Source organism: Osmerus eperlanus, chromosome 14 (assembly GCF_963692335.1).
Source record: "Osmerus eperlanus chromosome 14, fOsmEpe2.1, whole genome shotgun sequence".
Lineage (NCBI taxonomy): Eukaryota > Metazoa > Chordata > Actinopteri > Osmeriformes > Osmeridae > Osmerus > Osmerus eperlanus.
The window spans coordinates 11,594,075-11,666,163 of NC_085031.1; the positions used below are offsets into that span (position 1 = coordinate 11,594,075).

At 45.1% G+C, this 72,089-nt stretch overlaps 4 protein-coding genes across 4 annotated transcripts in view; 3 read left to right on the forward strand and 1 right to left on the reverse strand.

Moving 5' to 3' along the window:
* The window catches only part of lrpap1 (low density lipoprotein receptor-related protein associated protein 1), a 4,950-nt gene extending 3,250 nt beyond the window's left edge, over positions 1–1,700 (reverse strand). Inside the window, exons 1-2 of the mRNA XM_062477674.1 lie at positions 1,409–1,700; positions 907–1,051 (exon numbers count right to left, since the gene is read on the reverse strand). Coding sequence (XP_062333658.1) covers positions 907–1,051; positions 1,409–1,570 — 307 coding nt within the window. The 5' untranslated portion in view covers positions 1,571–1,700. The remainder of the gene's footprint in view (positions 1–906; positions 1,052–1,408) is intronic.
* A 23,914-nt stretch (positions 1,701–25,614) lies between these two features.
* On the forward strand, positions 25,615–26,271 carry LOC134033950 (uncharacterized; the record flags this gene model as incomplete). The annotated part of the gene is made up of 1 exon (XM_062478237.1): positions 25,615–26,271. A coding segment is annotated over one exon (657 nt), but the record flags the coding sequence as incomplete, so codon positions are not given.
* A 15,785-nt stretch (positions 26,272–42,056) lies between these two features.
* On the forward strand, positions 42,057–45,440 carry adra2c (adrenoceptor alpha 2C). The gene has a single exon (XM_062477920.1). The coding sequence runs from the start codon at positions 42,484–42,486 to the stop codon at positions 43,828–43,830; it is 1,347 nt and encodes a 448-aa protein (XP_062333904.1). The 5' UTR covers positions 42,057–42,483; the 3' UTR covers positions 43,831–45,440.
* Positions 45,441–72,050: 26,610 nt separating this feature from the next.
* The window catches only part of hmx1 (H6 family homeobox 1), a 2,597-nt gene continuing 2,558 nt past the window's right edge, over positions 72,051–72,089 (forward strand). The window contains exon 1 of the mRNA XM_062478063.1: positions 72,051–72,089. This exon is cut by the window's right edge and continues 702 nt beyond it. The gene's annotated coding sequence lies outside the window, so the exon portion shown is untranslated.

The window sequence follows — 72,089 nt, forward strand, 5'->3', positions numbered from 1 at the left end:
ACCTCGTCGAGAACAAGAGCACAGGCTTTCAAACCAGCTGCTGGGGGAATGGTTGGAGCTGAGCAAGACTGAGGTAGTCTGCCCAGTTGTGAGGGTGCCACAGGCCACTGTTTAACTATTCTGAAAGCACTTTTGATTTAAAGTGAGACAATCCTTGAGGGTTTAGGTTGGTTGAGGGGCAGTTCTATGGGCATATGCGAAGCCTTCTGTGACATGGTTGCGTGTAAAAAGGGCTATACAAATAAATTTGATTTGATTTGAATAGTTGAATGGTCCCAATGCAAAGGACATTTGGGAACTCGAATTTGGATATAAGACGTTTTCGGAATTCATATATCCCTTTCCCTGCCCTCAGATGTCCTTTCCCTTTTCCTCGGGAGAGCTTAAGGGAAACTTTGTTCAATGTGATAAATGAGGAATGGGAAATGACCCTGCAAGGCTAACTGAAGGGACTTCGTTTTGTCACGCTAACAAGAAGCGACGGCGAGAAGCTTAAGCAACGCAATATCAATCTCCCATTGCATAAGTCACGCTCCGCAGTAGCCTCGACCCGCAGGAAACTCCTCCGGGAGGAGGAGAGGACGGAGGGGTATGTTCCCTCCTCATGTCCCTTATCTTTCATATTTTGTGTTCCGGACTCAGCAAAAAAAAAGTGCTGAATAATTTAAGATGTGCAGTAGGCGAATAACCTCAGAGGGAAACGTTCTCAATCAATTAGGTGCCTTCTAGAAAGAGGGACTGATTTAGAACGGACGGACGATGGATACATAGTTTAGTTAGCCGTTTATCGTTTGACTGATAAATGTTGCTTTGAAATCTATGCGCTCGTGGTAGGAATGTTCAAGAACATAGGCAAGGAGGTTAGTCCAGACTATGGAGGCACCCGGGGAAGCTACTGCCACTCACCGTTGAAGCTGCGCCGGAGCTTGGCCTCCCTCTCTCCGTTCTCATCCAGACCCTCGGCCTTGAGCTTCTTCCACTGGAGCTCATCCTTCTCCTGGATCTTCAGGTCGCTGTGTAGCTCTGCCTGACGCACCGGAGGCAACTGCATCTGGGGGTTAGAGGGAAGGGGGAACATGCCTTAGTAAACTACTACTAAAACTGATATGAATCACTGCAGTTCTTGTGATAATACAGGAGCTAACAGTGCCAAAAGGGATAACTTTTTGATAGTCTTGTCTGCTGTCAGACTTTGGTTTTACAAACTAACTAACTGGAGAACAGCCAGGATATGCTTCACTAGGCCCATACAGCTGCTATCCACACACAGGTGTAGATAATCAACCATGTTGTAACTATGGATATGAAAAAACAGGAAGTTGTGTACTTAGGGTATGTTGAGAGAGATAAATACGAACGGTATAAGTAGCCTGCCTGAACAAATACTGAAATGTCTGGATCGTCTTACCCTGATAGCTTTCTCCCACACTTGGTTCAATTTAGCTATCCTAAATTCCACAGTCTTGCCATCCCCCCCAGACGGCTTATGGTCGTTCATCTCCCGCGAGTATTTTCCTGCCATAACCCCTACACCGAGACATAATGAGACGACCAAACAGCGTAGCTTCATTTTGCACAAAATTAATAGACAGGTTGTGGATATGAATAAATAGTCCGTAAAGTACTATTGTGCTGACAGAAACACAGGTCTGCTCGCTTGTTATGTTTCGTCCGGGTACCAGAAGTCATGTGTTTAAACGGGGCGGTTACTTCCTGGTGACATTGCATTCTGGGATATGATGTTTTACACGGGACTTTCGTAGTTCACTTAGTACATTTGAGAGCGTATCCAAACTACATTTTGCCGGATACAATTTTTTTAATCGTTTCCTAGTAACGGAGGCTGCAACACCCTCTGAGCAAATAGGATTCCTCCACGCGTTGGAATGAAAGGGTTTCGGTGTTGAGTAATTTCTAACCACTAACTGGCACTCCGTAAACTCTTCACACACAAAACAGCGTATGTCAGCAGTAATCAGTGACTAACACTGAGTTAACCATTCAAGTTTGTATCAAATTAAGTTAGTTTACAGGTTATGTGTAACCCCTGTTTTTTCAATTTCCCACGCACAACCCCATGTAGCCAGGCATACGAAGGTAAGTTTTCTGCCGAGTTGATAGCTGTCGCGAGTTATACAGAGTTAATGCCACCTACTAACCAATCAGAAACACCAGCACCCCTCTCCCAGATACCTTAGAACGTACCCAAACGTTGACAGGTAGACCTATGGTAATCTCACGCCAAACTTTTGATAAAACGTGAGAGCCCTGCACCAGGTTCTGCACAATATGATCATCTGCGTGTCATGAGATGGCATTTGTGACTATTATAATTCAACAAACTATTTTAAATTCCAAACAAAACATTAACACACATCACAATGGTCTTGTTACCACGAGGAAAATAAACTCTGTTCTGTCTGCCCGTGTGTTATGGCAACTAAGTATAAACTCACCAGAACCGTATCTTTAAAAAATGCATCACCATCCACAAACATTAAGCCTATTATTCTGTATTCATAAACAACACCTGGAATTGCAACTAATCACAGTACTCAATGGGGAGGCCTTTAAACAGGCAACAGGGGAAGCTCAACAGCTCCAGTGCCAGTGCCCAAACCTCTGGCAGCACCTTGCCTCAGATCAGCCTGCCCCCTCACGGGAACACCGGTTCTTTCTATTGGCAGGCAGGATCGTCGTTGGATGTGGGGGGGCGGAGCCTACGGAGGACAGCGCAGAGAGAGAGACGACTGACAGTGGTCGGCACCAGAGAGCCCTCGTCTTTACCGGGGAGGAACAAGAGCAGCAGGCCCCTAAGATCCAAGAGGAACAACCAACCACGGAACACCACCTCCACAATGAACTTTTCTTACCCGTGGACAAGCGAAGGGCACGCCCCGCATCCGTGGGGCACCCTGCCCATGTCTGAAGAGGAGTTTCTGGAGGACATGCTGTCTGACTGCCCCCGTTTCCCCAGCAGGGCCCAACAGCTGCCCCTGGAACACTGGGCTAGGGCCGCGGTCCAACTCCCGGACTACGGGGGGCCTTGGAAGCCTTCGCTGGCCCCTGCTTCACCCTCAGCATCACCCACAGCATCCTCATCCACCTCTGAATATTTTGATTTTTACAATTGACCTTCAAACTATGATTTTTTTTGGGGGGGGGGGTGGGGGGGGGTTGTACTTTCTTGTCGATAAAATATGCATAACTCTATTGTGTCTGTGTTCCTTTCTATGCTGTAGCTGTAGTATCAATGATGGAGTTCAACATCCTCCCCTGTTGAATGACCTAGCCTGTGAATTCCAGGAGTAACTATAATTACCAATAGAGAGCGCTAGAGTTTCCGTGGGTGATACCTGGAGCAGTCTTTCTCAACCCTGGCCCTGGGGACCCACTGACAGGCATGTTCTAGATGTTTCCCTGCTCCAACACACCTGATTCAAACGAGTAGATGTTGCATTTAGGTCGTTGTTTCAGGACCACGGTCCGTAGGACTAAAACACACCAAGTTCCCTTCAACCCAAGTGCTATTGCTAAGCTTCATGTCAGATAGCACTTTGGCTGCATTTCTTGCACATCCTGTACTTTGCACACTTGCTTATTTGCTAACTTGTACATTTGTACTTGCACTTAACCCTCGTGCTGCCTTCGGGTCACATGACCCAAAGGTTCATAACGAACCATCGTTGTGTTTACCCAATTTTACCCAATACAAAAACAAATAAAATAATTTTCTTTTAACCTTCGCAATGTGGGGGGTCTGAGACAGCCCAACGGTTAAAAGAAAATGCTTCACTTTGTTTTTGTATGCGGTAAAGTTGTCGCAATACGACGGTGGGTCACAATGACTGATGGGTCAGAACGACCCGAAGATAACACAAGGGTTAACATAAGCCTCCATTTTCCAACACTTGCTCTGTGATATCATTGTATTAATGTGGTCCTTTCTATTTTCTTCTTATGTGAACCCTGGCTGCAAAACAACCTGCAAAAGGACCTCGAAACCTGGTTGTCATCAAGCTCTACAGAACCCTGACGATAATCCATTCATTTGAATCAGGTGTGCTGGAAGAGGGAAACATCCGAAACATTCAGAGCAGTAGTTCCCCAGGACCAGGGTCGAGAAAGGCTGATCTAGAACACTGTGTACCAATGTACACTACAGAGACCTATGGCTGTGACAGAACAGGTGTCTGTGGCTAACTAACCAAGAACATGGCTGTGCAGACAGAGAGGTCACTGACTTGTTGTACAGTGGGACTGTCAGTTAAAGGTGTCTAAGATTGCCTCCCAACCTCACATGCTGCCTACCATACATCTGTTTATCTCCCTCTCTCCCTCCATCTTTCCCTGTCTCTATCCCTCCTCTGCTCCTTGCCTCCCTTGTCCCACCCTCCCCTCAGACAGAGGATACACATTTTAAGGTGTTTTCTTTCAGCAAAATCCTGCTGTCTGGCTTTGTGTGAAAGCTTCTGCTTCTCTGTTCAGCTCTCCTGTCACAGCAGGGAGTGTGTGCTTTACAGTGTGTGCGCGTGTGTGTGTGTGTGCGTGCGTGTGCCTTACAGTGCATGATTGAGAGTGAATGCTGCTGATGTTGTTGTCGTCAGGTGGGTTTGCTGGATGTGAGGGGTGCGTTGGTTTGATCAATTCACCCGGCGCCACCTGGGGGAGCTTCTGGGATGGGAAGTTGCCTTTTTATTCAACATTCATTCAATATTCTCAGTATACTGACCTTTCTCTTTGTCTCTTCCCCTCTCCGATCCTCACTTTAACAACCCCCCTCTCGTCTCTCTCTCTCTCTCTCTCTCTCTCTGGTAGGCCACACTCAATTCAATTTAATAATACACCTTAATTTCAAAGCCAACCAAACACTTACAGATGACCTAGGTCTAGGTTTATTGCCATGCTGTGATAGTAGAGGACAGAGAATAAGGAGATGAGACAAATGGAGAGGAGAACAAAGGTGAGGTGAGGAGAGCAGAGCAGAGGATGGTCAGTAATTTTTTTATTGGTCTTGAAACCAATATCAACTCTCTGGTAAATACTTGCCTTAGAGTTAAATGGTTATTATTTGCTGCAGTGCCTCAGGGATTGATAAGAATCCAATGATATGAAAGAGAGAAGGGGACAGTTGTGATGGATGGATGAATGAACAGATTGAAATGCATGTTTTATTGATGCTGAATGGAACATAGACTTAGGAAGGAACATGGAGCCTCAAAGACTTAAGACTGATCAAGACAATGGATAAATGACATGGACTGATTGAGGAAGAACGGATGGATGGATTGATGGATGGGAGGATGGATGGATGGGATGATGGATCGATGGATGGGATGATGGATATCTGAATTGATGGAAGAATAGATGGCTGGACTGATGGATTGATAGAAGAATGGATGGCTGGATTTATGGATGGATGGAAGGATGGATGGCCGCACGGATGGCTGGATGAAGGCTCAGTCTCAAGGTTTGCAATCCTATATATGTTGTGTATGTTTGTGTGTGTGCGTATATGTTGTGTATGTTTGTGTGTGTGCGTATGTGTGCATGTTTGTGTGTGCGCGTGTATGTTTGTGTGTGCGTATATGTGTGTATGTTTGTGTGTGTGCGTATATATGTGTATGTGGAAGGGGACATTCTTTGTGGAAAAAAATCTATTCTCTAAAGGACAAAGTACCTAAGGGCTTGTCTTGAGATCAATGCCAACCATCGGAGCACCTCTAGTGTCTTTTTGCCTCAGCCAGATCTATTATTCTGTGTTGGTGTGGATGGGCTTGAGACACCAAAGTCGATAAATTGCTGTATAATCAATTACTTTGCTCTTAACACCAAGTTTAGAGAGAGCTGGGTTTGTTGGTGTGGGGCCTGCATCCTGTATGTGTGTGTCTGCATGTGTGTGTCCGCATGTGTGTGTCCGCATGTGTGTCCAAGCTTATTGGATTGAGCCTGTGACACTATTAACATTCGAGTTAAGAGACGTTCAAGCAATTGTTTAGGAGCTTGAGGAAAATCAGTATTTTCATACAGTGCCAAAAGTTATACGAACAAATGTATTCTACAAAAGTATTTAATTTTGAATAATTCTGTTTAGCCTTTGGCTAATAACATGTATAATCTGCACTTAACTGCTTTCACTGAAAATTGTAGATCCTAATTTGAACACTTCTAGCACACCGTGAAATGAAAAAGACTTATTGCGAGGTCAAGAATGAATAATTGAAAATTGTTCGTTTTTTTTCTGTGTGTGCTCTGAATACGTGACATCTATTACAGGCAGTCCCCACATAAATATTCAGGAACTGAAAGAGGGCTGCGTAATTTAGAAATTATGTAAATCCGGAGCCAGGTGCAATGAGGAACATTTCTATAAAGAATAATTGTTTGGCCTAATAAGTGTTTTCACACAGGCATTCAGCAGGGACAGAACAGGGAAACTGCTACCAGGCCAAAGCAATAGTTTTTTAAAGCTATTGTCGGTTTAGATTTCTAAATAAACATAGTAGCTTACTTTGCTAAGTACCTGAGGGGAATATTTTTTAAACATTTGCTTATTTGGCAACCCCCCTGACAGGTAAATATACAAAATGGAGGATGAGACAGACAAAAAGAACCACAAGTCTCTGGATGGTACTGATTATGCCAAGCAAGGAAATGGCAGCTTTGGAGAGTTGCTGCCGACCACACCCCGCTCTGCCTCCTGAGGAAGCCATCTCTGGGAGTCAAGGAGAGGAAGGGAAAGTTAGAGATAAAGGGAAGATGAAAAGAAAGAAGAAAGAGGGGGAGGACGTTAACGTCGAAAGGTGCTTGCTCGTCCTTTTCTCTCTCTGCGGGCGATAATCGCACTTCCCTGGTGAACCAAAACAAAAAAAGAGAAGAATAGAAAGCATGGGATTTAGGTGTACGATCCAAAAAATAATTTACTATAAATACTCCATGGGTAAGGCCTGGTGGGATTTGGATGGGTGTCATTAAAAAAGATAGAGTGAGAGCGAGACATAGCGGACTGCGAAAGTGAGAGAGGAAGTCTGATTAAGGAGATAGGGTGCCCAGGGTGTCAGGGTGAGAACATGGAGAACGAGGGATGGAATGGAGGAGAGGCATCTTTTATTCATAAGGTGCCTGGCTGCCACAGTGAACACTATCTGGGGAAGAAAGTTAGGGGTGAGTGAAAAAAGAAAGAAAGAGAAGAGGCAAGGAAAGGAGAGATGAAACAAGGACAAGAATACAAGGATGCAACAACAAAAAAGTGTCGTCTCCTGTGTGTGTTTTGTGCATGAGATAGAAAGAAAAACAAAGGCAGAAATAGAATAAGGGGAACATGAGACATTAGAATGACAGAAAGGGGTGACAGAAGTGTCTATAGAGGATGGCACCATGTCTGGAAAAGCCCTAAGACCTAAACCATGATGCATTGAGGCCGTTTGGGGCTTCTGTGTCATCAAATGATTTGTGAGTGTGTGTGTGTGTGTGTGTGTGTGTGTATGGGTGTGTTTTCCTAATGGGGCTGTATTCAGAGAGAGGGTCAGAGTAAAGTACACACAGAGGGTTTGAAGGATGAAAAACAAAGACAGAGGCCCTATAATGGTCTCTAAATCATAGCCATTACACCACCACAAACACACACACATGGGTAATGAGTTCAGACCTTAATGCATTACACACTATGATGTTATACAGGAACAAGACACAGGCATCAGACTGTCATAAGGAGAACAGAGTACCTGTCATTCATATAAGAGCAGGGTGGACTCTGGAAGCATACCAGTGGACGTTTGGAAACACACTCCAAGACACTCCTCAACTCAAGTGAACTCAACTCTCTTTCTCCCCCATCTCCCCCACTCTTTCCCTCTATGTCATCCTCTCTTCCCTTTTCCTCTCCACTCATCCCCCTCTCCACTCATCCCCCTCTCCACTCACCCCCCTCTCCACTCATCCCCCTATCCACTCATCCCCCTCTCCACTCATCACCCTTTCCACTCATCCCCCTCTCCACTCATCCCCCTCTCCACTCATCCCCCTCTCCACGTCTCTTTTTCTGTGCCGCCAGGCCACACGCAGAGCATCATTAGCCGCGTGGCCATGTGTCCCTTGTATCCCTTAATGTGCTGTTAGTAGCATGTTAGCGTGTTACCCTCCGCTCCCAGCCATTCATTAGCCATTAGCCGCGTGGCTCCTTGTTCTGTGCTACATGAATCAGCCCAGTTTAGGTCATCTATTTATTACGTCAGCTTCATCCTGTCAGCCACACTAATCCTGTTCTCTATAAAGGACAAGGACTCCTGGAGGGTGGAGAAACAGATTACGTTAATTCTCTTTTATTTTATCTTTTAATGTCCGACTTTCTTTACCTGGCTCATTGAAAGTTGTTGATGTTGTTTTCTTTTGATGCTGTGGTTGTTTGGTGCACCGACTCAACATTTCCTGTTGTTGGTGGAGTGATTCCAGAGGGACGGGCCTCCACATGGCTGGGATGTGAGAGGGAAAGAGAGGGGAGAAAATGATCCAGCTGCATCTATGTGTTGGCTTTACCATGTGTGGTTGTTGTGTGTATGTACAGTTGACAGTGTGTAAGGTTGTGTGTGTTTGTGCATGCTCGTGTGTGTTTGTTTGTGTGTGTGTGTGTTTGTGAGGGGGTGGGTGCAGAAGGTCAGCAGCTGTAGGAATAAAAGAGTAGCAGAAGGTCACAGATGGACTTTGAGAAAGAGAGGGCGAAAGGGAGAGACAGAGGGAAAGAAAGGGAGAGAGAAAGAGAGGGAGAGAGAAAGAGGGGGAGAGAGAAAGAGAGGGAGAGAGAAAGAGGGGGAGAGAGAAAGAGAGGGAGAGAGAAAGAGGGGGAGAGAGAAAGAGAGGGAGAGAGAAAGAGGGGGAGAGAGAAAGAGAGGGAGAGAGAAAGAGGGGGAGAGAGAAAGAGAGGGAGAGAGAAAGAGAGGGAGAGAGAAAGAGGGGGAGAGAGAAAGAGAGGGAGAGAGAAAGAGAGGGAGCCCATAGTGGCCTGGCAGGGAAAAAGTTCTGATCTTATGTAAGTTTTGCATTCCTCAGAAACATACAGTTTTTGGTTTTGTTTATGCTTCCTTCAAACCCCTAGGGGATAAAATGCACCTGCATCAAACCAAAACACATTCATTAGTCAAGCAACAATAGTTCAAGACCATTACAGTGCACTGCAAAACTGGACCTTGGAAAATCTGCTTCAACCCCAAGTATTTACTAGTCTACCTCATTATCCCAACAGATTCAGGGAATATTGGCTAGTATTTGCTTGGATGCATAGAACCTTTATTGTCATCAATGAAGTTGTATCTGTCTCAATGTGAGTGCTCCTGCAACAATATTTGTTGACTTTAAAGGTCTTGAGCGAGGGTTTCTTACAAGGGCTTCTTACAAAAGTTGGTTTTATTACCTCTTGTGTTGAGAGACTGCCAGTCTACTGGGGTGGGGGGTCAGCGTTTTAAAATATACACAGGGGTTCAACCTTCCTACGAATGCACCTTTGTGTTTTTCTACTCTGATTCCAAGAGATTGGTGTATTTCTCCCTCCATGACACTTTGAAAGTACGCAGTCTGGAACATTGCTGAGTGGATGTACAGCATGGGGTATGTTTCTGGGTTCCACTCTCGAGTATATTGCCTAGTAATGGAGCCCACATACTTTAAGGGCCTCCCTTTCTCTTGCAAATGTATAATCTAGCATCCATTAACAGTGAATGCGTGTTACTGTAAGAGGGGTTCTGGGAAATGTTTTACTGTGATGCAATTCAATTGGGTCCGTGCAAGTGGGTGTGTGTGAGTGAACGTGTGTGTCTCATTCGTTATTCATTTAACCTTCACTGTGTGTGTGTGTGTGTGTGCGTGCGTGCACAAATTAAGTGCGTGTGTGTGTGTGTGCCTGTATGTGTGTGAAAATTAAAGCAAAGGTTGTGTGAATGACACTGAGTTGCTTTATTTTCTATTCAGATTTATTCCAGTTTCACCCAGGGCACCTGTGAAGCTGCCATTCGGCCCAGTCATGAATATGAGAGATGCTGCTCCTCCATAATGAAGGAGGAAAGCTGTGCTATAGGTCGACCAGCTCACTAGATGAAGTGTGTGTGTTTAATGGACGCGGTAAGAGCAGACCCGTTTAGAGACCTAGCTTGGAGAAGGAAGTCTCACTAGATGAAAAGAAACCTCTTTCCCTCTCTCAGTAGAGCTAGCTGTGGAGATCTTGCTTGCTTGCCTGCGTGGCTAGTTACCTCCTTTAAAGATGGTGGAGGCATTGTTGTTGAGAAGCAATTTCTGTCTTATTTGCCGAAATAAACTTCACATCTTGATAGCTAGGCCTTCACAGAGTTGCCTAACCATGTAAGGAGATTGTGTGTGCATGTTTTTCCAGTGTATGGACAGCTTTTTACAGCGAGTGTGTGTATTTGTGTGTGTGCATGTTTTGGAGTGGATAGCTGTGTACAGCAAGTGTGTGTGTTTCTCACAGTATATCCGCCCACATTGTGAGCAGAGCAGTGGAATGCTGCTCTGTGTTCTTGCTCTGCCATCTGCTCCTGCTGATCTCCCAGGTATGAGTGTACCAACCAGCAAGCTGTCTGTAGCTAGCACAGTGGCTAGTGCTGTCTCACTCTCTCTCTCTCACACACACACACACACACACACACACACCTACACACACACCTACACTCACACCTACACCTACACACACACACACACACACACACACACACACACACACACACACACACACACACACACACACACACACACACACACACACACACACACACACACACACACACACACACACACACATGCTTGAGTGTCCACCACTGAAATTCCTCTGCTTTTCTCCCATCCTGGTGTCCTTCCTCCAAGGGCAGCCAGGAGCAGTGGTCAGCCACATATAGGTGACCGAGGGCCAAGTCCAAGTGCTCACCCATGTCCTGACCAGGGACATGGGCAGGAGAGAAACTGTTCTGCATGTGTTTATATTGGGGTTCTTTGCAGAGGAGACCCCTGTGAGAATGGGGAGGGACATGTAAACTCCACACAGACCCAGGAGATATTTCACCTGAGCACCAAACAGTGCCCCATGCCGAAATCGAACGCAATACCTTCTACAATGTGCCACTGTACCACACACACAAAACGTCATTACTCACTGAAGAAACATGCACCCTAAAGTCACATTGGTGCAAGGGGGATATATCCTGCAGGGCAGATGTTTAACATGCATAGTGTGCGTAGTTACAAAAACGCTGAATAATACCACTGCATTTGCATTTGACAACACGACTCCCCAACTCCCACACACCCTCTTATTTACCTCCACATCTCCACCTCTCCCTCTTCTCCAGTCTCCTCCTCCCTCTGCGTCTCCATCTCTCCCTGCACTGCTCTTTCTCTCTCTCTATCTATCTCTTTGGAATCAGTGGGATGTCTTTTTCGTAGTTCTCCTAATTTTTCAACTGCCTCCCCTCCTCTCGTCTCCCGTGTTTACCTTGGAGCTGCATTGAGAAACACTGTAGTTCACCTCTCTGGACTTGCTGAGTGTGTGGGTCAGTGTGTGTGCGATGGACACACACTGGTATGCACACACACTGACCCACACACTCAGCAAGTCCAGAGTGGTGAACTAGTGTGTGTCCATCGCAAACTGAGTTTGAGTCAGGGCAGTTCCAGTTTGTGCTGAGTCTGCTTGCTTACTTGCTACACAGCACACACACACTGAGGAAGAGAGAGAGAGAGAGTATGTGTGTGTGCTTCTTGCTGTAAAGGCTGCATCTTATCCTCACAGCAAAATCCATACTGCCAGTGCCTCTGAGTTCATTTGCAAACATGGAAACATACACGCACCCACCCACTCATCCACCCACACACACACACACACACACACGCTCTGACCCGCAGAGAGAAAAAGATGGAGGTTGCTTAATGAGTATGCATTTGATGGAGAGACAGGACTAAGTAGATGATGAAAGGGTTAACAAAGGTACACAGTGAGAGCGAGAGGGGGGCGACCAACATGTGACTGAGTGTCCGTGCTCAAGCTGGCATCCCCGTGGGGGTTGGGCTTCTCATTCCCGTCCTTCTAGCCACTTGAGTCCAGCGCACAAATCATAATCATTTTAGATTTTCATTTACGCTCATTTTTAAAGTAATCAACAACACTCCTTTGTTTGCCTCTGGCTTTCCCTGGGGGAATAAACTGTAATCATGGATTGTGACTGTGGTGTGTGTGCGTGAGTGTGCATGTACACTTTTCATAATAATGTTAGGCTCTCGAGATCTGAGGCGACTACCAGCCGATTTTCCCACAGCCTCCTCCTGCCTTTGCATCAGCATTATTATGGTCTGGCATTCCATACAGACGGATATTAAAATGTATGTTAGTGTGTGTGGGTGTGTGTGTGAATCTGAGTAAAAAATTAAACAAGTGCATGGCCCCTCATTTGAAATGCCAGCAAGTTAAAGGCATGTAGGCCTACAGTAAATGAGTTATATATTACCCTGTCACCAAGCGCACGTATTTAAACAAACACACAGCCCAGACACTATAGTGCAATCACACCCATGAGGAAATATGCCACTGAACCTTTTTTGATATTATTATACTAAAGTCTAATTAACCCCATACTGGTGATGGAGAATTTCGTTAAAGCCACAGTGAATTTACAGCTCATTTGCATGAATCACAGAGTCCATTGAAACCCTGATGAGGTGCCTTATTCCAAGGCACTCAATGGAAATGTGTCAAATGAAAAGATGAAAGTGAGTTATTTTCAGCTTTTTTAACCACCTGTATTACATTTTATATTAAAAAAATATATATAGGTGTAAATTTATATCATTCCTTTTGATTACAGTTGAAGCACTTGTGGAAGGGCTGGGATAGTAAAACTGTGTCATTTACAAAGCAGAAGCGTAAAAAAAGCAATTTCTCTTTCTCTCGCTCTCCTCTCTTTCTCCTGCTGCCTTCCCTCGGCATAAATCGACCAAACTGTATTTCCCCAGCGACTCAATTTTATCGTCCTTGTAAACTTCCTCCACTTTCCTATAGCGCCGTGTGCAGGACATGTCAAACTCTGAAGTTCGCAGCTTTCAGCTTCTTTTAACAGTCAAATATTAATCACCTGGATGAATGGAGTTTTCTTCTGGTACTTTCCAGGGTGTCGGTTTGAGCTTTGAATGTGTCAGAAAGAATGATGAGAAGGAGGTGCGGAAGAGGGGGAGAGGGAAAAAAGGATGGAGGAAGGGTTTGATTGAGTGAGTGGGGAGTCGGGGGGCGAGTGTATGACTGGAATGCTTTGCTAGTGTGAGGAGAGGTCGTGGATAGGGCATCGCACCCCCCCGCCCTCAACACACACACAGACATATTGATTGTAGGGTGCTACGCAGGAGGTGAAATGCCAAATCAAGAAGAACCCTACTCAAGTCAGTAAGACAGGTGCTCACCTGCACATAGAACAGGAGACAGAAACCTGTTCATGTCGGCAAGACAGGAGGCAGAAACAAATAAGCACACACACCCAAATGTGCTTGCAGCCCTCAGGGTAACTGAATTTGTGGTTATGCCACACCCTGTCTCTATAATGTGGCAAGACATGTTCACAGTCATGCCTGTGTCTTATACATGTTTATTGATGAGGGGCCTTGTAGATAAATATTTTATAATCTCTTCAAAATGCAAGGCTTTGCAAGCTGTCCTATGGGAAACACACACGTGCACACACATGCCATCCATTTATCATTTCCTGTCAAGTCCTGAGCAAGAGTTTAGACAGAACAATCTCATATGCGAGTCTGTGTGTGTGTGTGTGGGTGTGTGTGTGACCTTGCATGATTAGGTGTATCTCCAATTCCAACTCCACAGGGACACTCTTGTCTTAAACAGCCAATATGAAATGTAACATTTGTCTGACTTTGAAGTCTGAGAAAAACAAACTTCAACGCACACACAAACCTCCATACAGTATCTTGCCAGGAAAATTAAGTGAGTTAACTCCTGCCTCCCCCTCCTCCCTCTCCCTTCCACTCTCCCCCTCTCCTCTCTCTCTGTAACATGGATTTCTGCCTCACCCCCCCTCCTCTCTCCCTTCCCCTTTCATCCCCCTTTCCTCTCTCCCCATCCTCTTCTCTCCCCCCTCTCCTCTCTCTGTACCACAGACTCCTGCCTCAGCCCTCCTCTCTAAAGTGAGAGTATGACAGAGAAACACTTAACAGCAATTTGGCTGGCGCAAACAGATGATGGAGGAATGAATGGAGGGGCCGAAATAAAAGAAAATAAAGGGAGAGAGAGGGTAAAGGTAACCTAGGCAACGGTAAAAAGGGAAATATTTCCCATTGAGATTGCTCCAGAATTCTATTACCCGGAGAACTGAACCTATCAGGGCCTGGGTAATGCAGATTAGAGTTAGCTCTGGGGGGGCTTCAGGGTCCCCCCCCCCCCCCCCTCCAGGACAGGTCACACTGCTGGGGAACATGTTTGGGACAAGGTTTCTCCAAAGAGCAACAACAAACTGATCTTCATGACTCTTTATAAGGAGGACCATACAGACAGCCAATCAGCACCTGGGGATTCAATTGCACAGCCAATCGGTACTAATTTTGTTTGACAAATCCCTTTAAATGGAAATCCTTAGGACCAAGATAACACTGGGACAGAAATTTGAACCTCTTCCCTGACAATGACAATCTTTTAGGTTGGAGGAATTGGCTCAACAAACTCCCAACATTTTGGATATAGACAGAAATATGCTATCCACCTGTCATTCCTGTCTTCCACCAAACCCCAAGCTGCAACCAAGACAATTTGTGGATGAGAGTGTATGGAGGCGTGATTGTGTGCTGCGAAACAGATTGAAAGGGAAACAGATTAAATCAGAGAACAAAGTTGCGATCCTCCTCAAAGAGAGGACACTTTCAGACAGGAGGGAAACAAACTACTATTTCACTTTTCAGACAGTGTAACCACCGCCCGAGCTCAATCTCAAAACCTCTCTCTCCTGCAACTGTCTCTCTCTCACTTACACACACACACACACACTCACACACACACACACAAAACCTTCAGAATAAAAACATTCCGCTGCACCTTTCTTTCTCTTCCATACACTTTTGTAAAGGTACGCATGCGCACGCACACACGAAGAATGTGAGACAGCTTTTACAGCTATCGAGTGCATAGTGGTTTTGAAGAAGCGCTGTGTACTTTATCAGGATAAAAGAGACATCAATTTTAGCTAACTTCTCTCTCCAACACAATAGCCCTCACTCACAGACAAGGATTACTCTGGATCTGAATAAAATCATCTGTTAAGTGAAATGAAAATATAAACCATATAGTTGCATCCATGGCGTTCCATTCAAAAACAGATTAGCCTGGATCTCCATTATTCTCAAGTGTTTAGATTGACACAGAACTGTCACTGTATGCAAATGTCCCAGCTCCTGACTTTGAGAAATGCACGTTTGAGCTTTGACTATTTACATGGTCTGCAAAAACGCTTCTGCATGTGCGGTGTCCTAGCTCCACCCAAACTCAACGCTCTGGTTGAAAAAACAACATAGGAGTGTATGTGTGTGTGTGTGTGTGACTCAATCCTCAGACTTTGGTCAGCCTCTCTCCCTACTCTTTATGGTTTATTTGGTTTCCAAGGGTTACGCTGCTCTGGATTTCATGAGGTCATGTTGGCATTGGATGATCACTGTTGTTGTTGTTGTTTATTTTCACAAGCATCCTCATCGGTGTTTGTCCGACAGGCAGGCAAGAGGAACCACGACACATCTGTCTCTCCGTTTGGGTCGTCTGTTTTCTCTACTCCCTCGTTCCAGCTCAGGTGGAGACAAACTCAGCCGATCGTGACTCAAACAACACTTCTTTTCTCTAGTTTCTAGTCTCCCTCTTCTTTACAGAAAAAGCTACAAAGCTACAACAGAAATTGGAATTGATTCACACTGAAAAGATAGTAGATACCTTATCCATAGGCGGAAATCCAGGCATTTCGCCACTGACCTTATCTGGTCAATATCTCTACAGAGATCTTCTGAGAGTCAGTTAACAGAAGATCAAACAGAAACGGAATCAACTGTTAAAGTTCTGGATACTCCATAGATTTGATATAAAAAGACATTTGGTTTGTAAATATCAACTTTGTTGATGCGTTGGAGACTAATGTTTAAGGTGATCAGCTTTTAATTAATTGACCCATACATCATGCTGTCTGTAGAAGTAAACTTTTGCTCTGTGTGTGTGTGTGTGTGCGCGTGAGCATTGATTTAGTTATATTTCTCTCCCGCCTACTCCCTCTACGGCATCACTCTCCCCACTTCTCTTTTATCCCCATCTCTCTCTCTCAGTCTCACAATCTCTCTTCCTCTTCCTCACCACTCGACCTCCCAGCCTCCGTTCCACTCCCCCTCTCCTTCTTTCATGCTTCATTTCATTCGTCTGGGCCAGATGGACAGCCTCTGAACTCCTCTCCAGGATGGAGTGTGATGGGAAATCTCTTAAGCGGATCGCTTCATCATCACAACCTATCGCTGTATGATCGAACTGAGAGAGGCCGCGGCAGGTGAACACATACACACACACACACACCCACACACGCACACACACACAGAGGAAACTATATGTCAAGTACCCGGAAGAACCTGGTAGCTCATGGCCTGAAGAATGACAATGACGTAAAGAATGACAAAACTCTCTCCCCTTGTTCCTGCTTAGCAAGGTATCATTCTGCTACATAGGCAGACACCAGAGGCTCAATGCAATGGCCATCTGACCAACTGGAACCCACTTCAGGCAATTTGCTGTGGGCCGGACACACACACACACACGCACACACTCGCACGCACGCACACACACACACACACACACACACACACACACACACACACACACACACACACACACACACACACACACACACACACACACACACACACACACACACACACACACACTACTGACAGGCGAAGAGGAGCTGGTAGTTTACTCAGAATGGACATATCCATCATTTAGCAGATGTGCCACATGGATGCAGGGAGCCTTGGGAGGAGAGAGGGATGGAGGGATGGCCGAGGACGGACAAGGAGGGAAAATGGCGGGACTAAGACTAAGGCATTTTGAGACACTACGTTTTGACCCTCCTATTTAGACTTGATCGCAAATACAATGGTGAGGCCTTGACTGCAGGAAGGTTCAATTACATTCATTCGTCAAATCTACTGATACTGGTAACAGAAAGATATGAAACTATCGTAAAGATACGATAGTTTTGAAGTCTCTTACACTCAAGCAGCAATATTTTTCAACAAATGATGTGAATAAAGTAAAACAAAACTAGCAAGTGAATGGGGCCTGGAGGTCAAAACACACACACACTCACATTGTCCACGCTCACATTATCCACACAAATACACAGATCCAATTGAGAATGACAGTAAATGAGTCTGTTCATAACTGCATCAAGAACAATGAGACACTGCAATACAGACGAGGGCCAGCAGGAATCTAAATAATTAAGTTAAGTGTAATTAAACAACCACCCCTGTTGGTAGCCCACGGCGACGGATAGCTGAGTCGGTCATTAGGGTGAAACTGGATGGAGGCACACACTGATTGCTCTCAACACGCATGGATGGACGGAGAGCATTTTCCCTTGTTCACGTCTGTTGAATATGGGGTCGAGGGATAGTGAGGGGAGGGGGGGGGGGTACTGTCTGCCCTTTGAAAAGGTATATTAAAAATGTGCATTTCAACCAAGTGTATTTGCCCAGATGTCGACCGGAAACACTGAAAAGCGACTTGTGCCGTTCTATTCACCCCAAAACAATTTGACCATCTCCCTGTGAGAGTGGAGCACTACAGGTGTGTGACAGTGAAAACAGCAGGTAGACACTGCACGCTAGAGCAGCTCTTTGTGACTGCAGACAGAGAGATTGCTGTATTAACTCTTTTGGTGAATTAAATAGACGATGAACAAAAAGAATAACAAATTCATCCTGAGTGCATGATTGAACCCAGTGTTTGTCTCTGTGCGTGTGTGTGTTCGTCATTATAATGAGTCGACAAGGGGTTGTGCAGGGACAGAGACAGTGTCCTCTGTTCCCTCCAGCCCACGCAAGCCATAAAATACACACACACACACACACACCAGTGATGTAAGTGCAATTAAAGTGTAATCCAGCCTGTGTTGTCTGAGGGGATGGTAAAGATGGCGCCAGGCAGGCATGAAGGGACAGGATGATCTATTTATCTTCACTCTGGCCCAGCTTTATTGCTACTGTAGAATATCGCTCACGGAGGTAGGTGTGAGCGTGTGTGTGTGTCCCATCACAGGTGTGGCCTGAAGCAGTTTCCGTGTTGCATATGTGTGTACGTATGAGAGAATGTGTGTGTGTGACAGAAAATGTGTGTGTGAGAGAAAGAGTGTGTGTGAGAGAATGAAAGACAGACTGACAATGTGTGTGTGTGAGAAAGACAGAGAACGTGTGTCTGTGTGTGTGTATGCAGGTTTGTGTTTGTGTGTGTAGAAGAAAGTCAGAAACTGCATGTGTGTGTGTGACAGAGCCTCATCTGCTGCCTGTTCCTATTAAAGCCCACAGAGACCCTGTCCTGACCCTGTCCTGACCCTGTCCTGACCCTGTCCTGACCTGGGTGTCTAGACACAGGCCAGCACACAGCCTGTGCAACACAAATAGACTTCCTATTCTCTTCCTGGTCTCCAAGGAACTCAAATTTACAAGATCAGACATGGATTACAATAGGCTAACAAACCCATTGCAAACCCATTAAGAGGACTGGAATTGGAATCCTTTTGAAGTCATGATGTGATATGCTGATTCCAATGTTGGAATTGCCGGAGGGTGTCTGTGACATAGACTGTGTGTTACTGCATCTAAGTGTCTATGCCCTGGTTGAGTTCTGTTTGTGTTTTCTTATCAGCTCCGCGTTGAGCATAGACTGACACAGGGGGCTCACTGCGAGATCGGGGATGGGAGCCATGGCGATGTTGTGTTGGACGACCTGCGTGTCAATGGGATTGATTGGACTCACTGCATTGCTGAATTGACGGAGACGGCTTCATTAGAGCCTATGGACAAACAGGTCAATACACTCCCATTGTCCGTTTACTGATCATTATGCATGTGGGTGACTTGAGATAATGAAGTCTATTTAGTGTGCGTGTGTGTTTGCACGTGTGTGTTTTTGTGAGCACATCTGTGTGGAAGGACCACATGTGTAACAAGGGCTGTTTTCAGACTTATATTTGCTTGTTGAGACCATATACAACTCATCAGTTACCACCTACATCTGGGCTTTAGCTTGGAGGTTCATCTGAGAGGCCACTGTCAAATGAATTCATCCTGAGTTTTATGTACTGTCTTGACATTATACACGCACACACATGCACACACTCACACACACTCGCCTCCTTGATGAGAAGGTCATGATTCAGGGAATATATTGTGTGCGTGACGGAGAGTGAGAGAAAAAAAAAAAAAAAGAGAGACAGTAAGAAAGAGAATGTGAGAGAGAGAGAAAAAGAGAGTGAAAGAGCACTGCATTAATAAATCAAAGATCTTGGAACAGACAGAAATACAGAGGGGCCAACGCACACATATTTTAGTAGACAGATCCACACACACATACACACATCCCCCTCTGGCCAACTTTCTGACACTTCCGTCTTCACACACACACACACACACACAGCCACCCAATACACACACACACACCTCTGACCAGGCAGTACCTGTCTACTAAGGGCATGAGATCATTGACGATAGCCTCCTTCCTCCATTGAACTCAACCTCTCTAGCCACCAGAACAGCAGTAATGTAGGTGTGGACATGGAAGTGAAAAGCTGCGCAACATACCTTGTTTACCAACTAGGTTGCATTACATGTAGCTGCATGAATTCTTTCTGCTGGAGGTCAACTGACATTCCCTACAGGAGAAGAGAGAGGGGAAGTTTGCCAAGTAGGCCTGATGAAACATTTGGTGGGAACCGAGCAAAGAAAGTTGTCACAACGTTATTGGGATTTGCTGTGAACTCAGCCCAGTGGGAGACATTTTAGGCCCAGCACTTTATCGCTCTGTCAGACAACTATCGCTCTGCTTTATCGAACCTCCACTTGGCTCTGTTGGTTCTGTTGGCTAAGCAACAATGGGCTTAAAATCAGTAGATAACCAGGGTTTAGAGGAGGAGGAAGATGTGGGGACTGGGGAAAGAAAGGAGTGTGTGTGTGTGTGTTTGTGTGTTGGGGAGGGGAGGGGGGGGGTAAAAAAAAAGTTTGTCTGTACTTTTGTAATTAAAACTGCTCCATTGTATTTCAGAGCTCTTGGTGCAGTGAGCTAGAAATGAAACAGAAAAACGTTTGGTGGAGGATGAGGAGGAGGAGAGAAGAGGCAGAGAGAGAAGGGAGAGAGAGGCTTAGTGGTGGCACTCTGCCAGACAGAAAGCACGAGGGGTGCTCAAGTGGAAGAAAACCAGGGAAAAAGGACGAGAAACATTTTTTTTTCCAGTTCTTCCAGACGGTCTTTTTTACATGTCAAACTACCATCTAAGGCACCATTATAATTAGTGCGTGTGTGTGTGGTGTGTGTATGCGTGAGAGAACAAGAGATAATTATTTGGAGAGAGTTGGTCTGTGTATGTGTGTTGTAACACTACATAGCATTATACACTGCAGGTCAACAGTATTCATCTGGCTGGACTACCACTACATGTGGCTGCAGTTGTAATCAATACGCTATAAGTCTCCTTCTAGGTATGGAGCGATCAATACAACCAGTCAAAGGCTAGTGATGAAAACTGCTAATGAGGTAGGAAAAGCATTGATTAGTATTTACATCCTGCGTGTGTGTGCGTGAGTCAGTGTATGTGACTGTGGGTTTGTAGAGAAACAACACGCTGGACATCATCCTCAGCTCAATGTGAGTGTGTGTGTGTGCTCTGAGGTATCCGAAGAGGATCAGGGGCTGTCCATGGTGCTGACATGGTGTAGAGCTGTCCATGGTGCTGAAAGGACAGTGGAAGAGGAGAATGATGAAACTCCTTCGTGGAAGTCCTACCCAGTGGGCATTCAATGGGGTGCCCTCGTAGCAGCGAACTGATTGGTTTGGAGGGAGACTGAGATTGTATTCTCTCGTCTATGATGATATCCCACCCTGATGTTCTCTGCCTTGTTATTTCACAAGATACAGGCATGCCTATTGTACTGACACGCACACACACACACACACTTTTAGCACCCAATTTTCAACTGAAACTCTGTTCACTATATTGTATTTAGTATGTGTTCGTCTGTATCCATGTGTGGAACCTCTTCCAAATTCAATTCTTCTTTCTCTTTCATCTCAGAACAACAGAACGCATGTCTCACTGAAACTCGCCCATCCCATAATGCCTGTAGCACGTCCATCTCTCACAACTGATCACCACTGTTGGCATGGGAACAAAGCACAATGGGTGCCGTCACATTGCAAGTCACATTAGCTCCACTGAGCAGCTAGCGAAGGGCTAACAATGCATGATTCATATGCGCAGAAAAGCGTGTTCTATTTATCTTCTTTGTCGTTTCAAAAGAGCTTTCTTAAAAGAATGAACATGACAGTGTTTGAAGCTAATTTCCTTGTTACACTAAGAAATCTTCAAGGGTGTGTGTGTGTGCGTGATGGGGCGGGTGGGGGTTCCTACAGTCTACAGAATGTAAACACACACACCAACACACACACGTTTCCTTTGAGATAACGAAAGCAGGGTGTGCCCTGGAAGACATTTTGAGAGAACCATTTCTCTCCTCCGATTGGATTAGGGCTGTCAGCAATGGACCATTAGGACCTGTGGCCGCAGGCAGCACACTTCTCGGAAAGAAACACAATACTGAGCCACACACTCCTACACATGCACACACACACACACACACACACACACACACACACACACACACAGAGTAGTTAACGCATAGTCTAAACAGAGTTTGGCAAAATCAAAACCAGGCAAATACATACACTCACTCACTCAAACACACACACCCACACACATAAAATATGACACTGGCCTCTATACCTTATTTCACCTCCATATTCCTTCTCTCTCTCCTCTCTCCTCCAGTTATTAACTGTCGAGTAATGTAGTTTCCATATTGAATTAGTCCGGACCACACCTCTTCTTCCTCTCCTCTCTTCGTTTACAGATTTTCTCTTTATGGCATTTGTCTTTCACTGACAACCTGGGTATTACTGTAAGGACCCTTTATGTTTCTCTCTCTCACATACACACACATATGCAGACACACACACACACACACCGCTTACCCTCGAGGAGAATACAGTATTCATTTGTTGTTCCTGAAGAGGACACATTTAACCCTGGATGTGCCCGTCGCTTTGCAAGATAATTACCCTTGTGCTGAGTCATTTTGCGAACCACCCAGCTGCCTGATTAACTGTTTTAATCTAGCACCGCTCAAACGTTGCTTCAATGTTTTATGAGAAGTGAAGGAGTCCTGCGAGGGGGGGAGATGAACGTTTGAACGGAAACATCCTCGCCTTTCAGCTCTCTCTCTCCCTCTCTCTCTGTTTCTCTTCTTGATTTGTTCTTATCTTATCTCTCCCTATATCTTAACCACCCTTCCCTCTGCTCTTTAATACTCTCTCCCACTCTGTTATTTGTTCTCTTTGTTGCCCTTCACTGTGTCCCTCTCTGCGCTCTCTCTCTTTACCCTCCTTCCCCTCTCTCTCTCTCACCTGTCATTTATTTGTCCTCTCTTCTCCACTCTCTCTTTCTCACTCCCCCCTGGGCCAAATTAATTCCTGAATTACACATGTGGGTAATCACTGCAGCGTCAGGCTGAGCAGCGAATCGCCATTAAGCACTAAAGCTCTGTCCCTCAAGGTGTGCGATTATAAGAGGATTAGCGGAGGGGTAGAAAAAAGAGAAGGGGAAAAAAAATGGGTTTGGGAAAACTACACTGTGAAACCTTTAAATGTTAAAGTTACTCAAATGGGTTGAGGAACTGAATTGCCAAGAGCCCTTTCAGTTGAAGAAATGGACCAATTGAGTAAGGTGTGGTTTACTTGCTTGTTCAAATCAAATTCCATTGAGTATACTGAACTTTCAGGTTTCACAAGGTAGTATGGGAAGATGGAGGGGAAGAGGACAGGAGACAGAAGGGGAGGGGGGAGGAAAGGGGAGAGAATGGGAGAGGAGAGGCAACCAGAGGTCGGCTAACCTTGCTTACCAGGGAATACTCCTCTAGGGTGACTCAGTGAGTGCGGGTGTGTGTGGTGTGTGTGTGTGGTGTGTGCTTGCATGCACACATGAGAGAAAGAACGTGACAGAGACAGTTGTTGCCGCACAAGAAGATATGAAACAGAGGAATATCCAAAGACAGTGTAAGAGACAGTGTATTATAAACTCAAGGCGAAGTGTGACATTTCTCGGGGCTGCCAGAGAACGTACAGTATAGTCACAACGAGGAGGCAGGCAGCACCTGGGAACAGTCATCCTTGGAGCAGATGACTCACCTGTTCTCTACTCTCTCCATGCTGGCAGGCCTCCATGCTCTGGAATGTTGGGCTATCCTAGGTAGAGTAATTTGATGAAGGTAGAAACACAACTGTGTTCCAGAGCCTTTGCTAGCTAGTGTCTTCACATGCTCACATTTCCACACAGTAAACCACCTCACTGAGACGCTAACTTGTTAAACAGGCACATTTCCATATCCAACACTGTCGGCTATCTCAGTGACCAGGAACCCAAACTTTTAACCGTTTATTGGCAGGTCTGCATGGACAGCCAAGCATAAACTATTAAACTCCAAACTCTGACCCACCCTTACACACACTTTGACCTTGATGTTTTATTTGTGGTTTCAATTACCCCCCTATGCTGTACTTTGCTTTAGAACAGTCTGCAAAATGAATATAATAATAATCATTATTAGTATTTTATGGAGCTTGTCATTTAATAACTAGCCGGGGTGGTACGGGTGTGGTGAATGAAGTGTTTGTTGTTTTTGTACCTTAAAATTAAAATAATCAAAATATTAATAAATGAATGAAAGTTCAAGAGTTCTCATCGGTTCTGACTAAACTAAGGTAAGGACCATAAGGTGAGGATTGCATTGAAACATATGGTACATAAAGCGATAGATAAAATGCAGAGAACCCTGGAGGCAGTTGAGTTTTGATGGAATGCAATGTGTTTCTGACTGGAGTCAAACCAACAGGGTTAATGTGCTGATATACATTCCCTGCTTGACGTCGCTGTGTGGAGAGATGCACAGCCGGCAGGAAAGAGGTCAAGGGGAAGGGGGGAGGGTGGTTGACACACGCACACACACGCACACACACGCACACACACACACACACACACACACACACACACACACACACACACACACACACACACACAAACACACAATAACAATTGCAGAATTGGATGTATAGCTACACTCCCGCATCCCCGCTCATGCCACACACACTTGCAAGCAATGAACCCAGGCCTACACAGTCACATACACATACACAAACTATGCATAATCCTGCATGCAGCTCCATGAAATGGGCTGGAAAGGCATGATGACTGAATTATCATAATAGGCCCACCAATGAATCTGGCCCTCAGGCTATCTCACCCTATAGGTGCTCCTGTAGAATGCTCCCACAGTATCACCCTCAGCAGCTATTCCAGGCCTGTCACTCACTCGGTGGGAAGAGGCTATACGGGGCACATACATTTCAGGAGTGCATGCACACATCGTAACACACAACAACACATACACTTTCTCAAGTCTTCTGCTCCTTGACAGGAAGCAATGTTCAAGCCCAACCCAGGTCCATGGAGGTTTGGAGAAACGCCACCTTTCCTCACCCTGGCACCGCCAGAAAGGACTCTGCTGTGGCACGAACAGTGTTATTCTGAGAAGCTGAACAGCGGGGAGGAAAAGCTAGCGAGGGATAGCGGAGACAAAGGACACGTTAAGCCCTAGTGACTCAGAGCAAGGAGATCTCCCCTTCCGATTCTCGCTTGTTGAATTTTATTACTTGTTTCCTAAGTCCCAGACGAAAGCTTGCTTTGGCGGGCTGGCTGTCAGTCAGGGGGATTTTGGCAAGGGAGTCTTAGCTGTCCTCAACAGTTAAACTGTTGGAGAGAGATCTCAGAGAACGTGCTTATCAAGCTGTTCTATATAAAGCAGGGCGAGGTGCAGACATGTTTTGGTCCCTCACTTCCCCTTCTCCATCTGGGTTGTCGCTCTCCATCTCTGTTCACCCTCCTGGGTTCCCCTCCTCCCCTTTCTCTATCCTCCACTCCCCCTTTGGCCTCACCCTCCTCCCTCCCAGAAGTCATGAGGAGGAGGAGGTTGGGACGCGGTGTGTCTTGTAGGGGGGGGGCAGTAAAAGGAGGAGCGTCACGAAGGAAGAGGAGGACGAGGAGGAGAGGGAAGAAGAGGAGAAGGAAGAGGAGGAGAGGGAAGAGGAGGAGAGGGAAGAGGAGGAGAAGGAAGCGGAGGAGAGGGAAGAGGAGGAGAAGGAAGTGGAGGAGAGGGAAGAGGAGGAGAGGGAAGAGGGAAGAGGAGGAGAGGGAAGAGGAGGAGAAGGAAGCGGAGGAGAGGGAAGAGGAGGAGAAGGAAGTGGAGGAGAGGGAAGAGGAGGAGAAGGAAGTGGAGGAGAGGGAAGAGGAGGAGAGGGAAGAAGAGGAGAGGGAAGAAGAGGAGAGGGAAGAGGAGGAGAGGGAAGAGGAGGAGAAGGAAGAGGAAGAGAGGGAAGAGGAAGAGAGGGAAGAGGAAGTGAGGGAAGAGGAGGAGAGGGAAGAGGAAGAGAGGGAAGAGGAGGAGAGGGAAGAAGAGGAGAGGGAAGAAGAGGAGAGGGAAGAGGAGGAGAGGGAAGAGGAGGAGAAGGAAGAGGAAGAGAGGGAAGAGGAAGAGAGGGAAGAGGAAGAGAGGGAAGAGGAGGAGAGGGAAGAGGAAGAGAGGGAAGAGGAGGAGAGGGAAGAGGAAGAGAGGGAAGAGGAAGAGAGGGAAGAGGAAGAGAGGGAAGAGGAGGAGAGGGAAGAGGAGGAGAGGGAAGAGGAAGAGAGGGAAGAGGAGGAGAGGGAAGAGGAAGAGAGGGAAGAGGAAGAGAGGGAAGAGGAGGAGAGGGAAGAGGAAGAGAGGGAAGAGGAAGAGAGGGAAGAGGAGGAGAGGGAAGAGGAAGAGAGGGTAGAGGAAGAGAGGGAAGAGGAAGAGAGGGAAGAGGAAGAGAGGGAAGAGGAGGAGAGGGAAGAGGAAGAGAGGAGGAGCAGGGAGGGAGAAGGAAGGAAGGGTTGGGTGAGGCTCTTGTTGTTGGTTGGAGAAAGGGAGCTGTGCGGCAGAGATAAGACAACTGTTGACGAAACGCCACTGGCACAATAAACAGGGTAATTATAAGAGGATCAGAAGTCTGAAGGATGGATTGATATTTTGTATGAATCAAAGCCCGTCTCCTAAAAGTAGATGCCACATAATAGAGGGAAGATTCCACTTCATTGATGAGAAAAGCAAAAATGCACTGAAACTTTTCATATTTTTCGATTCCCATCGTATCAATTAATGAGAATGTATAATACTGCAATCTATATTATATATATCCAAATTTATGCAAAATGTTATGATAGACAAAGGAAGAATGTAAACCTTCACCCTAAAGCCTAACAAGGATGTCAGGTGGCTGAGCGGTGAGGGAATCGGGCTAGTAATCCCAAGGTTGCCAGTTCGATTCCCGGTCATGCCAACTGACGTTGTGTCCTTGGGCAAGGCACTTCACCCTACTTGCCTCGGGGGAATGTCCCTGTACTTACTGTAAGTCGCTCTGGATAAGAGCGTTTGCTAAATGACTAAATGTAAATGTAAACAAGGGACTCTTGACCGTGGCTCTCAGATTGCTATTGGCAGAAAATCAAGCACAACTTTCTGTGTTGTTTTCTTCACCACCTCCCAGCGGTAGCAGACATATCTCCATTAAGGGGTTCATGGGCAACTGATGCGCCACATTAATATCTCATTTGCTGTCGTTAGGCGGACCACACATCTGACGGCCTCAGCTGATTGGTTACTGGGGCGTCGTTGGCATGCAGATGAGGAGTGGATGTGCTGAGTGGTATTGGGAATTGTTCTCATCTGTGTTTATACTCATAAACCAGAGTTGGAGGACTGCTCGACAAGGTTAATCAACAAAGAGAGAGAGAGAGAGAGAGAGAGAGAGAGAGAGAGAGAGAGAGAGAGAGAGGAGAGAGAGAGAGAGAGAGAGAGAGAGAGAGAGAGAGAGAGAGAGAGAGAGAGAGAGAGAGAGAGAGAGAGAGAGAGAGAGAGATAGAGAGAGAGAGAGAGAGAGAAGAGAGAGAGAGAGAGAGAGAGAGCAGCAGAGGGGTGTGTGGGAGGTGTCGGCAAGGGGTGTTACTCTGACAGGAGCAGGTAATGGTCTCTTGCTACACATGCACACACAGACACACAGACAGACACACACACACACCACAGCAGTGGTTACTGATATATTGTATTCCATCTCATATTTTTTCCACACTGTCCTGTCCACCCTCTCTCCATCCCCTACACTCAACCGCACCCCTCCAACCCTTCCCCCCATCCCTTCTTCTCTCGCTTTCCTTTTCCTTCCCTTCTCCTCCGCAAGACCGCAACTCTATATGTAATATGCGTGAGGGGGCCAGGGAGGGTGAGGTGGTTTCGCTCTGTCTGCATGCTGATTGGTTAATTTATGGCTTGGGCTCACCTGAGTGAATCTCTGGGGGAAAGAGGGGAGGGGGAAGGGGGGGAGGGGGAAAGGGGGGAGGGTTCCCGGCCTTTCCACCCCCAACGGGGATGACAGTCCAGCAGAGCGAGGGATGGGGGGATGGATGGAGAGAGAAAGACTAAAGTAAAGGATAGGGATGTAGAAAGAGGAGAGGGAGGGGAAGGGAACCAATGAGAAGCAGAAAACATATATCTACCTCTGTCTTCTCCCTGGGGTCATGATGACCAGTAGAGCAAGTGATATGCAGGTAGAGGGATGTATAGGGAGACAGAGAGAGAAATTTAAAGAGACGAAGATAGAGATAGAGAGAGAAAGAGGGAGAGAGTCAGAGAGTCAGAGAGAGAAAGAAACAACTAAATTGAGACAGATTGAAAGAGAGTGTGACACAAAGAGAGATAGAGAGGGAGAAAGAGAGAAAGAGAAAAAGAAAGAAAGAGAAAAAACAGGGAGAGGACGAGAAAAAGAGGGAGAACGACAGAAAGAGATATGGAGAAAGATAGGGACATATACAGAGAAGGGAGAGTTTGTCATCAATGTATATTAACAAATTGCATTTAGTTTTGCCGAAACTAGCGAAAGTGTGTAGGATGGGTACGATGCACTGTGCAACCACACACTTCATCACAGTCTGACTCACATGGTCTTTGTTCTTCCAAACATACAGCAAGAATGATTTGATAGTTTCTGTTTTGCTTTAGTTGCCCACACACAATGGGAGTTGATGACCCCTCCATCCACACACAAGTGCACACACATACACCACAAATAATCCAAACAAGACAATGAACAGATAGGAATTCTTTTTTTTTTTTTTTTCAAGAATGAGATGAAGCGGAGGTAAAAAGAGAGAGTTCAGGGGAAAGAACAGTAGGAGAGAAGGAGAGAGAGAGGAGAAAAAGGGGAGAAAGAGAGGGGGGTGAGACGGAGGGTTTGATGTAAAAAGGGAAAGCGAGGGCGGCAGAGACAATAGTAACTCCATTAGGTAGAGCCTCAAGCCTCTGTTATATTGCATTTCCTACCAAGAGAACAGAAGATGGGTCACATGATGAACATGTACTCAGAGGGGATGACAGAGAGAAGAAAGAGAAAAAGGATGACAGACAAACAATGATGTACTTTTTTCCAACATTCATTGTCATGTCGTTTTCACATTCACAACTATCCAAAAAAATTAGTCAATACTTAGTCTGAAAATCTCAATCATGACAGTGATGATTAACTGGAGTGACTCACACAGTGCAAAGCAACATCATGGAGTTACATAATCTACATGGACAGAGAGCTGAAGTCTTGAGGAATGAATCATTCAAGAGGAATGAATCATTACTGTGACCTGCTCTAGTCAGTAAAGACTGGAGGTTGTCAGGCCACCAACACACACACACACACACACACACACACACACACACACATACACCTATTCTATGACGCAATGCAGAGATCCACAACTCATTCAGGGCGAGCAGTTCTAAATTGTGGACAGTTCCTCATTCCGAACAGGGGCAGAGATGGAAGAACATAAGATGGACTCCAGAGATAAACAACAGACAGGCAGAAATTTGATCAGCCGCAAATTTCTGCCCGGGGGGAGGTGTGTTTTGTGTGTGTTTCTGTGTGCGGGTGTGTGTGTGTTTACATGCATGTGTGTGTTTAAGTGTATGTGTGTGTGTATGTAATTGCCATGACCTTTAATCAGTCATTACTACTGTCTCTTTGCACAAGCCATACCCTTCCACAGGGATTAGACTATGTCACTGATCAATGGGTGTGTGTGTGTGTTGGTATGCTTGTGTGTTTGTGTGGGTGTGTGTGTGTGTTGGTATGCTTGTGTGTTTATGTGTGTGTGTGTGCGGGTACTTGCATTTCCAAGGACAATTTGACATTGGCAGACAGCCATGAAGATATGCTTGTTGACTCAAAGACCCAGGATCAATGTTCGTACAGTGTTAAACAACAGTTCATTTCATTCTTTCCACCAGAGAGAGGGAACACACCACAGTAATAGGACTCACATCAACCCTCTCTGTTGCTAGATCTGAATGAGAGGATATCAGGGAAGTAAGCTAAGGAGTCTGGACTGAGATGCAGTCAATTGAGACCTTTCTCCAGGTGAAGAGGGGACTTGAATACTTTATTGGAGAGACAAATGGAGCGAAGAAGAAGTGAAAGGAGAAGAGGGTAAAAAGCCAGTTCGGGTGATCAATGAACTGCCTAGTGAGGCATCCTCATCCTCTGTCTACTAAGCCTTCTTTGTCATTGATTGGGAAAAGTGTGGGGCAAAGAAGCACCCACCCACCCACCCACCCGCATGCATCACGCACACCCAAACACACACACGTAACTATGGTTTTCGTGGCAGTTCTCTTACCCCGCTGGAGGGAACTCTCCTGTAATGGTGACAATCACATTATCCAACATCCTGTGGGCTCTTAGGTGGTGGTGGTGGTGGGGGGGTCTGTGTTGAGGTGGAGGATGGTAGATGGATGGTGGACTGAGGAGGATCCGGCTCGATGCTCTAGAGACCAAAGCTCCAGCACAGTCAGCGTTCTTCTGAGCTTTCCATCAGAGCCCGTGTCCCCCTTGAGAGTGAGTCATCAAAAAGAAAAATGCTAGGAGGTTAAAAGAGTAATGGAGACCAGAGTGTACTTAGCTCACACAGATGAAGCCTAACCTGGTCCTCCTGGATCTGAGATTATGAGGACTGTAGTCCAATTTGGGGTATCAACACTACATCCAGTTGAATTAATTTATAACAAGGTTACCACGGTCTAGCTGACAGAGTAGAAGTATTACAATATGGCAGTGATTGAAAAGCCCCACATGATTATCTTTGGAAGATAAACAAGCTCTCTATGTCATCTACATCTCCAGTATACAGCCCCCTTTCATAGCATCCTTACCAGTCCAACTACAGTTTTTCACAATTGCTAAAACACTAAACCCCATTCTCTGAATCAAATCTTCAGTGAACTAAACCAATTTGTCAAATCAGACAGTGGCATAACTCTAAACACATTGTCATTCCCCCCTCATTGTGATGCACTTGTGCTGCAAAATGGTAAACACAGGCGGCAAACAGTAAACACAACTACAACACAGTTGTCATCTGTAAAACACAATGACTCAAAATTGTTCACACTTGTTTCTAATGTCAGCTTTCACCGTGGTGTCGGTATACGAGAATGTTTGCCTTCCACCATACAGCCCTTTTCTCAATGCAATTGAAGATTTTTTCTCTGCATGGCGGTGGAACGTCTATGACAGAAACCCATATAACAGGGTACATTTTCTACAGGCAATGGAATTGTCCTGTGGTGACATAGGTGTGGAGTGTTTTCAAGGCTGGATCCAGCACACCAGAGGGTTTTTACCCCGTTTATTCTTTGTTCTTTGTTGACAGTATTAAGTTGTGATGGTTACTGTAATATTTTCAAATCAAATCAAATTTACAGTATTTGTATAGCCCTTTCTATAGTTTTTCTCAATTGCTAGAACACAATTTCTGAAACCTTGCTTCATTTTCTGAAAACATGAACCACAAAACTTCATCTTCAAGCACTATTTACAAAACCTCTGACTCCTCTTGCAAAATGAAACATTCGCCTCAAAACAGTTTTACCTGTGTTCAAAATCAAACTTTCACCTCAAAACAGATTTACCTTTGCTCAAAATCAAACACTGCTCTCCAATCATAAACAAAGTGATTAAAATGAAATACACTATCAAGCAGTCAGTAAACAAAATGTACTTCTCTGGGAGAAGTTCATTTTCTATCTCAAAACTACATTTCTTATTTATCCGTCATTGTCTTTTGATGAACAAAAATATGTTCTATCATAGTAGCTCAAAATTGATCGGAAATGATTGTATTTATTTATTTTATCCCTATTTTTACAGTGCTGTACCCTGCATCTCACAAACTTGTCCTTTGTGTCTGTGATACTGTAATTCTTGTTCTTTGTTGATATGAACCTGCAACCAGTCAAAATCTATTGAGCAGTCAGTACTGTTACTGTAACAAATGGAAAACATAATGGTCAGGGTCATACAATTTGTTCATTGTACAGTATACAGCCTACAATACACTGTACTACAGAATATAATACTAAAAGGGACAAAAATCAAAGGAGTAAACGTGATCAATGTACTTCTTCTTGTCTTTGTGCAAGAGCACTTTGTCGACATCACAAGCAATATTTTCCCACCTTCAACAACCTGTTTGCTCTCTGAACTGGCTTATATTGGTTGTGTCACATCATTTGAAACAAGTGAAATCAATTTTGAGTGGTTGTGTTTAATCAATGACATGTTTTCTCTATTTGTATTTGTTGCCACTTGTGCTTACCAGTATGGATGACATTTGCATTAGAGCGCAGAGGGCTTCACATACGCCCATAGACCTGCCCCTCAGCCAACCTCAACCCTCAAGGAAGACAAGGAAAAACTCCCAGAAAAACTCACTAGAGGAGGAAAAAGTGAAGAAACTTTGGGAAGAGCAATTCAGTGAAGAATCCCCTCCTCCAGAGACGGTTGGCGAAAGAGAGGTGCAGAACACAGGCTAAACATAGTCATACACAAGGAAAGTGTCAATGGGTGTTGAAACACCAAAATCTAGTGTTTCAAAATCCCAAATCCATTTTCTTTATTGCTACAGTAAATGAATTTACTGTGTAAACATAAAAAAATTCTTCTTTACATGTAACGCCATGCCCTGTCTAATGATTGCTCCATAGTGTTTATATATTTATTGGTTGTGTTTATGATCTGAAAGCATAGTTTGATTTTGAGCACAGGTTAAATGGTTTAGGGGTGAGTGTTTGATTTTGCCAGAAAAGTCAAAGGTTTTGGAAATTGAGTTTGAATATTTGATTTTGTGTTTACAGTTTTGAGAAAATGGTTGACTGTTTCAAGAAATGTGTTTTAGCAATCATGAAAAACTGTAATTCCCTTAACGTTTGTGTGACAGAATTAAATTGGACAAAAAACTCATTTTCTTTCGCACAACAAGCTTTCGCAGTGCCTGTGTGTGTATGCGTGTGTGCGTGGGACTTCATCAGATTGGAGCAGATCTCATGTGGAACACTGCCTACTGTTTCTACCCAGATCGCTAAGCAAACCCTTAATTTGCATATGTAAATTGACATGGGAGGAATATTAATGACTCCAAATTGAATATGCAAAAAATCCCCAACAGCAACCAACACAGAGGAGAGGGCTTGAGAAGGATGTTGTTTAACAAGGACAAAATATTCCCTGCCTGTCTCCAGGTGATCTGTGATGTAACATGACATCTGTAACATCTGATGCAACAAGCTGATGTGCTTCTCTATCCAGCTCATCCCAATCCTGTCATGTCATATGAGAGAACTCCCCCATGGACTTGAGCTGGAATGGGAGGAGCAACAACCTTTAAATCATCCGTGTTGGCTTGCTGTGAGTGGGTGCATTCATGGTTGAGATTCATTGTGAGAGGGTCAATTGAGAGAGAGACTGAGAGTGAGAGTGAGACCGACCATTTTTATTGATCTATTTACTGCTATTTATTTTCTGCCTGATCGTAAAAATATAAATCAAATGTATTTATATTATTATTAGTCACTGTAAGAAAGAGAGAGGGCCAGAGACACAGACAGGTGGGAAAACAAACAGAAAGAAAGCCTCCTTGGCTCTCTCCTGAGCAAACACCAACCACCCGTGGCTCACATGTCACCCAAATGACAAACACCTACCATCAAATCGACCCTTGCCAAATTGCCAAAGAATCTACCATCAGCCGCTAGCATTTTGACACTAACCAAGCCCTAAACACACACACACGAATGCACACACACCAAAATGAATGTTTGATTGGTCCAGGTGTAGGGGTAAATGAGCCTCCAGCTGAACTCAACCAATCTGGAGGTTTCTGGTTCTATTTTAATGAGAGAGAAGATATCAGTGGCAGAGCCATGGACTGACGTGAGCGGGGTAACAACCTCAATTCTTGATAGGTTGCATGTGTGTTGTTGTGAAAGTGTGTGCGTGTGCGCTCGAGTTTGTGTGTGAGATTGTATCTGAGAAAGAGAAAGTGAGACAGAGAGAAAAAAAAAATTATTTGCGAAATGTGTGTTTGTGAGAGAGACAGCTAGAGTGATTGAAAGAGAGAAATGGGTGTGTTTGTGTGCAAGTACAGTATGAGTGTTTATCAAAGAGAGATAGAGAGCAAGAGAGAGAACAAATTGTGAGTATGTGACAGATAGGGAGGGAGAGATTGAGATTACTAGTGTGTGGGTGTTTGTGTGCGTGAGTATGTACGTGATGGATTGAGAGGGAGAAAGATCGAAAGTATAAAAGTATGTGTGTGTGTGTGTGAGAGAGCGTGTGGGCCTGCAGGGAGAGTCTGCAAGGTTTATATGAAGGCAGATGGAGCATTTTTCCTCATAACAGATCAGCAGCTGGAAAGGCCCAGAAAACAACCTCTGTACCCAGGGTGTGTGTGTGTGTGTGTGTGTGTGTGTGTGTGTGTGTGTGTGTGTGTGTGCGTGCATGCACACCAATTACTTACTTTTCCTTCCACAGATGTCTCAATTTAGTTTGTCTTGAAAGCCCCTCTGTAAAAGTTTGTAGGACTTAACAACATACTTTGTAACAATCAGACATATACAACCTTTCATAGACTGCTTGTAGGACAAAGAAGATATGAAACCTTTCCAAGAGGGTTCATCCTTTCAAAGAGCCGCAGGGTTTATCTCTGTCCTACAACAAGGTTGTCCGTGACAAGGGACATGATGACATTGACAGGGACAATGACAGCTGTCAATCCTATCAAATCCTGTCCATACATCTTCTGTTGAGAATTCTGAATAAGGACTGTCAGAATTGTGTGTGTGTGTGTGCTTCAGAGAGGTAATCATCTAAATGTGGTGGATGATTTGAGCAGAAAAGATAACTATTATGCCAAATTCACCAAACACACACACCACACACACAATTTGAGTGTGTGTGTGGTCCATGGCAGTAGCACTGCTGCTTAGTCAAGCAACAAGAGGGGGACTCTAGGGGGGACGGTCAGACCAGATGGGCTGCAGATGCTGACAGAGGGCCTGTTGAGTCTGGGTGTGTTAGTCTGTGTGTGTGTTAGTCTCTGTGTCTGTGTGTGTGTGTGTGTTAGTCCGTGTGTGTGTGTGTTAGTCTGTTTGTGTGTGTGTTAGTCTGTTTGTGTGTGTGTTAGTCTGTGTGTGTGTGCAGAATACATAGTGTGCAGAAGTTTAAGTGCTGAAGTAAAGCAGCAGACCATAGCTCTAAGCCCTACACACACACACACACACACACACACACACACACACACACACACCACCGGCCACTGCCATTTTGTCTCACAACCTAATGGGCTGGGCTGGCCAATAGCAGGACATGCTCTGTCACACCAGGGGAACGGCAATTTGACTGACTTCTGTGGCTGAGTTAGGCTCAACTGGGAACGCTTCACTCCTGACTGCATGGAAACATCCCATAATATCCTACAGGGTTAGCCTTTACAAAGCAACTGAACTGTGAGAAAACGACATTGGTACCCAGCCAAGCTATGGCTCAGGGTGAAGCAAAGTTAAAGCTGAAGCTGAAAGCAGGCTGGGATTGCATTAACTGACATGGCGTTTAGCAGTGTCAAGTATCGAAAATCCCACAACAGCTAACCTCTAACAGTCTTAATACAATTGAGTTAACTTGAGCCTTATTGAGATGACCCAGATGTCACAGGTGGGATTCAAACCTTGAACCTCCTACGTGGGAGTTGTATGGGCTCCAATGGACAGAACTGCATATCCCACAAGCTTCGCTGCTAACAACCTCTGTTAGACTGAGGCAGATCCATCCCCTTAGGGAAGCGACTTCAACACTATGTTTTGTTCCCACTCAGTTGATATACAGCATCATTAGAGGTCATTACATACACACAGACACACACACGCAAACTATGTTCAAGCGATGTTAACAGGTGCAAAAAGCAATAACGAAAACCCCTGAGGTAATTGTAGCTTCGGCACAGTGTAGTTGCTATGAGAGGGCAGGCATAAGAGCTTTGCCACTTTCTACCCACTGTGAGCAGTGCTAATCTAAATCCTTGGTTGGGCTATAATTCAACAATGACATTAATTAGCTATAAATGGCATCCTGTTTGCCTGAGCTGTCACTGTCTGTGTGTGTGTTTGTGTGTGCCCGTGTGTGTGTTTGCTTGAGAAAGATAGTGTGCGTGATAGTGTGTCAAGTGTATGTGAGTTGGAGCTGTGTGTTCAAATGTGTGTGTGTGTATGTGTGCAAGTTCTGTTTTATCATTTAATTCTACATTGCTGTAATTGAATTACTGATGCTTTGCTCTCATCCAGTTGCACAGCAGGCTGTGGCTGGGTCTTGTCCATGAGGGAATATGCCCGTGACACAACAGAGGAGAGGAAACGAGAGGAAAGGAGACAAGAGGGGAGGGGAGTGGATGGGCGAGGAGAGGAAAAGAAAGGAGAGGGGAGTGTGCAGGAGAGGAAAGTGCTGACACTGTCCACACACTCACGCATGCAGACATGTACGTCACAGCTCGCCCACCCTAACTCCTCGCTCGCAGCTTGGCCCGCTTTAACCGGTTCTGACCTGTCACACGCGGTGTCATGTTCTGTCTGGCGTGGGTTGCCTCGCGAGCGATCTCCGCACAGCCCCACCCTTCGGGCGGCGGCCCGCCTGTCTGCTCCCATTCTGTTATCCCCCGTCTCTCGCCACTCACAAGGCGGAGGTGCAGCGGGACAAACAACATTGTCCGCTGGAGGGGACACCGGGTGCTTTGGACTGTTTCTTCCTCCTTCGCTGCTTGTTTTCGTCTGCCTTTGTCTCAAGCCTTCTGCATGCATCCTCCCTTGTTATCTTAGTCCCTCTGGTTTTAACTGTTCCTGTCTTTTTTCACCCTCTTTCTCGCTCTTCTCAGATGTCCCGTGTCTCTCAATCCCTGCCTCTATCCCTCTGCCATCTCTGTGAGCTGGGCTTCACTATGTTTTTATATTCATATATACTACTGTTATTTCAGCTCCGGGGTGGGAGATTGGGGAACGTTGACAAGCTTGGTGTGCTTTTAAGCCCCTTTTAAGTCCGGACTGTCACCATGCAAAACGCTGCAGAGATAAACTTTGCCTTTGTGATGTCAGAAGGGGCTTCTGAGCGGCTTTAGGACACGTCTGAAGAGCAGTGAAACGCCATCTCTGATGCTCTCTGCCTCTGATGTAAATAATGAATAGTGTGTGTGTGTGTGTGTGTGCGTGCATAAAAGGGTCTTGAATTCAGCAATGAATATTCTTCATCGGACAAATAGTATGTTCCACTCTGGTCCATCCTTGTGAATACGCTTTTAACCTCTCTACTGCACAAATGTTTGGTTCTAAGTGGGTGTGTTTCTGTGTGTGTGTGTGAGTCACTGTATGCAGGATTGACTAACTTGATGGTACGCAAAATAACAATACCACAATGCCTAAACAATTACCATTTAAAGCAGTTTCTTTCTACATCCGACATGAGTTACTCTTTGGGACTCCACAATTAACTGAAGGGGCGTATGTGAAGTGGGCCCTCGAAGCACAATGGGAAAAGATGCTATATAATATTCATAGAACCTTGATGACACCTTGACAACCAGGCCACGCAGAATTAGCAGATAAAAAGAGAGGTTTCCGTAGTAACCCAGACAATCTATCGCAGCATCTCCAAGGCGATTAGATGTCTCTCTCTCTCTCTTCCCTATTCCTGTTTCAGCTGGGGCTCTGTGTGCTGTCTGTGCTGGAGAGAGAGACAGCTTTCAGGGCTCTGTCAGTGGAGTGGTATCGATCTGTGTGTGCACGTGTGATTAGTGTGCATGCCTGTTGCAGCTGTGAGCGAGAGTATGTGCACGGTGTGTGCGTTTTGTGCGTGTGGATGCTGCGTCTGAATGTGTGTGTGTGTGGAAGTGTGTATTTGATGTATGGCCAGAGAACAAGCTTTTAGGCGGTGCTGGAGGAATGCGGAGCCAGGGATGTGTGAGTGTGTGTCTGATTACAGTGAACTGATCCTTCCCCCCTACAGCAACAAGCACCCTGGCCTGGTACATTTACATTTAGTCATTTTTTTTTTTGTACAGTCTTGTACAGTCAGTACAGGTACAGTCTTGGTTGGTACAATCTACAATCAAACTAAGCGGTAATTGGTTCTTAATGCGGGAGGGAAGTGCAATGGAAAAGAACACAGATGGAACCTGGAACGCAACCATGCAAGCACCACAGCTTGGTATGCAGTTTTTGTCGTTGGACAATCTGAAACATGTGACTGGTTAATCGTGAGTGCGTGATGTTTGACTTTGGCTCTTTTTCAACTCAGGCTGAGGTTACAGTTTATTGAGTTCTGTATTTTTTTTCAAATGGTTGCCAAGGACCTTTCTGTCGTAGAGACAAAATCCTCCCATAGAGAATAAACTAGAGAAGGGTAAAGCCAGCAGAATGATCGCTTACTCTGACATAACTCTACTTTTATACACTTCTCAATCTACAGTTTGCTGGTACAAATCCATTCCCCAGCCACTAAACCTTCCTTGTTGCCATCAAATAACAGCAGTGTATCAGCCTGAATTGGAATTGAAACTGCCAGTTAGAGAGTTCCATCAACTGTAACTGACTCAGACCAATTCCTCCCCGGGTTCCATGGCTCGCTGTACATCTACGGTAGGAAAGTCATTTATTCCGCCGTTCTCTTCGACTGTTAATCCGTTCCACCGGCCAATCAGTGACCTTTTCCCTGGGCCGGCTCCTCGCCTAGACGGGTCGTTTTTCTCGCTTCAGCCGCGGGGGTGGGGGTGACACAGATCGAGCCACTCCTCCCCCGCCTTGTGTGAAGGAGGGAGGGTCTGGGGGGACGGGGTGGTGTCCCAGACACTGTTCCACCCACCCCTGCCCCCGCTCCAGGCTCAAACTGGTCCTGTTGTCAGGGGGGGGTTCTGGCAGAGCGGTGTCCGGCAGTCACGCAGAAGGACCAGCAGGTCACACAGCACGCCCTGCACTTGACGACGTCTGCTTGACACGTTTGATGTGTCGGCCTGCAATGACGTTTAACACTAACCAGACTAGTCCCACCCATGGATGGAGAATGTTCTATCCTATTCTATTGCATTCTGTTCTACTTATGCCTGTGTGTAACCATATCACCTACTCAATGTGTCAGCGAGAACACTGAGGTTTGAAATGTTTTCACACTATTAGACAATGAGACAAAATGCTGTTTTATTTGCTTGTGTAAGAATTGTTGTTGCCTTCAACCTTGAGATAAACACTTGGTACACATAACCGTCCAGCAATCTTGCTGGTGTATACACAGCTCTTGGCTGAAAATGACAATTGCTGCTGCCACAAAGTTGTCCTTAACAAAAAATAAAAAACATAGCAAAAGAAGAGGATATCAGCGCCCGGAGCAATCTGCAAGGCGGAAGAGGGAGCCACCGGAGATAATCGAGACATGGCCCATTACCTCAACCTGCCTTCCAATCGAATTCTGCACCCTCAAAAGTGTGTTCACATCCTTCCCTGGATCTCTCCTGGTGGGCTCCCCGAGGGGCCTCGATAGCAGGGTCAACAGAGCTGTTAAACAGGCTAACTGTGACAGGTGCTCTGGGGACAAACATATGAGTTGTCTACACACACACAGAGACAGAGAGACAGAGACAAAGAGAGAGACAGAGAGTGAGAGAAAGAGAGAGACAGAGAGAGAGACAGAGAGAGATTTCAAATTCCTCTGGGTGGTCGGTCATTCCCTTCCCATGAGTCAGGCCAAGTTGTCACAGATGGTGACCAATTATGAGCCAGGATGGAGGAGTGTGATAGACAGAGGTGCAATCAGCAGGAGGAGGAATAGGGGATGAAGGTTTAGAGCTGTAAATTAGACACCATACAAGGCTAGATGATAAACACGTGTGCATACATGCACCTGCAACAAACACACACTTGCATTCCATTAACAAAGCTATGATATGTTTCCAAAACTGCAACAACAAAAAAAAGCATCATTCTGATCGATGACCCTACACTTTAATTAATCAAATCGACCAACACGAAACTAAACAATTCAGTGTATATACAGTAGGCCTATGTAGGCCTATAGTGTGTATTCTTTATATAAAAAGCACCAGACCAGATTCTAAACAATACAGGTCTGGTCGTGATCCAAAGGGGATTGAGAAAAAAGAGAATGTTCCTGTTTTTGGCATTCTTGTTGTGGACTGAGCTTCCCCAGTGATCTGTCACTGTCTCTAACTGGTCTCTATAGAACGTTTTTTTCTGTAAAGTTCATACACACACAGGCACACACATTGCTGATAGGACAAGAAACCAGAAACAGAGTATAGGAGAAATACATTCGGTCATCCACAACTCTTGACAGCAGTAATTGCTCAGGGAATTATTGACCCCGTTTAACATAAGGCAATGTACGCTACTGTTGTACGCAAATTCAGAAGATTTTTTTAAGGACTCCACCGAGGACTCCACAGGCAGTCCCCAGTAGAAAACCAGCTGTTACCACAGAGCACCTTAGCACGATTTCCTCACTGACTAAACTGCAGTTGGTTCACTCGGATGGTGTGAATCAGCCATCAGGCTACAGGGACATAGTTTTATCCTCAACTCAAAGTTTGATACACTGCCTACTTCTTGTGCACAGTGTAGGCCTAACCACGTCCCCCTTTCAAGTCATTACTGAAGCAGCAATGGGGAAAAACATTTGCTAGCCTAAAGAAGAAAGGCCTTGGTAATGACGAACATCGTTTACTAGAGCTTCAATTAAGCGGACAAAGTCACTGCCCGGGGCTCCGAACAGAACATGACCATAATAATAAGCCGCGTCGGACCGTTAAAATCAGCTTAAGAAAGGCACGCGCATCCCGAGGCCGCAACACCAGCTCATTTGGCGGGCCTGCTACATGCACCTCATCCGTTTGCTGTGATGCGACGGGCACCGAGGACTGAAATACTAACTGCACGTTGTTATCTGTCCACTAACGGACTGCACGCAAAGCCGTACACCTAACGGTCCTCATAGACCGGCTTTGTGTCTCTGTTCGATTGTACTAAAGTTTAATCGATGGTGATCACAATGCAAGACAGCACGATGATAAACGAGAATACTTAGCTTCGAGAAACACGGTCAATAAAAGACCAGTCCAACAACTTAATACCAGGTGGTACGCCTTGAGATGAAAACACGGTACGCAGTGGTGCAATCCTACCTAGTGGCTACTTCTTCAAATCGTCTCACACTGCAAAAAGTCTAATCCATTCAGCTTTTTTTTAAATGAAAGAGGCCTTCCTTTTGGCGACACTACAAAAGCGTGCGTCAAGATAAAGATGTATAGGCTACATATCACAACGATGGGCCTCTTACTATATGAAATAACCATATTTGTGATTGTTATACTGTCGTGAGCCGGTCATCCTCGCTACAAGCTCACCTGTCACAAAAGCGAGGAGAGGAAGGCTATTCAGATAGTATCGTCGGCAAGGTCAGATGCATCCTCATGTTATGAATAATTCAATAATGAACAAATGGCGAGTAAAGTGATGCCAGGGTCTGGGAAATTGTAAGAAGACTAGATAAACAAATTTAATCAATAGCCTATGCTTTACTACGAGTCTTATCTAATTTACTGGCCTGTCGCTAGGTTTAAGTATAAACTAAGACGTGAAATGTATTCTCTGGCCTCCCCCTATGGGTGTAGCTGTTACAATAGTGACCTCCAGCGAGCAGACCGAGCCCATTAACGCAAGTACGGCCATGCGTAAGCAGGCTCAGGATTCTGTTTGGGAATGAACAGCGGGGCATAAGTCTTTCATTCATTCAGTCTATTCATTTTCATAGCGAACATAGGCCTAGTTGTATTGTGCGTTTTTAGGGTGATGGTGGTTGTCAAGTAGCTAACATTTCTGTGTTGACAATTCTAGTTAAGAATTACTTTCCATCTACGCTATCCCAACTTTACAAGACGCGCAATGCATGGCGCACGACAGAAAATGTAACGAATGATGCACCTTATGATTCCAATCAATCGACACTGATATCTCTGTTTACATAATTCTTAAATTAAAACGGTTTATTGATAAGAGGGCTATTAAAACATTGAATCAATTACCACGGTCAATACAGTAGGCTACTCCGCCAGTAATTGTATTGCCTGCACGCGCTCCTCCGTCCGCCCTCTCTCCTTTCCGCTTCTCTCATCTCTTCTCATTCTCCTCCCTTCTCTGGGGCGGAGCGGGTCCCTGTGAGTTTCAATGTGAATAGCACGTGGATGTTACAAACCTCTTGAGCTGGGTACTTGGTGGAACAGCGGGGGAGCGCTAGGAGGACGGATGCAGGCGCAGTGTAGATGGAGTAGGGCATATACAGTATCCTACGCAGAGGATTCATGGATTTATGGAAATTCTTTAATGAACTGTTAGGTTCTCACTCGGGACGATGCATATCTATTGAAACGAATATTATTTTGTCCTTCTCTGGGTTAATCGACGGAACATGCAAACACTGAAGATGACTGACAGGTGAGGGGACAATAAAAACATCCTATTTAAAGAAAAAAAATTAAGAGATGTGATTTGAAATAGTCAGCGCGCGAGTTTAAACTCGCGAAATAGAAAGGCTATACTTTATTATTATTTTTTTTACAAATTCCCATTGATAAATCAAAAATGGATTTTTTGAATACCTCCATTTGGGCGGACGAGGAGGCTGAGATATATCCTAATTCCACCACGGGCAGTCAGTACTCGCTGGTTTCAATCGCGGGACTCGCTGGACTTATCAGCTTTCTTATCCTGTTTACCATTGTGGGGAACGTATTGGTTGTTATAGCTGTGTTAACCAGTCGAGCTCTAAAACCGCCCCAGAACCTTTTCCTAGTGTCTCTAGCTAGCGCCGATATTCTCGTGGCCACCCTTGTCATGCCCTTTTCCCTAGCAAACGAACTCATGGGTTTCTGGTTTTTCGGCAAAGTTTGGTGCGACATCTACTTGGCTCTAGACGTTCTGTTCTGCACGTCCTCCATCGTCCACCTGTGCGCGATCAGTTTGGATAGGTACTGGTCTGTGACGCAAGCTGTCGAGTACAACCTGAAGAGGACTCCAAAACGCGTTAAAGGGATGATCGTGGTGGTATGGCTGATATCTGCAGTCATATCTTTCCCCCCATTGATATCCATGGACAGGAACAACAGTGACATCAGCCCTCAGTGTGAGCTCAACGACGAGACCTGGTACATCCTGTACTCCAGCCTCGGGTCCTTCTTCGCGCCCTGTGTCATCATGATCCTGGTCTACATCCGGATCTACCAGGTGGCAAAGACCAGAACCAGGACCATGTCAGAGAAGAAGAGGGAGGTGGACGGAGCCGGCCCGGTGGGGAACGGGCTTGAGCGGGCCGAGGGAGGGGGCGGCGGCTCTGTGAAGGTTAGCGGCGGCGACGGAGAGAATGGCCACTGCCACCCTACGGTGCCCTCATTACCCAACGAGTCCAGCAGGACGCCGGTGACGGACCACGAGGACGACGGCGACTTTGACGAGAGCAGCTCGTCGGACGAGAAGAACACCAAGAAGCACCCCGCCCACGGCCACGCTCGTCATCACCACGACGACAAGAAAGACAGAAAGTCCAGCCGGAAGTCCAGCTCCGCCTCCAAGCACTCCAGCAGGAAGTCTCGGGCCAGCTCCAAGTCCATCGAGCTCTTCTCATCGCGGAGGAAACGCCGGAGCACCGTCTCGCGGAAGAAGATCTCGGCGGCGAGGGAGAAGCGCTTCACGTTCGTCCTGGCGGTGGTCATGGGCGTGTTCGTGCTGTGCTGGTTCCCGTTCTTCTTCTCCTACAGCCTGTACGGAATCTGCCGGGCGCCATGCGAGATCCCGGAGACGCTCTTCAAGTTCTTCTTCTGGATTGGCTACTGCAACAGCTCTCTCAATCCTGTCATCTACACCATCTTCAACCAGGACTTCCGACGGGCCTTCCAGAAGATTCTGTGCAAGACTTGGAAGAGAAACTTCTGAGATGTCTCTCTGTCTTCTCTTTCTTCATTTCCTTTTTCTAAATCTCTCTTTCACCCTCCCCTCTTCCTCACCACCTTTTCTCTCTGGTCTTTTCTCTGGTATGGGCTGGTGTGAGAGGTTTGAAGTCGCAATGCCAAGGGTTTCTATAGTTACCATAGCGGTGACATCACCCTTTCTCCACCGTCAACCCGTCTACAATGGTGGGTGGCCTTATAAAGATGACATTGTCCTGGGATCATTTATACAACGTCTTTAGACAGACTAATACAGACACAAAAGATATGTGCTCTGCGCCATTGACTGCAAAGGACAGGAGGGTACTTCACTGACAGCACAACCCCTCTATTTGACTGATAACAGTGTTCTGGCCTTGACAATCTCTGAACGATGCTTCAACGATGACCTTAGATAACAGTATTGATTTAGGTTTATCAGGGGATTTTTCTCCTAGTTTTTTTTTTTTACGTCACCACTGTGATGACCAATGGGACAAAGGGGCTCCTGCTTGCTGATCTGACAGAAGTAAAACACAGTGTTTCCATGGTGAACAAATGGAACATATGAATCAAATCACCTTTCTGCTAATGAATGATCAGGGGTTGAAAATGGCAGCAGAACGAAAGAGGATCATGTTTGTTGAAGCCTCGAGCGCCTCTGTATAGCTAGAGACGTTTTTATGATGACTTTGCACATGTGGCTTTTGCACTGGGTGTGCTGAGAGGGTGGCCATACACCATGTTCCCTCCCAAAGACAAGTACTGACACTGATTCTCCTTCCCCTGCTCTGAAAGACCAAATTGGGGTAGGAAGCTCTCTATGCCGGCGCACAGATGGGGATGCTAGAGGCTTTCAGCGTGTGTGCGTGCCTATGTAACGGAGAGAACGAGAGATTTTTTCCAGCTTTTATGAGTGCGTGCATGTGTATGTGGAACGTGCATGTGCATTTAGATAGATGTCGTGTGTGTGTGTGCGTGCATGTGTCTGTATTAGTGCGAGTGTCTTGTCCTCCACCAGCTGTCAGTCGAATGTGTGTGTGTGTGTAGGTGTGTGTGTGTGTGTGTGTGTGAGATAGCCTGCTGTGTCTGAGAACTGCCTCTCTCTGGGGAAGGGTTCTGTATCAGACGCAGTCCGAACTACTTCCACTCTCTATGGCAGCATCTCAATTTGTCCATTTCCATCAAACACTCTCTGTAACTCTCTTCTCTATCCCTCCGCCCATTTTCACTCACCCCTCCTCCCCTCTCAATCTCTCACACCACCCTTCTCTCTCACCCCCCCCACCACACACACACACAGAGTAAAAACATATGCTTTATACAAATATATATATATACTTATTGATATTTCTTTATTTTTCAAGAAATGCTCTGTGATTGTGCTTGTTGCCCATGTCCATAGGTTCAGCACAGTCCTATAGCGTGAGCCTCTGTAATCATGCTTGTTGGTATGACGACGAGTCTTTGTTTTGTATTCAGAACTGGTTTGTCTTAACAGAGTCGGTCTCTTTTATAACTAAACACTTGATAATACTCCACAAACAACACAACAAGCACTGTCTTACTTTACAACGTTCACATCAAGCACATTCTCAATGATCCAATAAAGAAATGACCCAGAGACCCAGAGCATCCTTGATTGATTGCTTCCGACTGATTCTTAAATATTAGTACTTGTTTACTTTGTTTGTTGTGGTGCTGCTGACCCGTGAGGTTATATTAAGCCATGGACATCGTGATTCAGAATGTTTATCTTCGAAATATCTGTGAGTCATTGAGCCCCCGAGACTTAAAATGTCCATTTGATCAGAATCTGTGCTTCTGACTGGATTTGTGGTCCCCAAATGTGAAACCCTAAAAAAAAGTAAAAGTAAACAAACCTTAGGTGTTGATGACAGACAGCAGCCATGAGAGACTTCCCCAGTGTGTACTCTAAAGCCCGCAGTGACTGCAAAACCTAATCCTAATTAATCTAGCAAAGACTCACCCACCGTCTTTTAGCAGACAGTGCAATTTTACAAACATGTATATAATACATTTATCAGAACATCTACAGAACCTGATGCAAATTAGATTACATTTTGCGCAGTGTCCATATTTAGCTGTAAGGACTAGGAACGTATTATAGGACCGTATTATAGTTTGTTATGTTTGTTCCTGACAAAGACGCCTTGCATAAAAAACAAAGCACCAACTCCAGGTCAGAATTCAGTGAAAGTTGAATGTGGTCTGATGTTGACTCTAATACTCTACTCTCGCTGTCTCCATCATGACACATTTCAACAGGGATCGGAAGAATCGTAGAAAGTCTGTTGAAGCTTGTACGAGGACGTACAAGCTTCCTCGTACGCATCACCACTAAAGTCAGATAAAATGTATCTTCCTGCAATGACTGTTTAACTCGCCAGCCAGGCTTCTCTGGCCTTTCACAGAGCGGATGAAACGAAACCCCTTGAACTCTCTCTGACTCTGTCACTTCCTGGCCCCCACCAGAGAGACGCAGAGAAGGAGAGAAAGACAGCAAGGAAAAGAGAGAACAAAGAGACAGAGTAAAAGGAGTGAGAGTGTGAGAGGGAGGGAGAGAGGGAGAGAGAGAGAGAGAGAGAGAGAGAGAGCGAGAGAGAGAGAGAGAGAGAGAGAGAGAGAGCAAGAGAGAGAGCGAGAGAGCGAGAGAGAGAGAGAGAGAGAGAGAGAGAGAGAGAGAGAGAGAGAGAGAGAGAGAGAGAGAGAGAGAGAGAGAGAGAGAGAGAGAGAGAGAGAGAGAGAGAGAGAGAGAGAACAAGACCGACAGGCAGAGAGACAGGGACAGACTTACACTAAAAGAAGAGAGGGAAAACCTGACAGAGGAGACAGAGAGATGGCCTTTAAGGGGGATTCCTTGAACTGGAAAGGTGAGAAGTAACACACTGGGTAATGCTGGAAGTGGAAACAAATCTGTCCTACAGCTTACAATCCTGTTTTGACCTTTGAATTACCTTAACATTTCTACTTGGCTGGCTGGGCAGACATTACTGCAGTGAGCTGTAGAAGAAAGGGATGCCGAGGGGAGCAGAGGGTGGTTCTAAAGATGATGGAGAGAAAAAAGGAGGCAAGAGAGAGGGAAAAGAGATGCTCGGCTGAGGGATTATCTTATAAGAAGGGACGAGAGGTGCTGGGTTTTACGTCACCAGCCGAATACTCCTCAAGCTCCACGCTTCAAGACCCCCCGCCACGAAGAACCAAACACGATGCTAGCGATGATCAGCTCAACTCTCCGTGACCCCTTTCCCTCCCTCCTTCTCCTCCTCTCTGCATGGTGTGCCGGAACCAATTAGAGTGGAGAAGGATGAGCAGGCGATTTGGCCAGGAATTTTGGGGTAGGAAAACTCTTAAGCACGCGGGTGTTTGTGGAGAGTAAATACCTTTAAGAGATTTGCTGTCTTGGAGATGTGAGTGACAGTTTCCTGACCGTGAATTGGCCATGTTGTTCCATCTATCAAGGCTGGTGAAAATATTTCCAGATGGATTTTTGAGATGTTTTTTTTCTGAATTTGGCTTATTGGAAATGAGTGCACTTTAGAGGGAGTCATTGTGATTGCAAGAGCCCCCGTGTCACGATATCTTAGAGAGGGATTTAATTATTCCTTGTCAAGACTAAACTTTGTGAGGTTTACAAAATGAAAAAAAAAAAAAGACTACTTTCCCCTCTCCTGCCTTTTCCATCCTTTCCTCCTCCCTCCAACTCTGTCCTCCATCCCACCTTCACAAGCCTCGTTTTCCTCTCCCCTTCCCTTGCCTCTCGTTCTGAGTTTATCCACCCAGGACTTTAACAAGATTACAGGGATATGGCTCTGGCAAAAGAGAAGAGGGGGACACACATATCGAAAGAGAGAGGGAGAATTAAAGCGACAAACACACAGACTGAGTTTAAAAGGATAGACCCTCTAGAAATACAACTCTCCTCTCTTAGTCCCCTGCCACTCTTGTCCAATTCCCTGAATGACTGTAAAACACCTACCTGTGTGGGGAGATTACCTGAATTGCTCACAGCACAACCTCGCATCAGCACAAAATGTTGTTGCTTGCTGTGTCCCTCATAGCAAGCCGCAAAGAAACATTGCTGCCTCCTATTCCCCACCTACTCCCAATATCAACACATTTCATTGCACATCCAATGTGTAATGACAATATAGGCATTCATTCATTCATATAAAGCCAATCACACCACAAGGTAATTAGGTGGAATAACAACATGATGACAGGAATCCTGGCTGTTTCCAAGTTAACATTCTCATTCCTGGTGCTCGGGACCCACTGCACTGCATGTTTTAGATGTTTCCAGGCTTCGATGAGCTGGATAACTACCCATTCATATAAACCAGGTGTGATGGAAGAGGGAAACATCCAAAACATGCAGGGAAGGGGGTCCCGAGCACCAGGATTGAGAGACTGAACTAGATGAATGGATATATGTAGCTTTGAAAGGGCCAGGTGTCTAGCACTCACACAGCAACCATGCTAGATCCTTTCTCTGTTGTATTAGATTCTGCCCTTGTGCTCCCCTCTCCCCACCCCCTATCCTTTGCTCTCTTTCTTCTTTCTCTCTGACAGCACCCATCCATTTTAAGAAGCTGCTCCTGCCCTGTGCCTTGAGATAGAGTCTCTGCCGTCCTCGTTGTGTGTAAGTGGTGTGTGTGTGTGTATGTGTGTGTGTGTGTAAGTGGTATGTGTGTGTGTGTGTGTCTCAGGGGAGTGGGATTTGCAAGCACCGTTCTAATGTGGTTTACCTCTGAGCTACTGGGATATGTCAAAGAGAAAGAGAGAGAGAAAGAGAGAGAATGAATTAAATAAGACATAAAGAAAGGGAGAGTTTTTCCAAACCATGGTCTATTGGGCCTACAACTATGCCCTGGAGAGGTTTAGGTCAGGCCCTGCTGGGCTTGTACGGGACTGCATCTCACAGTCATGTACAGACCCGGGTTTCCTTGAGACATTTATGATATAAATTAAATCCATGTTGTTGTTGTGTTTATAGTGAATAAAGAAACAGCCTAACCCCTGCCATGCACTTTAAGTTTCAAGGATCTCAGAGGACTAACTCTTAGAGTTGGATACGGCTCTCCCTCGTGTTGAAGCCGACGAAGGGAGGGCCTCTTGTATTTACAAGATCTTTAACCCCCGCATCAGTGGAACGCAATGAGGCATTGTGTCGTACAGTACCCTCATTATACTGTGGTCAAGGATTCAACAGGATCACCTCCTTGTGAGAGCGAGTGCAGTAGGCGAGGAGAAAGGGACACATGCACGCACGCACGCACACACACACACCCACACACACATCACCAAGGTTTTGGCAGGCTAAAATATGGTGTATGCAAATGATTAGCATATAAAGCAGGAATATCATGAATAGATATCCATTTTTCACCTACTCTCTTGATACCAGTCTACTTCAGTGTTTCCAATGTTACATTGTGACAAGGGATTGAAAACATATACAAGAAGAGGCGAACAGCCAGGTTGTGTGTGTGTGTGTGTTTTGGAGGGGGTGGGGCAATGGAATGCAATTAAGACATCAAACCGGAATGTTTTACTGGAAATACGATGATTGAATACATGTTATGGTCAGCGATTTTCCTATTAGTGTCAGCTATCTGCTAATCTGTAAACACCATGCACCTCAAAATAACCTGTAGGCTATAGACTGAAGGCAAACATAGAATAAGCATAATGTGGCTATTTTTCATTTTCAAGTTGTCTTTTAGGTGACTGACAGAATGAATAGGTATCTCAAGAGGAAACCTAATGCAAGCCACACATGCACACACACACACACATGTTTATATACACAGGCACCCATGTCCACTAGCCTAAACACTCTACTCAGCAGCTGGACGATAGGAACTGGACAATGACCACTTCAGAACAAACCAATCTTCACGGCCAGAGCCATATGTCATTTCATGTACACCCTGAATCAAGGTTAAAGTGACTATTTCCGCCACCCTCACACCTCTCCGGTGATGGCCTAGAGTGACTGATTTGTTTGGTCGTCAAGATACCAGTCGCCACAGGGATCAATTGCCTACAGACTTTTGCCAAATGGTCCTTCTGGGTCTCTCCGGTATTGATCTACAGATTGATCTACCCCCTCCCCCCCCTCCCCCCCCCGAGGTCTGAGGTCAGCACCCATCTTGTCTGGAGAGCTGGTTGGGTCAGCAGGTCGTTACATTAGAGGAGAGTTATGTCCATGCAGTGTCCTGTGTGTTATTACTGTGATTACCTTTCAATGATCTGTGGGTCAGTGTGCGTGGCTGTCACTGCATCGGTGTATCACTGCAACACCTCCATAACATTCGGTAAAGTTTTTTTTTTCTTCTCTTGTTTCCATCTCAAACATGGGCTGGCTGTGTGAGACTGATAGATAGCAGGCAAAGACAACTGACAGCTCCGTGCCACTCCACACACACACACACACACACACACACACACACCAGCCTAACAGCGACACAAGTCCAGTCAGATATCCCATGTATCCAGAGGAAACTAAAGGGGCCATTTTGTGTCCTAAGGGTCATGTTGTATGAAGGGATGAAGAAAAGACAGGGGATGGACAGACTGTGGGGTTCCATTTTCTCATCAGTATCAGTGGCGGAGGATGGCTAACACATTAAGCACCCACATGGCCCAGACAGGCATCCTGGTGTTTGCCTTTGGGATGAGTATGGTACTATTGCTGGCGAGGGCTGGGTTTGAACCCATAAACCGATCAAATAAGCTTCCGTGACCCGAGGGCGGCAACACCGGGGCCCCTCAACACGACGCTCCCCGTGTGCCCCCACAACAGGTTCAAATGATGTCAGGAAAAAGGGATTGGGGAAAAAATAAATCTGTTTCTCTGACACACACACAGAAAAACTATTAACGATTTTTTGGAAAGCATTTTCCTGCATTAACCTATTGTCTCTCCCCCCCTTCCAAGCACCCCCTCCACCACACACACACAAACCCTCCACCGCAATGTGAAAATGATTTCTGGCCGCTTCAGACATAAAAGGGAAATGAAAGACCAGTCGGTGGATTGGTCTTGTGGTATAAGTGATGGACAAGGGCAGATGATGGACTCTCTTTTAGGTGCAGCCATCTCCGACTCCATAGCCTGATCGTAAATAAACGAGTGTTTCTACTCTCTGTCCATCCCTTCCCATGTGCTCTGAAAGCAGGGCTTGGTTCAGTGATCTTCACAGGCAGGGCCTCTCTTTCCTTAGCTCTCCCTTGATGAGACGTTAAAACCAAGGTCACCGTCAAGTTTGGGCCTTTTAGTGCTACACATAAAAATATGACTCCCCCCCACTCTCCCCTCTTCACTCATCCTCACTCCTCCTCTCTCCTCCTCCTCTCCTCCTCCTTTCCTCCTCCTCCCCCTCTCCTCCACTCTCCTCCTCCCCCTCTCCTCCACTCTCCTCCTCCCCCTCTCCTCCTCCACTCTCCTCCTCCCCCTCTCCTCCTCCACTCTCCTCCTCCCCCTCTCCTCCTCCCCCTCTCCTCCTCCACTCTCCTCCTCCCCCTCTCCTCCTCCACTCCTCCTCCACTCTCCTCCTCCCCCTCTCCTCCTCCTCTCTTTCCATTCTGTCTCCGTCGTCTTCGTCCTGTCAATGTCACTCAGAAAACATCGTTAGCGGTCCTGCTACCCTGAGACGTCCTCATTCCTCTCCTCCATTGTGTCAGCACAACTGATGCAGCTCTGAGATCGATAGTTTATCTTTATGGGGCCCATCCAGCGTGTACGTCCCATATCCCCTGGTCCACCGAGATTGGCTCGTGGAAGGCTGGGCCAGGTGGAGTGCTTGGATCGCTTCATACCTGTTGAGCCTGTGTTCAGGGCCAAGCCTGTGTTCAGGGCCAAGCCTGTGTTCAGGGCCAAGCCTGTGTTCAGGGCCAAGCCTGTGTTCAGGGCCAAGTCTGTGTTCCGGAGGTTTACATGAAACCATTGCATGCACGGCCGTCGTGCAACATTCTGGATTCACTGGGAGGAATGTAGTCTCCTTGATTATGTTCTGTTCCACTGTGTTGTATTCTATGCACTTCCATTCTTCACTTCATTATGAAATTTGACGGACTGAACATTCTTCGAAAGTTCATCAATTGCAAATATCAGTTGCATCATGACAAAATGGCGTCAACCTTGTTAAGTGTGTAGATAGGAATTAGCCAGTGTTTACAAGCAGATGCATTCTGGTTGAAGTACGATAACGGAAAGACAGCACAGTCATTGCCCTTGACTATTTTCAAATGTATTCATAAAAGGGTAATGTAAGACCCAATCCGGATTCAATCAGAGAAGTGTATGTGTGTGTGTGAGAGAGAGACAGAGAGTGTGAGTGTGTGTGTGTGAGAGAGAGACAGAGAGTGTGAGTGTGTGTGTGAGAGAGAGACAGAGAGTGTGAGTGTGTGTGTGAGAGAGAGACAGAGAGTGTGAGTGTGTGTGTGAGAGAGAGACAGAGAGTGTGAGTGTGTGTGTGAGAGAGAGACAGAGAGTGTGAGTGTGTGTGTGTGAGAGAAACAGAGAGTGTGAGTGTGTGTGTGAGAGAGAGACAGAGAGTGTGAGTGTTAGTGTGAGAGAGAGACAGAGAGTGTGAGTGTGTGTGTGAGAGAGTGACAGAGAGTGTGAGTGTGTGTGTGTGAGAGAGACAGAGAGTGTGAGTGTGTGTGTGAGAGAGAGACAGAGAGTGTGAGTGTGTGTGTGTGAGAGAGACAGAGAGTGTGAGTGTGTGTGTGTGAGAGACAGAGAGTGTGAGTGTGTGTGTGAGAGAGAGACAGAGAGTGTGAGTGTGTGTGTGAGAGAGAGACAGAGAGTGTGAGTGTGTGTGTGTGAGAGAGACAGAGAGTGTGAGTGTGTGTGTGTGAGAGAGACAGAGAGTGTGAGTGTGTGTGTGAGAGAGAGACAGAGAGTGTGAGTGTGTGTGTGTGTGTGTGTGTGAGAGAGAGAGACAGAGAGTGTGAGTGTGTGTGTGAGAGAGAGACAGAGAGTGTGAGTGTGTGTGTGTGAGAGAGACAGAGAGTGTGAGTGTGTGTGTGAGAGAGAGACAGAGAGTGTGAGTGTGTGTGTGAGAGAGAGACAGAGAGTGTGAGTGTGTGTGTGAGAGAGAGACAGAGAGTGTGAGTGTGTGTGTGAGAGAGAGACAGAGAGTGTGAGTGTGTGTGTGAGAGAGAGACAGAGAGTGTGAGTGTGAGAGAGAGACAGAGAGTGTGAGTGTGTGTGTGAGAGAGAGACAGAGAGTGTGAGTGTGTGTGTGAGAGAGAGACAGAGAGTGTGAGTGTGTGTGTGAGAGAGAGACAGAGAGTGTGAGTGTGTGTGTGAGAGAGAGACAGAGAGTGTGAGTGTGTGTGTGAGAGAGAGACAGAGAGTGTGAGTGTGTGTGTGAGAGAGAGACAGAGAGTGTGAGTGTGTGTGTGTGAGAGAGACAGAGAGTGTGAGTGTGTGTGTGAGAGAGACAGAGAGTGTGAGTATGTGTGTGAGAGAGAGACAGAGAGTGTGAGTGTGTGTGTGTGAGAGAGACAGAGAGTGTGAGTGTGTGTGTGTGAGAGAGACAGAGAGTGTGAGTGTGTGTGTGAGAGAGAGACAGAGAGTGTGAGTGTGTGTGTGTGTGTGAGAGAGAGAGACAGAGAGTGTGAGTGTGTGTGTGAGAGAGAGACAGAGAGTGTGAGTGTGTGTGTGTGAGAGAGACAGAGAGTGTGAGTGTGTGTGTGAGAGAGAGACAGAGAGTGTGAGTGTGTGTGTGAGAGAGAGACAGAGTGTGAGTGTGTGTGTGAGAGAGAGACAGAGAGTGTGAGTGTGTGTGTGAGAGAGAGACAGAGAGTGTGAGTGTGTGTGTGAGAGAGAGACAGAGAGTGTGAGTGTGAGTGTGAGAGAGAGACAGAGAGTGTGAGTGTGTGTGTGAGAGAGAGACAGAGAGTGTGAGTGTGTGTGTGAGAGAGAGACAGAGAGTGTGAGTGTGTGTGTGAGAGAGAGACAGAGAGTGTGAGTGTGTGTGTGAGAGAGAGACAGAGAGTGTGAGTGTGTGTGTGAGAGAGAGACAGAGAGTGTGAGTGTGTGTGTGAGAGAGAGACAGAGAGTGTGAGTGTGTGTGTGAGAGAGAGACAGAGAGTGTGAGTGTGTGTGTGAGAGAGAGACAGAGAGTGTGAGTGTGTGTGTGTGAGAGAGAGACAGAGTGTGAGTGTGTGTGCGCCGGAGGGGGTGGGCGGGGGGGGGGGGGGGGATCCCTGAGACAAAAGAGCAGCTAGCAGGTGTTATCACTCACTGTGCAATTTCAGATCACTCTAGCGTTAAAGCTGTTAAAGCTGTGATACAAATGTTGCTCCACAGAACATGACCCTGAATATCAGGAAGAAAACATCTGGGGACAGCTGTGTGTGTGCAGGCACGTAGGTGCAATACTTGCAGGTAGGAATATGTCTGTGGGTGTGTGTGGGTGTGTGCAGTAGATAAGGATCATGAGAATCTGTTAATTAAAAAGCTCTGAAGCGGATCACTTTTTGCCTGTCCCACAAGAGCACAATTAACCTGCCTGGATGATGAAGCTTAGCATGCACACAAACAGACACACCCACACACATGCACACACGTGCACATGCACACACGTGCACACACCCACACTGACTCTTCATTTATCAGCAGAAAATCCTAAGGCATCTATCATGCCAGTAAAGCGCTTATGTGGAGAAATTCTGACAATTTAAAAACATGCACGCATGCACACAATCACTGATCAATGCATTATGGAAGACACAGATCGTAACAGACACACACACAATAGAACCTTTAGAGTACATTATGCACGCACTAACTGTGACACACACACACAAAACTAAACAGATGACATCATAGAGGAGGCAGGTGGGGCCAGTCTGCATGGGATACATCAGGACCTGGATTCAAGTAAGCACGACAACAACACACTGTCAGTTATGTTTGATGTCAGCCATCCTACAGTTATACTCCCACACACACGTCCAAACAATGTCCATAAACAAACACACACACACACACACAGAGCCTGCTGTGCAGTTGAGGTACCAAAAGAGTCAATAGAATGGAAATAGAGTCTTTGTCTTTAGTTCCCTGTGTGCATACACACACACACACACACACACACACATACACACACATACACACACAGTCCGGTGGAGCGTCCCTTTGATGTTTCTTCCCAGCAGAAAGCGGCAACAACTGACCAACGCTTCTTGATCAGAATCAGACAGTCCACTTTGTCATCTCTCTTCAACCAGCAAACTCAGCCAGACACTGTGCGCTGAACAAGATGAACCTCTCCATCGCCATGTCTGCTGTAAACTCAACCAGACTTCAAGCTACAGAAATGTTTCTACAGATAAGAGGAGAAATACACACACACTTTTGACCCTCCACGACACACACACACTTGCATGCTCACGCACACACGCATGGTAGTGTATGTCTCTCCATCAACGCTTAAGACAGTTCTTAACCCTTGTGCTGCCTTCGGGTCACATGACCCAAAGGTTCATAACGAACCACCGTTGTGTTGACCCAATTTTATCCAATACAAAAACAAATCTTTTTTTTTTCTTTTAACCTTCACAATGTGGGGGGTCTGAGACAGCCCGATGGTTAAAAGAAAATGCTTCACTTTGTTTTTGTATGCAGTAAAGTTGTCGCAATACAACGGTGGGTCACAATGACTGATGCGTCAGAATGACCCGAAGATAACACAAGGGTTAAGTACCCACCCAGAAATTAATTAGAATGCTCTGGCATGCTGTGTGTATAAAGGGTTCCCTGCCTAAGCTAGCCTCTCTGCTGAATACCAATGACTAACTTAGCTACCTGGAAACCCCACTGAATACAAGGGAAAGGCACTGACTCTCCAAATGAACACAGCGTAGCATAAGAATAATAAAAGAAACCCTCCATTGAATGACTTTTGTAGAAATGGTGTAGACAGCATAGAAGGAGACTTGCAGTTTAAGCAAGGCCAGTTCTCAATGTCAGTTATCAACTGAAGTACGGAGGCTGTTAGTAGAAATGAAAAGAATAGGAAGGGTTATTTCCAAGAGTATAAATTAGTCTCAAGGTTTGACATACTCAAGATCTTCTGCCCTCTAAACATTTGCTCCAGATTCTAGGCTATGAAAGATTGAACAGCGTTGAGACAGGAAAGAGGCAGTAATCTATACTGATGTCCATCGGCCAACAGTCTATGATGCCTCCGTAACACGCACTGCCTCATGCTGTTACAGTTTGACACTTTCCCATTAATAATGGACTTTTACTGAAAGTGAAACACATTATCTCTTCTTTTATTCTGTTTATCTTCTCTGCCTTCCACTCTGGTACCAAACAGAACTGAGCTCCTCCACAGTGTGTTCAGACAAAGAAAAGGAGATGGGATGTTTTATCTTTTGAAACATTTCAGCCGGGTGGGCCGGGGGAACATTCTCACACTTTTGAAATGTGTTGAATCCCACAGAGGGTGGAAATAGCCTTAATGTCAATGTTGTGCTGTGTGTGCGTGTGTGTACGTGTGTGTGTGTGCATGGCAGGATGTGGTGTTATGTCTCTAAAAGTAGGCTCCTTCCTCAGAAGCAGGAACGTGATGGAGAAAGAAGAGACGCATGTCCCTGGAGACCTGCGAACACGGGCACACACACCACCGCCTGTGAACACGGGCACACACACCACAGCCTGCGAACACGGGCACACACACCACCGCCTGCAAAACACGGGCACACACACCACCGCCTGCGAACACGGGCACACACACCACCACCTGCGAACACGGGCACACACACCACAGCCTGCGAACACGGGCACACACACCACAGCCGGCTCCATCAAAAGGTGTGTCCTGGGAGCAGATCTAGAACCTCTGCAGGTGCAGCTGACCCATTTACGGAGGGCTGTTTGGAACCAGTCCTTAATTACACTGCTGGGACGGAAGGAAGAGGAGCTTTAATTAAATAAATGACACATTCATCTACACTGTAGCTGCAACTGTGGAGGGGAATTGAGTGTGACGGTGGGGGGTGGGAGTGAGTGAGTGCGAAGAGAGAGAGTGAGTGATTGAGTGAGAGAGTGAGTGAGAGAGGTGCGAGAGTGTGAGTGAAAGGGAGTTTGTGTAAAACTATACTATAAACTATAAAAAAGAATAAGGATTTGAGGGCTTGACACTCCCATATTTGGCCTGAGCTGATGGCCTGAGCTGCTATTATGGTAGCACTACTGTTAATCTTTTGCTGGTAGCCATGGCGATGGAGCCCAGTTCACACATTGGGCGAAGAATGAACACAACAAGGACAGTGCCCAAGGTCGACCCCACAAATGAGAGGTTTCCTTGTTAAGAGAGAACAGCAGTAGCTCCCCTGTGACCTCACTGGGCAAAGAGGAGTCTGAGCAACACACACACACACACACACACACACACACACACACACACAGAGCTATGGCCCATTAGGCAGCCTTGGACATGGTGAGGAGTAGAGACAGGCAGGTATTGATCCTTAACAGAAAGTCCTGCATTCCACTCAGACACAAGGAGAACCTCTCGTCCAAAGACACGAACAGTATAACAATGATAACTGCTGGACCTCCCTTATTATCTACAGTGTGCCAACTTGAAGAAACTACTAGATAAAGAGGTATTATCTGTGATGATATGAGGACAATTATGCAAATAGTGTCCATGATGACAGTGACAATGGTGATTATTGTGATGATAGTGACAACAGTGCTGATTGTGTTGATGTGATGAAGGTGATAATAGTGTTGATGGGGATGGTGATAGTGATGATGGAGTTGATTATTGTTTTGGTCTTCTCATCATTAAACAAAGATCAACAATGAAGAAGCTGGATGAAGACAGTGAGGATGACGAGGACAATGTCGAGGACAGGGATGGAAGGGGCTGATGATGACAGTGACTGGCAGTGTACACAACATGACATAGCCCTATCATCAAGTATGTGGTCTGTGTTCCCTGGACAGCCTATTTTAGTGTGGAAATAGGCTTTTGTATGTCCCCTGTGTAAGGTGACCTCTCCTCCTCATCCCACTCTGCTCCTTCTCCTCTCCTCCTCATCCCACTCTGCTCCTTCTCCTCTCCTCCTCATCCCACTCTGCTCCTTCCCCTCTCCTCTCCTCCTCATCCCACTCTGCTCCTTCCCCTCTCCTCTCCTCCTCATCCCACTCTGCTCCTTCTCCTCTCCTCCTCATCCCACTCTGCTCCTTCCCCTCTCCTCTCCTCCTCATCCCACTCTGCTCCTTCCCCTCTCCTCTCCTCCTCATCCCACTCTGCTCCTTCTCCTCTCCTCATCCCACTCTGCTCCTTCCCCTCTCCTCTCCTCGTCATCCCACTCTGCTCCTTCTCCTCTCCTCCTCATCCCACCCTGCTCCTTCTCTTCTCCTCTCCTCCTCATCCCACTCTGCTCCTTCTCATCTCCTCTCCTCCTCATCCCACTCTGCTCCTTCTCCTCTCCTCCTCATCCCACTCTGCTCCTTCTCCTCTCCTCCTCATCCCACTCTGCTCCTTCCCCTCTCCTCTCCTCCTCATCCCACTCTGCTCCTTCTCCTCTCCTCATCCCACTCTGCTCCTTCCCCTCTCCTCTCCTCGTCATCCCACTCTGCTCCTTCTCCTCTCCTCCTCATCCCACCCTGCTCCTTCTCTTCTCCTCTCCTCCTCATCCCACTCTGCTCCTTCTCATCTCCTCTCCTCCTCATCCCACTCTGCTCCTTCTCCTCTCCTCCTCATCCCACTCTGCTCCTTCTCATCTCCTCTCCTCCTCATCCCACTCTGCTCCTTCTCCTCTCCTCCTCATCCCACTCTGCTCCTTCTCATCTCCTCTCCTCCTCATCCCACTCTGCTCTTTCTCCTCTCTTTTCCATTTCCCTCAGAAAAACGGATCTGCTATTCAGCCGCCTGTCTGTCAACGTTCACTCTCTCATGCCTCTCTCTCTCTTCCCCATGCTGCGTGGACTCAATACCCCCGCTGGGACTGGATCCTATCTTCCACCACCCCTTGCTGTCCTCTGCGGCCACATCGACAGGGTGTGACCACCAAGGTCACGTCACTGTCACAGCGATCGCCGCTCCACATTGTTGTTGTTGTTGTTGATGTTGCTGTGAGAGTCTTGTGTGAGGGACATGTTGAAGTGACATAGTGGACGAGGTATTCCCCCCCCCCCCCCCCCCACGTCTTTCACTAACTCAGCTAGGGTCCTCCTCTGTGATCCAGGGTCCCTATAGCTTGTGGACTAGACTACACTTAGTTGACATGTTGCTGATGGCCACCGGTCCATCATGGTCACATCTGGAATCTGAAGGTGCCACACATGTTGTAGCCATGGCAACAGAGGGCCTATGGTGACGTTTCCTGACGACTGAAAAGTGAGGGGAAGGTAAAATAACTCAAACCTTTTTAGATAAGGAGAGAGAAATGGTGTGCATGTGTACACCCTTTTTAAACATCACTGTAAATATCCAAGTTGATATATGTTGTGCTCGCCCCCCTACTATAGAACGACCATACTTGCATATACACTTGCCTTTCAGAAGTCTGCCTACACAAAACACATTCTCAGGGGAAGTTGGGCACCTTGATAAATTATTTAATAGTGACAGCGGATTCAATACTCGGTGTGTGTGTGTGTACGTGCGTGCGCACGTGTGTCCTTGTGCCGGGCCTCCCTCCTCAGTGGCACGTAGCTCTGTGACTGACAGGAAGAGAGTGATGCGGTGACAGGCAGAGAAAGACACATTGTATTGATCTAAGGCTTCACTCACAGTCACTCCATTTAGCCACAGCTAAATCAACTGACCACTGTTTTAGCTATGCAAATTTAGCACGCGCCAAATACAAGGATACGCTTGACATCCAAACGTTCTTTCTAAGAGGGTGGGGGGGGGTGTTGACGGGGGGGGGGCGGTTGAACATAACACTAAAGACAGCAGTTGTATCAGAAGTATGGCTGACATATCTGGTGACACATCCTGTCGTATGTGGACAGGAAGGAATGAGAACGGCAGCTTTAATTCCCCTCACGGTGCCAGCATCCTCGTTCATTTGCTAGCTCCCCACTGACGGTAACGCCCCGGAAACCTAATTAAATGCCGAAGCTGCTGTCTTTTGTCCAATCTCCACGGCAACTCTCCATAGGGAGAGAAAGCCAGAGGTGAGAGCTGAAACGTGGGTGTGTGGCAGTGGGTGTCTCTGTAGAAGTGCACATTGAATGTTGTGTGTGCGTGTGCGCATGTGTGTGTACTGTACATGTGAGCGATACACGCAAGACAAACTGTATATAAAAACTAGTGTGGGCATAGATTAATTTTTTTAATCTAGATTAATGTCACTGTAATCTTGCCGTTAATCTAGATTAATCTAGATTAAAATGGCTCATTTGAATTCCGCCGAAGGCATTCAGAATATGTGTGCTACCCAAATAATGACTAAAAGTAAGTCTTTGAGAACGGGTTTCTCAAGCCAGGTGGCGCATTTGACCAGGAGCTCATCTCCTGTTTCCAAAATGCATCACAAACTGCTTGAGAAAGCTTTTCTACTATGATAATTGGTGATGAAAATAAATTATGTTCAATAAGATGTACTTCTTTATTAACTATTTATTAGATTAGTTAGCTTGGCTGATAGAGCTGTGCTGACGGGCTTGCCTCGGTTGCACTCAAACATCGTAGTTTAACGACAATTCTTCCCCTGCGCTACATCAGTGCTTGGCCCGGCATCTTCCGCATTAGCTAAGGGATGCTTTGCGTTTAGGTGGTATTTGAGACTGGAAAAACTCCTACAGTAAACTAATTCCGCATAGCACAAGGTGCAAACTACCTTGTCGTGGTTTCCATTGGGAAGCTTCTTAAAAATAAATTTTCCCAGGCGGCTTCATAGCTGCATCCATGTTAGCACGTCACGTTTGATGTGATAATTTCATACACAAGGCATACACACAGGTTCGAAGACTCGTTCTCGCCCCCTACAGTGCAATTCGGCTAGGTATACATCCGCGCTAAAATATCAATGTGAAAGTCATCATAGCTTGCGTAGTATAGACCCAGCTCCCAACCCAACTTTTAGAATAGATTAACGGCGATATGTTTTTTTATCGCCGATAAGAGTCGCAGCGCGTTAACGCCGATAAAGGCCCACCACTAATAAAAACGGATGTGTGGCAAAACTCCAATATCGCATGATGATTCAGACGTAAAGATATTTAAACACTAGTATCTTAAACTGAGAACAGGAAACTTTTTAAGTGGGTTATTGGCACATAAGCAGAGCCCTACTGATACATTGCTCATTTCATGTGCCACTAAAACAGCTTGAAGTTATTAACACAAGTGAATTCATCCCACAGTGGGATGACCAGAGAAAGGAATATGACAACACAATTATAGGTGAGTGTTAGATAATTTTTCTGTCAGAAGGTAGGCCAAGGAATGCACCCCAATGAAAAAGGGTTCACTTTGTTTATTAGACGAGCTCGGATCACAAAACCAATCCACGACAGAGTGGTTAGCATGAGTGGGCAACTGGTTTCCCAAGACCTGCTTATATACATTAGCTGGACATGTTCAAACATAGAATGCACAGAATCGCTTCCTTACAGGGTCTCAGTGGTCAGTACATTGATACAGTAGAACAGGCAAAACAGGTGAAGACGTCATAACTCATATAAGCCCTATTTGCGCCTGTTTACTTCTTACAGTCTCCTAAGAGTCTGGACAGAGTGCGTTCCACGTCTATATTCGCTCAGTGAGGGGCCTCGCTGTATGACCTCTTGACCTCACAAAGACCCAAGCTTCATGTACACAGAAAATATACACCCACATACTCACATCAGAGCCCAAACACTCCCACTACAAATCCCTACAGTCTTCAGTAGACACAAGCCAATAACATCCCCTGTTCTTTGACACGATCTTTCCCAGCCATGATTTGTAGGCCAGGTCAGAAGTTACATCCACCAGCAATAAAACTAATATTGTGATGATCCTCTGAGATCTGCTACATAGCTACCCATAATCCCCTTCTCACTGAGGGGCCAATAAAGCTCTAATTTAGAGATTATGACAGTTTCTGCTGAGTGGAACTGGATTTGTATAGATTATAATTTTTTAAGGACGGAGTGGGCGGTCTATGTATCTATTTTTCTCTTGTGTTGTCAGATCCTCTCACACCTTCCTGCCTCTATGACAGCTGTTCTGCTGTTCTCTGAATGTGTTTCTCTCAGAAGTGTTGCATCTATACTTCTGGAGCTCGGGGGCCGGTTTGTTTTCACCGCAGACACGTCACCTCTTCCCCCTGCCATCCAGCTTAGGGGCAAAACGGCTTCAAAAGCAGTACAAAAGAATAACATAATAGATTACTATTAATACAATTAATAAAATAATAATAATAAATAATAATATATAAAATAGTTGCCTTTCGAAATGCCTTCGACTTTTGTGAAACCCACATTCGTATTTTGGAGCTCTGGCATGGCTCTCTTTCTTTCTTTTAAACCCATCTCGCCCAACTCTCTTTTTTTACTATTAACTATGTAACCACACCAAGAATTGATTGACGAGGCCCCGAACTGGGATTGGCTGGGCTATACATCTGTCTACAGGTATCATTTGATCTACATCCAACAGGATAGGGTGATAAATTAGATATCTCCTCCCCCTTCCTTTCCCCCTCTTCCTTTGATCTCTCTAATCATTCATTTTAATCAGACATCCCTGGCAATGTCTGTCTCACTGACGTCTCTTAAATAATCATAAATTGCCATTCCACCCCCACGTCTCCATCTCTCTGCGTTGCTGCAGAAGATGCTGTACTATTCTGGTTTATCTATGACATTGGCTCAGATCTCTCGCTCAAAATCAGTCAGTTGAGTTTTTAACGACCTGACGACGCTCCACACATTTGAATACAGCCCAGTTCCAGACTAATAATGAAGTTCCTGACTGGCCGCCTTGTTCCAGAGACGGGGGTGCGTTGCAACCGGTGATGCCTCTGGGCCCGCCTGCTGACTTGGTGGATGACTGTGTCTACGGTTGAACATTTGCTTCGTCTTTAAGCCAGGATGCTACGCGGGACAGATCTCTCCTCTTTGGTGCAGTGGAGGAACTGTTGCCTGTCAAAGTCTATGGTACATGGTATGAAAGACACAAATGATTTGGTACAATGGCATACACACACGCGCATATGCACACGCACTTGTGGTGATACACCCACACATAAGCATATACACATAAGCACATACACTTGTGCAAATACTCATATGAATCCATGTGCACATGCATACTCTGTCTTCAGGAACACATTACACACACACAAACACACACTAACACACACCACACACTGAGAAGTCACACCATGTCTCTGAACATCACATACTATGCAGTGTCAATACTCTGAATATTTAGCACTTCTGTTTCAGCCCATACCATCAAAGTCGGACTGACACCATGAAAAGAAATCACAGAAAATAGATAACAAAAGAAGTACATAAATATCAATCTTAGTGGGGAAAAAGCAATGCTAAATAAATACATTTTTTAAAAGAAGGCTGAGACAAGTAGGCATGTTACAGTGCACAGTAAAGCCAATTAGACCATACAAATTATTCATAGGGGACTGTTGAGTAATTAGCAAGCCTACGAGAAAACCTGAGAAACTCAAAACATTTGAGATATACATAAGAGTTGACATAAGAGTTGAACCGATATCTAGACAGCACCTTGAAACATCGTATCACTTTCACTTATGAAATATCAGCATAGCGTTACCATGCCAACCTCAAGATACAGTAAAAGGAAACTTTCTACAAGCATTACCTTGAAATGAGTGCCACCTTGTGGTCAATGCAACACACTGTTAAACTATTTTCAGAATGATCCATGGTTCCTTGAAGTGAATTATGTGCCTTTGATGTCATCTACTGGGGAAAAAGTGTAACACACTCCTATAGTGTGAGTGTGTGTGTGTGCGTTGCGTGTGTGTGTATACGCATGTATGTATGTATGTATGTATGTATGTATGTATGTATGTATGTATGTATGTATGTATGTATGTATGTATGTATGTATGTGTAAAACAAATTATGAAAAAAAGTGTTGTAGTATAATATTAGTTATGATGCACAAACCTTTAAAGCAGCCCATTAAAGGCATAAATAAAAACTATTTCAGTTGAACTGTCAGGGACGGAAGAACTTATTGACCCTCCTCCAGAATGAAGTGTGTGCGTGTATGTGTGTGTGTGAGAAGGGAAGGGGTGCAAATGGGTCTTGACAATCAGAGCCTCGACAAAGGCCAGGAGACCCGCAGTGAGAGAGGAAACTGCATTTGCTCATCCAATCAGAAAACAGACACACAGGCCTCAGCCCAGCGGTCGTCTGCCATGTATCTAATCATGATCATGCCTTTATGACCCAACAATGTCACCCATAGCAACAGAATGCATCCAGTTCTAGAACACTTTCACTTGGCAGAGTGAAGAGAATGTGCAACCATAGTTTAGTTTCCTTTTCACTGGAGGAGAGGTGCAAGCAGTAAAAGTAAAAGGTAATTGCAATCGATATATACACTTCTCAGTGTTTGTGGCCAAATAGATAGTTGTAAAAAAAAAAAATATATACACATTTATTCTGTAGCTATGTTTACATGTGTGTATACAGTATATAATGCACACTGTATATCATATGCACATGTGTATGTGTAAAATATTTTTAAATACAAAAGGTATTCTAGTGATCATCAGGTTTCATAGGGTTAGGAATAAGCTTTTAGGTATTTATTATTTGTTTATTTAAAATACCTAAAAATCTTTATTAAATGTATTTATTGTATTTAAATCTATCCAAGCAAGAGTCAAATTAGAACATGTTTGCATATGATTTTTCTTTAAAAAATAAATAAATAAAAATCAATAGATTTTCTAATAATATCATAAGAAATTTGGATACATGCATATTTAGAAACTGTTCAAATTTGATATACAAAGACAATTTCTATTCTATAAATACAACTTTTCTATAAAAAAAAAAGTTTTGCTTTCTTTTTATTAAAACATCATAGCACACAATTCATAGCTTTACCATACTACAATTATCAATATTTACATTAGAGACCGATGGGTCCGTTGTAACAAACAACATAATTAGACACTAGTCACTGAATTGTAATTGTTGTTTGTCATAAAATTAACAAATATATGAATCATATTTTTAAAACATTTTTTTTAATTAAATATACTCCCAGAGGTTTATATCAATATTATTAAATACACAAACGTGTTTTTATTTATTTTTTATTTGCATTTCACGCATATTAATAAAAAACATCTCTGAACATCTGCAATGTGTTTAGCCTTAGTGTCTTACTCTGAGTATATGAATATATGTGCACATACATTTGATTTTAAACCATTCAATATTATAAATAAAAAATATTTAACACACTTATGTATACATTTAGTCATTTAACAGACGCTCTTATCCAGAGCGTATACACAAGTGTGTGAATGTTTATTAGTATAAATATTTTCTATACTTTCTGCTCACTTAACACAAACATATAGACATCCCTGGTTGTGCCACCCCTTTGTGGAGATGTACCTCAAGAGGAGATGATCAAACTGAAATCCCCCCCGAAGGGCTGTTCATTAACTCATCTCTGCACTTTAAAACACATAGGTACATTTGAGTTTTCCTGGTCACAGTCCCCGAAAAGTGCACTTACACTTACAAGTTTGTGTATGTGTGTGTGTGCTAAGAAGATGTGTAATGGGATATTAGTGTGTGTAGGGTGGGGTATAGGGGACATCGGTGTGTGTGTGTGTAGGGTGGGGTATGTAGGGGACATTGGTATGTGTAAGAGATAGGCTTGGTAAGGGTATTGGGAGGGGTGGGGCCATAGACGAACGTTGCGTGACAAAACTGAGGAAAACAGAACACTGTGGACCAGCCTGTGTTCTTCACACAGATACATTAACACACAAACACACATACACACACAAAATAAAAACAATTACACTCTATACTCTTATGTCACTACAGGTTAACTCACTCACCCTGCATTCTCTCTACCTCAGTCTCTTTTCTCTAAGTCTTGGACTCTGTCTATGTCCATTTCTATGACTCCTCATTCTTTTTATATGCTACTAGCCCCATTCTCTCCATATTATTCTGTATCATATTCCGTCCCTATCCCCCACTCAATCCCCCTTTTAAATTCTTTCCAGCCTCTCTATGCGAGGATCATGATTATTTCATCCATTGGTTACCCTATACCCATGAGCTGCTATTGAGTTTATTTTATTGCTATGTTAAATGTATTTACCTCGTCCCTGACTAATTCGTACACTTTGAGGATGTGAAGCCCAAACAGATCCCGATGCCATAAGTGCAGGCTATTAAAATACAGCATGAGAAGTGCTTAAAGTAACCCAGGGTCCAATTGATGTCATGTTGAGAGTCGGAACGAGAAGTTATTTCAGCAAATTGGAAAGCGGGTGTTTAATTAGCTGCGCGCATGCACAATAGCTTTAACCTCTAGGGCGTCGAGCGGCGTCGCGCGTGCCCGAGACGCCTTCCCTTTCATTGCGCTTGTCTTGCCCTTCTTCTTTCTCACGCGATCGCTTAATTCGATAGGAGAGCATCTGAGCGTATAAGAGACATTGGAAGACAAACACATATTAACCCCCGCCCCCGTAGGTATACCAATGAATTGAGATCCTGAGCAACAAAGCAAAAAAAAGCTATGAAAAGGACTTTGAAAAAATAATCGTCTGGACCAAGAGCAACAATCACATGATGTCTAACTTTGAGTGAAAGCTGTTTTCTTCCAGTTGCGCAAAGCTGTGATTCTGTGAAGACTTTATAAGCAATTAGGCCTATGCTGTACTGCTGTTGCTTGATCGGATTTTTTTTTTGTAAATAACATAAGCGCATTAAACGTTTGATTATTCGACTAATACGACTTACCAATTACGGACTGTTCTTTTTCGTTTGTGGATCAAAGCAAACTATTTCATACACGCGTGCAGCTATTTCTTGCCGATAGAGATGTATATTTCACAATATCGGCTTATGCGTTGAAAATTATGACTTTATTTGAAGAAAATGACATCCTCATAACACATTAGCCTCATGACTCAGGAAGTAACGTAGGCCTAGGTCATATTGAACTAAGACAACTCCCTATGGTTCAGTAACAGAATGTATAAAGAAAAAGAATGCTGCCTGTACAAGGTTAAATGTAGCCTAAACACAGCCAGTTCTTTACTGGCATACAGCACTGAATTAAGAACGTTTATAATTCTCATATCTTATAATATTCCAGTTTGACACACATTCCTGATTTCAAAGCTTTACTTTAATGGCATTGAAAGGTATGCACTTCTGGGGATCTTAAGCACATCGATCTAATTTGCGGTAAGCCTATTAATGTTCGTTTTGCGGTAGCCTAATCCAAAAGAACATGCAGCTCATGGCTCCAGTGTCAGGGCCCCATACTCCGGGTGAACCGGGCAATGCTCTACCATGTGCTTTCAACTATTATGGGAGATTTTGGAAAGCCATATTTAGTTTCCTATATTAGCTTAATAGTTTCTTCAAAACCCCAGACCCGGTTCATTCAAATTCCAGTTAAGATGATCAATTTGATGTAGGCAAACATAATGTAGTGAAATAGGTCCTATGGGCCTTTTTAGTCTGTATTTACAATAGATACAGAATATTGAGACTATTTCATCAAACACCTGTTGGGTGAAAAAATAACCCAAATATCCAACAAATCGGTTGTCCACAAATAAAATGAAAGGTTATCAATATCCATTCAAATTGAACATACATTTCAAACAAATGAATCTTTGGTCTGCAGCTTACACGTGTAACAATCTTATCAGCTTTCTAAAGAAGAATGTTGACACACTCACTAGTTCTCCCAAACCCTGACGATGCTAAATAGCTCAACAGCCTAAATGCATTTTCGGTGCAGTGCTTAGCTTTGGGTCGAAAGGCCTCTGGAGTTAGAAAGTTTTCTTAGCGAGAGGGCTTAAATTTGGGACGCGGGACTGCGAAGGGCGGGGGTCTCCCGTTTCTTACCCCTTTGTGTTCCGCTGACGAGCCCGCCTTGACAGGGGTTAACGTACCGCAAAGAGGTTAAACAAACGGACATTCGTATACAAAAAAAACAAACTCCGACATATATAGACGAGGAAAAGTACTAATTCTATGGCTTAAAAATGTGCTGCAACGAAAACGTTTGTGTCGTTTTTTTTAAATATTAATTTCGGAATCGTAGGCTAAATCTACAGCTGATTAGGCCTACTTGATCCAGAGTTTACATAATGGTTTATGTTGATTAATACACACCAACTGTTTAATTTATATGTGATAGAGATTATTAGATTATTTATTGACAAATAGCCTACATATTTTAAATCTATCCTTAAATTAAGGGGGCGTTGTCTGAATAGCATCATGTACATTTATGAATACCCGTTTCAAATAAATCCCTTCAGGTCGATAAAGAGTATTTGTTAAACAATACAAATACTACAATCTGTATTTTTTTTGTTGTTGCCATAAACACACTTGTAATTTATTTAACAACTCACTATAATCCAAATAATGTGCAAATAAAGCAAATACTGTACATCAGTCCTTTTTTCAACTATACATCATGTTCACAGAGTGCTGTGAAGCTCAGGCCTACTCTCAGAACCATACCCAACTCTGCTTATGGGTTCGAACCCACACTTGTGAACACACAGCGGCAGTCTTTGCTAACTCGGCTGTCTGGAGCCGTTCCTGGCGTCCGAGGTCTTTTCCAAAAGTCTGAAGCATGAGCTCTGAAGTGAGGTCTTATTCCAAACAGAGTTCTCATTCTTCACAGTTTTTTATTCTAGACAGAGTTCTCATTCTGGACATTTTGCAACATCAACTCAGGTCTGTGCTCATGTCCATGATGAAGCACCCCAGAAACCCAATATATTTATCTGCTCTCAGGCTGTTCTGTCGACGTTCCAAGAGTGACAACGATTATCTGCAATTAAAGCCCACTTTTATGCTTTGTCTGCTGGCGTCACAAAGTCTGGTGAAGTATGCCAACCTTGGCTAATGTTATATACGAGGAGAGTGGTAGCATTAAAGTTACTGTACATAGTGAATTATTCATAAACAAGCACACAGGCTAAGCAAGAATGCTTAAGTATGTCTGTGGTTGTGCAGACCAGGGAGGTGTGTTTCATTGCACACAACTAAGCAGGACAATCATGTGTTTGTGTGTGTGACAAAGAGAGAGAGAGAGAGACAATGAGAGACAGAAAGAGAGGGGATTGGAGAAAGAGAGATGAGTAGAGCTTTGTTAATCAGCAGACTGCCAAGTTGGAATTCCCTTCTTTGACCAACAGGGGGCGCAATCACAAAACATCTCTGGTTTGAGTATCTGTATATGGAAGCTTCAAGAAGCCCATCTGTGTAGACAGTGTTGTTTATCCCCAGTTACCAACACATGTTTATACACACACACACACACACACACCAGTCACAGCTGCACAGACAGATCTCTCCCCATATGGAAACTAAAAGAGTCAAAAATGTGTACATTGATCTCTAGAGCACCCACAATTAGATAATTACATCTGCATGTTCCCAAAGCATATTTATAAAAATGTGTTAAAAGCTTGAAAATAAGAAACGAAGCTTATCACATTCTATTCATCTCACCACTCAGAGAGAGAGAGAGAGCTTTCTGATGCAGAACTATACTGCCAAACATGAATGCTCACCATCTTATAAATACTTCAAATCATGCACCAGCAGTTGAGACTCAACTCAGACTTGGCCTTCCACTACTGAGACCAAGTGCAACTATATTTTTCGTCTCAGAGATATAAATATAAATGAGAAATATAGAAAAAAGGCGTGAAGTAATTTGAGGACGATGTGCAGTGACTGCAGCGTTTCTGAAGAGACCTTAAAGAGCCAGACTGACACTGGGGAGAACTAGGTCAAGCTGTCTGCCATTGACTGAATACACACACTCCCTATCTCTTCATATTGGAATCGTCCAGGACCCTCGATGCCCCAGCTCCATCCCCATGGGAGGCTTGACCGTGGCCTCTACCTATCCCTGTAGCCTCTATCAGTCCAAGTACCCTCTATCGGTCCCTGTAGCCTCCATCCCCGTAGATTTCATCTATCCCCGTAGCCTCTGCTTAGAGATGACCACAGCCTCTCATCCACAGCCCAGCTGAGGTGTGGGTGGTCTAAGGGCCTGGATGTGGGAAAGTGGAGAGAGGGGTGGGTCACTGGAAGCCACAGAGGCTGAAGAGGCCCCGGTGTATCTGTGTGTCTGTCCCTCTAAAGGGCATGCCAGTGTGGATGAGGATCAGGGGTGAGAGAAGGAGGCTTCCAGGGGCCCGCCTGTGTGCCCTGGGAGCAAAGGCCCAGGGGTGCTACATCGAAGAGACCATGCATACACAGAGACATGTGAGCCAAGTACTCCTGCATACGACACACGCATACTCAGAGTACCAGATATACATGTGTGTACCATCCTCAGATGGACAAACATTCTATGATTGACACAATTGTTATGAATATCAGCAATTATAAAACAAAGTGCTTGATATTCTTATGCTTTAAGATTTTCAGATTGAAGGCCTACTTGCTTACTTGTTTATGGTGTTTTAATGCCAAATATACTTTTTATGTTGTTTTCTCCTTCATGTGATCATGCTACACCTGGACTTACAAAACAATAAGACTTTAATTGTTTTAACTGTGATGTTTTTTGATTTAGGTAAAATATTAAAATAGGAGCTAAATGTTTTCAACATTTCCTCCTGGCTGTAGCATACAACTACGTTCAAGGAGATAAAAAAACGTTTTAGAGATTTTCTTGTGAACAAATATTCACCATCTGTAGTCACAAATATTAGGATACTATTGGCCTGAATTTAAGATCATTATGTCGTTTATCGAGAATCTCATGCATTCAAATTATACGTTACTGCATGTTGATTCGTGCAATAGATTTGTTGAGGCGTGCAACACATACTGTTTCAGAGGTATGCACATAAATACAGGTTTATACAGTCTACTATATTTACATTGATGTTAAATCAAAATGTCCTTCTGAAGCGAATAAACTAACAAAAAGTGAACAAATTACCAAACGCACAATTACGCTTTTGAGTGGGACACAGGTGCGTGACCTCTGCAGTCAAAGGGTCACGTCAACGTTCATTCCTGTCCATTATGTTATCCTGATTCCTTGTCAAAGGGTAAGTCTGACCGCGGGGAAAGTACAGGAGCAACGGTAGTAAGCCTACCTATAAAAAGGTCAATAACGTTGACTCAAAGGTAATAAATGCCTCGATTTTCCATTTCATCTTAAATTGTGAAGAGAGCTATTCGCAAAATATATTGAATACAAACCATGGGTAAACCGTGTGTAGACACTGTAACGCACTTGATAAATTATTATTTAACCCTTATTTTTCGATTGCCTATTTTCACAATATGCAGCATGCAGCTGCAAATATCCACTTTTTTAAGCACTTTAAGAAGCATAACTTTGTGTAGGCCTACTAAAAAGAACGATTGCATTTGCTTGTCAGAGTATTAGCGCTCAGCCAACTTGGCCAACTACGACAACAAATGTCACATGGCAGTGATTATAGACAAGAAGTTCATAAAAACGTAGGCATAACCCCTAGGTTATACTGAAAGTTAAAATACTCATATCTATTTTAACTCAAACTGGAATACCTATCACGGTTCAATTGTTGAACTTACTACTGAATTAGGCCTGTCTTATTAATAACGGTCCACGGTCAACGGTTAAACTTCAAGTAGGCTATATCACAAACAAATATAATGGTGAAAAAAACAATGACATCTTACTTTCTTCCGGCCATGGACGAGCGTATAGTGAGTGCATAAAAGGGGACACATGACTTTATCGTCTGAACTGATGTTATTGAGTGCCCCCCCCCCCTCCCCCACGTGAACAAGGATGACTGGCCACATACAGCACACTCTTGGCTAGCCAATGGGCGGTGGTGTATTGTGTGTCCACCGTGAGCGCTTCCCTTTCTAGCTGTAGTGCGGAACCCAACCCCTCTGATGCACGCCGCCGCCGTATCTGTACTTTGATTTGCACCCTAATTGACCCAAATAAATGCGCAGCACTGACAGGGGATGCTTTTTGCCCTGGAGGCGCGCGCGTTGATATACTCAGG

Coding starts and splice junctions, on each gene's coding strand:
- adra2c (XM_062477920.1), top strand. CDS start 42,484: ATGGATTTTTTGAATACCTCCATTTGGGCGGACGAGGAGGCTGAGATA.